The 72,089-nt window shown below is 46.9% G+C and overlaps 1 protein-coding gene across 1 annotated transcript; it reads left to right on the top strand.

Moving 5' to 3' along the window:
* The first annotated feature begins 28,773 nt into the window (after positions 1 to 28,773).
* TNFRSF21 (TNF receptor superfamily member 21) lies at positions 28,774 to 68,158 on the top strand. Its single transcript, XM_078600412.1, has 7 exons — positions 28,774 to 29,693; positions 41,172 to 42,907; positions 44,618 to 44,847; positions 47,979 to 48,908; positions 58,819 to 59,126; positions 63,261 to 63,540; positions 64,273 to 68,158. Exons 1-7 carry the CDS (start codon positions 29,562 to 29,564, stop codon positions 64,500 to 64,502), a joined length of 3,846 nt encoding a protein of 1,281 aa, XP_078456538.1. The 5' UTR covers positions 28,774 to 29,561; the 3' UTR covers positions 64,503 to 68,158.
* Positions 68,159 to 72,089: the final 3,931 nt, after the last annotated feature.

Here is a 72,089-nt window from a genome sequence, read left to right as displayed (position 1 = left end):
GCTCAAGACTATTTTCAAGAAAGTCTTGCATGGGGATGTTTTGGATATATTCCATGAATGAGTGTTTGGATTTTTTTAATCGCAAGAGCAGGATTATTTGTGCGTGAAAAAAAGCACGCCACCTAAATGTGTGTTTATTCCAAGAGTTTAACTGAATGCCGCTTTTCAGGAGGAGTTAATGGTCAAATGAGAGAGAGTTACACAATGCCATTTTGAACCTTTTATTCAACTATTGCTGGAAGAACCTCCCCATGTCACATCGATCGTGGAAGCTGATTGACCATACTTCACCACGCTGGCCAGTACGGGTTTGTGTCGGGGGTGGGGGCCCACAATTGGTTTGGGTATCATTTGCCACTGATGTTGGCCATGGCTGGGAATTGAACTCAGTTTGCCGGGTCTACAGCGCAGTGCCCTAACCATTGTTCCAGTGCTCCACCTCCAATGGACTCAGATACACGCCTTTGGATACTATTTCTATTTTCTCTCCCCAGCTCACTCTGTGTAAGGACACCCGTCCCCTCATCTCATTCATGTGGCCTTCTCGCAGTTCTTAGCCACTGAATGGTGAGTTGGGTGGCATTAATTCTGGCTAATTGGATTAAAAAGGGACACAGTTAAACACAAAAGTACTGCATTTAGCATACCTTAATTGTTGTAAATGTTTCATAGTAATTTTAGTAGGTCTTAGCTGCCAAATACGCCAAACTTAAGGACATTTAAAACTTTTAAAGAATGCAATTCCCGTGCCCCAATGCAAAGTTCTTATTAAAATGTGGCCAGTGTTCTGTTTCCTGCCGGTCTAAATGCCTTCGTTGTTAATTTTGTTCACCAATAAAAAGAGGACATTAGTGTGGCCATATCTTGTGGCAGCATATGTGACATTACTTTGAAACGATGAAAACATTTTTAGACATTTCGTGGGTGCCAAAAAAACAAGTGTGTGCAGGCTCTGCTTCCGCGTGTTTATGTTTTTGTTACATTATTAATCAACATCTGTTGATATTATAGCCACCCAATATTTCAAAATCAAGCACATGTCTGTGTATATCTTATATATATAATGTATTCAGCAGGGAAACTGATTTTCTTTAATATATTTAAAAAACACCTAAATTGCAAAGAACACTGATGCAGACTGGAACTAAGCGTTTGTTTTTATATATCCAGCGTGGCGTTTAGGTCTGGCTGTGAAAAGCTTTTTTAACTTCCGTGCCTCACGTGTGATCTTGTGCATGATGCAGCAAAGTGCCGAGCCAAATTATACGTTCATGAACAAAATGTTCTCTCCATTTTTTTCCCCAATTCCTTTGAGACCTTCCCAGCATGAGCGAGCTATTCTGCAAGTAAAATTAACCCCATCACAACAAAACACACGAGTGCTTGCTCGTTCATGGCGCATGTTTTCGGTCACTTAGAATTTCAAACGTTGTAACCTTTGTTGCTGGTTTTGATGTGCCTGAAACAGATACCGCTGCACCGCGGCTTCGGGAGGGTGTAGACGTTGCAGAGGTTCGCGGTTCGAATCCAGCGGCCGCCCCGGCTATTACTGCGGGTGAATTAACCGTAATGATACTATTTGTATACTTTATTTACCAGGTAAAACTCCCTGAGCAACGAGCACGTTTTTCAAAGGCGACCTGGCCACATATGATAGCTAATCATTACCTCCAATTATCCCGCACCTCCGATGAGCACAGTTTTGCTACGTATGGCACAAAATAGGTTCAAAGTACATACATAACATAGGGGAATTTATAGTCGTGGCAAAATAATCTAAAAGGAAGTTTCTAAATGTGGACGGCAAAACCGGAGGAACCGGAGAAAAATCCACACGACCACGGGGTGAGAGAACATGCAAACTCAAAATATGTAACAGGCGTTAGGGTTTGGATAAGGAGTGAACCAACTACCCCCTGCATGCCAGGCAAGGGAGATCATGTCTCGCCACAGTGTTCATTAAAGATCCCTTGATTTCATTGGCAAAACTAGGCCACTGTGTGCCGTTGTTAGAAACGTATCCGCAAAATGACTAATTTTGGGATTATACATAGCAATCATCGCCTCCCACTGGCAGGCCGCTTGCTCCAGGTCACTCTAGAAAACTAGACTCTTCTGGTCTCTTGAAGTTCTCACCTGGTTGAACTCAATACGCTTGAAACTCGCAGTTCGAGCAGCGAGCGGAGTTGCAGAGAGGTAGCCAACAACGGGCAGTGTTTTTCATAATAGAGTTGTTGTTTTCTTTAACCCCAAAAAAACAACTCTATTATGGATGATGTTGGTCGCGAAAGCCTACGTGTTAAACTGGTCAGTGTTGTGTCAGCCCATATGTTGCCTGTGCGGTTTGGTCACGCGTATCACTCTCGAAGAGCACGCGTTGTTTTGTCCCATTTTTTGTTTTTGTGCATTCCTGTACTTTTCCGTAACTTTAAGCAAACGAACAATTAAACAGATAGATAAACGCCCATGCTGTACGTTTGTTATGTAATATTTCTCGCTCGAAGTCCTGGCAGAAATAACAACATCTGCTTATTGCAACGTAAGTAGTGTTGTAATTTTCGGTCCAGAGTTTAAGCAAAAATGTACCCAGGAGTAAGCCAACTTAAGTCACCCCAAACACTGGCAGACATTCGAGCGCAAATACGGTCACGTGTCACCCGGGCAACGCCGGGTACTTCCCGCTAGTAGGGGGCCGTCCATAAATGACGTTACGCACCTGGGGGGATGGGGGGTCAGACATTTGCGACGATGTGTGACGAGGGGGGGGGGTTTGAGAAATGTGACGTCACATCAAAATGCGCAACTTTAAATAAATATAGACAACACGTTCTACTTAATTAAATAGACGTTTTTTTTATAAATGTTTTCTCCTACAACATCAGAGTGCAGCGCCACATTAAATACGCACCACAATGACAATAGTTTAAAGCGATTTCAAGCATGTTTTATTTTCAAAATGGAAATATGGTTTGGGGGGGGCAGAGCTTTGTGACGTCATATTTGAGGGGGTGTCTGACTTTTTGTGACGCCATGTGACGAGGGGGGGGGGGTCAAAAATCGTCCAAATTCGCGTGACGTCATTTATGGACGGCCTCTAGGTAATAAAACACAACAGGCTTGTCCACAAAAGGTATTTTTGAAGTGGGCATAGTAAACGACTGCTCTTTTAAAAGCCAATGTTATTCGTGCTTGAAGAATAAAACACGTTAACATTGATCAGTGGCTGTAGCCTCACCCTGAACCCTGACTATAGGACGAGTTTATCTGGCTGTCACCATGCAAAGTTGTCGCTTCCAGTAAGAGTTCCACACACATATCGAGAGTAAATGTTCTGCGTTATAGTTTACAACACAAGTTATACACGTACAATTGACAATAAAGAAAGTGTATTCTTTGGGTCTTTCGGTTAAGTCACGTAGATAGGTTAAAATAAAATAACAAAAAACTACGACGTTCTAGCCAAAGGGTTGCATTTCGTAGTCACCCCTAAACCCATCCCAGTTGATGATATCATTGCCCATGTCGACGTAGCCCTTAAAGGTTTGGGACACATTACTGCAAACGTGGCAAGATCGGAAATTGCTGCAATCCTCAAAAACGCTAAGACACATATTAGCAACATGAGTAAAGATGAGCGCTTTGAGCTTTCTCAATTAAAAAACAGAGATGACATCGTCATCCTCTCAGCCACCAAGGGCAATGCCACGGTCATCATGGACAAAACCACGTACAATAACAAAATTCAGGACCTACTTAATGATGGTAGCTATAACAAAATTAAAAGAGATCCCACCAACCGCCTCGTTACGAAAACCAACAATACCATCACTGATTCCACATCTTTGATCCAACCAACCAAGCGGTTTTCCTTAAAACCCTCTGCTGCTAGACCACCCAGATTGTATGGCTTACTAAAAATACGTAAAGAAGGGACACCCCTTCGTCCTATCGTCTCCACCACTGACTCACCCACCTACAAACTGGCCTGATTTCTGTCTGAGACCTTACAACCATTCACTGGCAAGACCACCTCAGCTGTACTCAACTCAGCTCACTTGGTATCGTTAATTAAGGACATCTCACTATCTCCAGGTGATTTGGTCGTTAGTTTCAATGTGGTCTCTTTGTTTACCAAAGTTCTTGTGCCTGACACAATTGCAATCATTGAAGATTTGGTCCAACAAGGACTGAATGCTGATGTACCGGCCCTGGTGAGACACTGCCTCACCAACACTTACTTCACCTGGAATGGAACATTCTATAAAGAAGTTGAAGGTACCCCAATGGGTTCTCTCTTATCTCCAGTTGTAGCCAATGTTTTCATGGAAAAAATTGAGACAGATGCCATCCAGGCATCATTCTTGGATGTTTTAATCGAAAAGAGACCAGATGGCTCAATGGGACACTCTGTCTACAGGAAAGCCACCCATACAGATGCCGACCTAAAAGCTGACTCCCACCACCATCCATCCCAGAAGAATTCCCCCATCAAAACTCTACACCATAGAGCTCGATGTATTTCCGACCGTCATCACCTAGCCAGTGAACTGGAACACGTACACCAAGCTCTCAAGATGAATGGATATTCAGACTACGTAGTCCGTAAAGCTATCACCCCAATCGTTGGGAAAGAACCATCTGAGGACCCAATCAAAACCATCACCTTGCCATACATAGCAGGGGTCACTAAAAATATTTACAAAATCATGAGCAAACACAAGATCCAGGTTCGATTTAACACAGTACATAAATTTGTGCTCTGATCCCATCTGTGAAGGATGTGATCCCTGACATGCAATACCCCGGCGTCTACAAACTAAGCTGTGTCTGCGGCAGTAGTTACATTGGGGAAACTAAGCGACATGTCTCAGACCGTGTTCGTGAACATCAAGCAGATCTGAAACACGGTAGGACCAATACCTCGGCCGTGGCTGATCATTGTTTTAATGCGGTGGGCTCACACGAAATTGATTTCTCTAAGACGAAGGTACTTTGCAAGCCCACTGGCTATCAACAAAAATTAGTTCATGAAGCCATCCAGATATATAGACACAGACACAATTTCTACCGAGAAGATGGGTACATACTGAGCAATCATTGACGTTATCAACCAGTTTAAGTCATAATTGGCTATGTTAGTTGTGCTTTACTCCCATTTAAAACTTGTGCTTCATTAACATGCTAATCTCTCATTAACATGCTAATCTCTCATTAACATGCTAATCTCTCATTAACATGCTAATTTTCACCTGGCAGCCCTTTGATTGGTGGAAAACCACCCACCGTGGGGTTGGCTGCCCACCACTCACAGTTTGGCTTGGAAGCTAATCCCCTTTTCCTGAAGACGACCGCTTGTGTTGCGATCGAAACGTCGTCGGTTTTTGTTATTTTCTTTTAACCTATCTACGTGACTTCACCGAAAGACCCAAGAATATGAATTCCTGCAGTCACGAAAGCTTTAAGTCAATATTTATATATATACTAGCGGAAGTACCCGGCTTTGCCCGGGTGAAAAATATATTTCTTAAAAACCTTACATATATATACAGATACTAAGGTATTGTCAAAGCCCGGTGGGCTGTTTGTACATTTCTCCACCAACAAATATATAAGAGGCTTTCACAAGTCCAAAAAGTTGTAAAAGTGTGGGGTAAATAGTTGATGTCAAAAGGTTTCCGAAAATTGCGGTCTCCCCCCCCCCCCCCCTCAAAAAATATCTTTACCCCTCGTAGGTATATATACCAGAGGTGTGGACTCGAGTCATGTGACTTGGACTCGAGTCAGACTCGAGTCATGAATTTGATGACTTGCGACTCGACTTGGACTTGCATAACAATGACTTTGTCCCACCTATGAGATGTGGACTCGAGTCATGTGACTTGGACTCGAGTCAGACTCGAGTCATGAATTTGATGACTTGCGACTCGACTTGGACTTGCATAACAATGACTTTGTCCCACCTATGATATATACTAACAACACCTTACATATGTAGTACCGTCGAATACAGATCGACACCCGGGGTTGAGGCACACTGACGTTTATTTACAATGCACAGGGGATACTTAATACTGGAGGGGGTAACGGCCCCCTCACCCGGATAGCTGGGAACACACGGCTATCTACCCTGACCTGCCTCTTAATCCTCCAATCTCTGGGCTAGGGGAGGCTGTCTGGCCCGACACTGGTGAGTCGGGCTACGGCACCCGGAGTCCCAGAGTCCTAGCTCTGATTCACAGGGCCCCGCCACTGGCTCGGTCCTGCACGGCCCTTACAAGGGCGGCGTCTCAGGGGAGACCAGGGCTCTCACTAGGCAGTCTTCAATCTTCAAGAGTTACCAACACATTCTGCCCCGAGCCCTCCGGCTCATCCCCTTATATCTTCAACCCCTCCCCGCTGGGGTGGGCCCTGTGCGGACGTCGTTGCGAGCACCCTCCCGTGTGCTCACGAAGCCCCGCCCACTGTGCTAGTTTCTCATACGATCCCATACATATCACCTCTACACATATCTCCTCCGTAAGACCCCTACATCACCCCCCCCTGTACAGCTCGCAGCCGTCCCGGCTGCAACATTGACAATAAAAGTTTAAACCATCTCCATCCGCCCCAGCGTGTGCCTCATTATTTTTTTTTCTTTAACAATAACGCAACGAGACGAACAACAGGAAGGAAAAGTAACCCGACGAACCCCCCCCGAATAAATACGAAATCCGTAGGACGAGCGTATATACACGTGCTTCTCTTCCTGGAACCCCCCCAGCACCCACAGAACACACAGAACACACAGAACACACAGAACACACACAACACACACACACAGCACGCCCAACAATCGTACAACGCAACGTGGCACGTGCCGGGAACACAGCACGGACGCCCCACACCATGAGCACAACATGCGAATGTACACCGGAAAGAGAACCCATAAAAGATGCAAAAAAATAAAAAAAAATTCTTATTCTTTTTTTTTCACAAGAGTTTGCGCATTTTTGGGCGCGTCCTCGCCGCAGGCCCGTCACACGGGACAGGCCCGGCCGGCAGGTCGTCGGCCGGCAGGTCGTCGGCCGGCAGGTGTTCATCACCGAGCGAGTCTGTTGCTGACGTCGCAAGACCCTCAGCATCACCTGCGGGGGTCGTCGGGCGTGAGCCCGTCACTCCCGGTGCACCTGGGGGTGGGACAGCCGGCAGCACGTTAGGCGAGAGCAACGGAGAAGACCCCTCTGAGTCGGACGCCCCCCCACATGTTTGGCCACGCGCGTGTGTAGTGGGATCTCGCACCGCAACGAAGGGTTTTAGCCTGGAGGGGTGTACAAACCACCGGCGCCTCCCCCATTGAATGCGCACGCACTGAGGTCTCAGGACCTCAACCACCTCGACGGGACCCCGCCACGGTCGCAGCAGTTTAGAGGAGGACGCGAGCGGTACCTGGGGACAGTGCAACCATGCCCTGTCCCCCGGCTTCCACTGTATGACATGCGCGCGACCCATTCTGAGGCGCTCATTAGCCCTCTGCCGCCTGGCAGAATTCTGCATGGCAGCATCCCGTGCCTCCGTTAATTTTTCCAGGTTGAATTTAACATGTTCGGCCAATTGTGTTTTTCCCTGCGGCGCCGGGATCTGCAGTTGGGCCTGAACAGGTGGCTCCGGTTCGCGGCCATACATAAGGAAAAAGGGGGAAAATCCCGTCGCAGCATGGGGGGCCAACCGGTATGCTGACAGGACCCCCTGAATTTTCAAATCCCAATCTGTCTGTGAGTCAGAAACGTGCTGCGACAACATCGACGTGATGGTACAATGCAACCGCTCGACCATCCTGTCGGTTTGTGGGTGATATGGAGAGGTGCGAATCTTTTTAGTGCCAAGGATCTCACAGACCTGTTTGAGCAATTTGCCTGAAAAATTTCTACCCTGGTCGGTCAGCAGCCGCTCGGGAGCACCTTTGTCAAGGACATATCCCTGGACAAAGGCCTCCACGATGGCTGCTGCCGACTGGTTGGCCAGGGGCCAGGCCATAGGCCAGCGCGTGAAATATTCAACACCGGTTAGCAAGTACCTATTTCCCCTGGGGGTGGCGGGGAACGGTCCTAGAATGTCCAGCGCGACGAGTTCGTTCACCCGGGAAACCCTGATAGATTGCAGGGGCGGGTTCGACTCCTTCGCTGGTGGTTTGCGCTGCGCACACCTAGGGCACGATCCTAATAGATCCCCAACATCCCTTGTCATGCCCGGCCAAAAGAAATCAAGTTGGAGCAAGGCCAGGGTCTTTTGGGTGCCCAGGTGGCGGAGGCGCTCGTGAGCGGCCCACACCACCCTACCCCGCAACCCCGAAGGGACCACCAGCCGGTGTCGATGGGATTTGCCGTCCCAATGCATTAACAAGCCACCGAGCATTTCCCATGCGTCGGCATCACCCCTCCCCCGCCCCCGGTCCCTGACGCGGCGGCGCAACGCAAGGAGGGAAGTATCTTCCATTTGCAACCGACCCCATTCCGTAGCAGGCAACCCCAACAGGGAATCAGAACCCTGGTGTGCGATGGAATTTGTCACTGATGCTGCATCGTCAGCCGCCGCCAAGACCGGAACAGGCAATTCAGCAGGATGCCTGCACCGACCAGACCCCAGGAGGCATGCGCATTCGGGGGTGGTCGGCATGCGTGACAGGGCGTCCGCGTTGGTGTGGCGAACGCCCTTACGGTACATGGTCTCAAAATCAAAATCCTGGAGAACCTCCAGCCATCGAGACAATTGTCCCGATGGTTGTTGGACTCGCAGGGCGTACTGTAGCGCCGCATGGTCTGTACGGACGGTGAAACACTGTCCGTACAGATATGGCCGGTACTGCTGGATGAAGTAGACAATTGCCAGCAGTTCCCGACGCGTGACACAATATCGTTGCTCCGCTGGAGACAACACTCGGCTACCGTACGCGACCACCCGTTCCACGCCCTCGACCACCTGGGACAGCACGCCCCCAATACCTGTGTTGCTCGCGTCGGTATCGAGCACAAAGGGTTTCGAAAAATCGGGATAAACCAGGGGAGGGTCATTAACCAGAGCGTCCCGAAGTGAGCGGAACGCAGCCTCCTCCTCCTGTCCCCAATGGAAGCGGACCCCCTTTGACGTCAAAGCGTGCAAGGGCTTAGCAATGGTGGCAAAGTCCGCGACAAAGCGTCGGTAGTATGACGCGAAACCAACAAAGCTCCTGACCTCTCCCACCGAGGTGGGAGTCGGCCAGGAGCTGACGCACTGCGTTTTGGCGGGATCGGTAGCAATACCCGAGCGTCCTACGATGTGCCCCAAATAACGTACCGATTCGCGCAACAAATGACACTTTTGAGGTTTAAATTTCAAATTAGCAGCCCGCATTTTGAGGAAAACGGCCCGCAACCTCTGGAGATGCTCGTCAAATGTTCTGCTAAAGACGATAACGTCGTCCAAATAGATTAAACACGAATCCCACTGCAATCCAGCCAAAACCAATTCCATCAATCGCTGGAAAGTCGCCGGCGCCGAGTGTAATCCCATCGGCAACCGGTTAAATTGGAAGAGACCATGTGGTGGACGGAATGCAGTTTTTGGCTTAGATTCATCGTCCAGAGGAAGCTGCCAGAATCCCGAAAGCAAATCCAATGTGGAGAAGAATCGCGCCCCCGCCAAGGCGTCGAGCGATTCATCAATACGGGGAAGCGGGTATGCGTCAGCAACGGAAATTTTGTTGAGGCGGCAAAAATCGACGCAAAACCGCAACGATCCATCCTGTTTCTTTACCAGAACGATCGGTGCTCCCCACGGGCTGGTAGAGGGGGAAATGATATCGGCGGCTAACATGTCATCAACAGCCGATTTGACATGGTCCTTCTCGGCGGGACTCAGCCGGAAGGGATTTTGGCGTATGGGCGCGCTGTCACCAGTATCAATATGGTGACGCAGCAAATGGGTGCAGCCCAGATCGAATTTGTTTTGACTAAACACATCGGCAAATTCGCGCAATAGTGTCCGAAGTTTTTGACGCTCTGCATCCGACAGGTCCGTCGAACCCGCACAAAGCGCCTCAAGCCACCCTTCATCGGTGTCCGAATGTGGAGTCGGCAGAGTGGCAGCGCGCACGTGATTTGCGACAGACTCCTCACAGGGCACCGGCGTTGCGTGAGCAAGCACGGTCCCTTGGGGAATTACCACGGCCTGCGACCCCACATTGAGGACCGCGATGAAGGGGTCCCCGTCCCCCCTTACGATGGTCTGAGCGGGAATCAAATGCGGCCCGCTAACCCCAGCCCTAGACGGCCCCAGCAGGATACCCTGGTCCCCAACACCCTTAGTGAATGGTCTACGAAGCTTTAGGGGCACCAACATTTGTGCCCCCGGCGGCACGCGAACCGTTTGGACTACAAACGCGGGTACCGTCGCGAACGCCGACCGATCCGTAGTAGGGGAGGGCAAAAACGCCATCCGTCGTCCCGACGGGAGCTCAATGCAACCCTGATCAATCATAATCCGAATCGGCATTTTGCCCAAGAAATCCGTCCCCAGCAGGCACGGAACCGCCAGCGAGGAGGAAACGAAAATAGGGCCGGACAATTTAATATCTCCGATGGAAATTTGCGCGCGAATCTGACCCATGATACCCAATGAGCCCCCGTTAGCAGCGTAGAATGGGACATGAACCGGTAGCAAGGGACGACTTTGGACAGGGAGAATGTTGTATATTAGTTCCGAAATGATAGTCGCCGATGCTCCTGTATCGACAAGGATACGCACTTCGACCCCGTCAATATACCCTACTACGGCCGACGACCCCGACGGCGCAGCCAGAACGCGATGGGCCAACACGGACCACTGGGCGGGTTCGATTTGGGTCCCCATAGTGGTTCGTGTTGGCCCCACGATGTGCAATGTTGGCCCCCCGTTCGTTGCGGTGTGTACATGTGTAACGGGTGTGTGCTTCGGCCAAACATGTGGGGTGCCGCGACTCGCCGGGTCATGTCGGTGGAGCTTGGGAGGAGGAGGAGGAGGGCGGCGTCCCGGCGAGGCGTCGTCCCACGCTGTCGAGGGGAGCGGCACCCCGAGGCGACGTGGCCCCGGATGCCGCAGTTATAGCAGCGCGGGAGCGCAGGTGGTGAAGACGTGCGGTCGGAGCGGGCCGGCCCATCCCGGTCCGTCCGTACTCCCATCCGCTGCTGCTGTCGGAAGTCAGCGGCGTAGACCTCCTCCGTCGGTGGGGTGATGGCAGCCACCGTACGCCCGGCCGCTGCCCTGCTGGCCTTCCTTCGCTGCGACAGGAGGTTGGCGTGGAGGAGCCGCGCCGCTTGGAGGGAACCCATCTCTGCGTCCTCCTGCGCGACGATAGCGACGTCCAGGTCGTCCGCCAGCAGAAGGATCTTCTCGGTGACCATGGCGTCGACGCCTTGGTCATCCATACGAGGGAAGGCCGTCTTTGCGAGCGCCAGAAGGCTCGTACGGTAGGCGAGGGGCGACTCCTTCGCACCCCGCTGGCGATCGTAGAATCGCTGCCTACACTCCGCCGAAGGTCCGTAGACCCCAGCCAGCAATTGCAGCGCCATCTGAAGAGTAGAGCGCTTGTCCCTCGGTGCGGACGTAAGAGCGGCGAGGGCATCGCCGTCAAGGAGCGTCGGTAGCGCGCAGAGGGCTTCGGCGTCTGACCACCCCGCCATCTCCTGATGCGCGAGGAAGCGGCGCTGGAATCCCCCCCAGTCGCCGTCCTCAGCCACAAACTCCTTCAGCGGGGGCAACCTTTGGTGTAGCGCAGCGACCGCCGTGGAGGCCCGCACTTTGCTGTCGCCGCAACTCGGCTGAGCGTCAGCCCGAACGACAGATGTAATCGCCTGTCGTGCAGGTAGTGACGCTCCGTCCGAAGGTGGTGACGCGGCAGCCCCAGCGGAGCCGATGTCGGACCCCAGGCTGAGGTTGGCCACGCCCTCGGCAGCTGCAGTGGCAATGGCGGGACTTTCAAAAGTGCCGTCGGTAGAAATGGCGGGAAGGTGCAACGGCCGTCGGCCGTCCTCGCCCCGCGGTGGTCCAGCAGCCCCCAGCCGAGTGATGGTCTCGAGTGTGGCGGCAGCAGCGTACAGCAGCTCCGCCAATCTCGCGTGCGCCAGCCGAAGTCCGTCGGACAGCGACTCCCCTTCCTCCCGATGCCCCGGTAATGGTGCATTCGGTCCCGGCTGCTCGTTGCCCCCATCAGCCGTCTCTGGTACCGCACTTCCAGCGGTGTCCTCCGCCTCATGCACCCCGGCCCGAGCTGTTCGGCGCGTGTCCATGTTCGTTGTTGTTTTTACTTCTGACGCCAGATGTAGTACCGTCGAATACAGATCGACACCCGGGGTTGAGGCACACTGACGTTTATTTACAATGCACAGGGGATACTTAATACTGGAGGGGGTAACGGCCCCCTCACCCGGATAGCTGGGAACACACGGCTATCTACCCTGACCTGCCTCTTAATCCTCCAATCTCTGGGCTAGGGGAGGCTGTCTGGCCCGACACTGGTGAGTCGGGCTACGGCACCCGGAGTCCCAGAGTCCTAGCTCTGATTCACGGGGCCCCGCCACTGGCTCGGTCCTGCGCGGCCCTTACAAGGGCGGCGTCTCAGGGGAGACCAGGGCTCTCACTAGGCAGTCTTCAATCTTCAAGAGTTACCAACACATTCTGCCCCGAGCCCTCCGGCTCATCCCCTTATATCTTCAACCCCTCCCCGCTGGGGTGGGCCCTGTGCGGACGTCGTTGCGAGCACCCTCCCGTGTGCTCACGAAGCCCCGCCCACTGTGCTAGTTTCTCATACGATCCCATACATATCACCTCTACACATATCTCCTCCGTAAGACCCCTACACATACAACAGAGGAAGTGGTATCTATTGACTCTGTAGTAGTATCTACTGACTGTACCGTAGTATCTACTGAGCCAGTAGTAGCTACTGACTGTGTAGTAGTATTTAGTGACTGTAATAACTACTGACCATAGTAGTATTTACTGGGCCTACAGTAGTATCTACCGACTATATACTCGTAACGACTAACTGTATAGTATCTGCTGACTCTATAGTTGTATCCACTGACTATAGTAGTAACTACAAAATCTATAGCAGTATCTACTCACTCTATAATAGTATCTACTGACTCTAGTAGCTACTCACCGTGGTAGTATGTACTGACTGTATAGTAGTATATACTGACTGTAGCAGTATTGACTGACTGTAGCGGTATATACTGACTGTTTTAGCATTTACTATAGCGGTATCTACCAACTCGATAGCAGTATCTACTATCGCTACAGCAGTGTATACCGACTGAGGTCGTACCTGCTATCACTACAGCAGTGCATACTGCTGTGTTGGTACCTGTTATGATGACAGCAGTGCATATTGTGGTGGAACCTGCTATGATTACAGCAGTGCATACTGCTGTGGTGATATCTGCTATGATGAGAGGAGTACATATTGTGGTGGTGGTACCTGGTATGATAACAGCAGTGCATATTGACTGTACTCATCATTCACCCTCACCATTCACCACTCACAACTCACCCTTACCACTCATCCTCACCACTCACCACTCCCACTCACTATTCACCATTCACCCTCACAACTCACCACTCACCAACCTCCCTCACCAATCTCCCTCACCACTCACCCTCACCACTCACCCTCACCACTCACCCTCACCACTCACCAATCACCACTCACCCTCACCACTCACTCTCACCACTAACCCTCACCACTAACCCTCACCACTCTCACTCACCACTCTCCCTCACCACTCACCACTCACTCTCACCATTCACCCTCACCATTCAGCCTCACCACTCACCCTCACCACTCACCCTCACCACTCACCGTCACAACCACCACTCACCCTCACCACTCAACTTCACCCTCACTACTCACCATTCATCCTCACCAATCACCACTGACCAATCACCACTCACCACTCTCCACTAACCCTCACCACTCAACCTCACCACTCACCCTCAAAACTAACCACTCTCTCACCACTCACCCTCACCACTCAGCACTCACCCTCACCACTCACCCTCACCACTCACCCCTCACCGCTCACCACTCACCCATCACCACTCACAACTGCCACTCACCCTCACCACTCATCCTCACCACTCACCCTCACAACAACCACTCACCCTCACCACTCACCCTGACCACTCACCACTCACCCTCACCAATCACACCCTCACCAATCACCACTCACCCGCACTGCTCACCCTCACCACTCACGCTCACCCTCACCACTCACCCCTCACTAATCACCACTCATAACCGCCACTCACCCTCACCACTCACCACTCACCCTCAACACTCACCCTCACCACTCACCGTCACCACTCACCCTCACTACTCACCACTCATCCTCACCAATCACACCCTCAACAATCACCACTCACCCTCACAACTCACCCTCACCACTCACTCCTACCACTCACCACTCACCCTCACAACAACCACTCACCCTCACCACTCAGCACTCACCCTCACTACTCACCCTCACCACTCACCACTAATCCTCACCAATCACACCCTGACCAATCACCACTCACCCTCACCACTTGCCACTCACCCTCACCACTCACCACTCACCCTCACCATTCACCCTCACCACTCTCCCTCACCACTCTCCCTCACCACTCACCAGTCACGCTCACCACTCACCCTCACTACTCACCACTCACCCTCAACACTCTCCCTCGCCTCTCACCACTCACCCTCACCACTCACCCTCACCACTCACCCTGACCACTTACCACTCATCCTCACCAATCACACCCTCAACAATCACCACTCACCCTCACCACTCACGCTCAACACTCACCCTCACCACTCATGCTCACCACTAACCCTCACCACTCACCCTTACCACTCACTAATCACCTCTCACAACCGTCACTCACCCTCACCACTCACGCTTACCACTCACCCTCATCACTCACCCTCACCACTCACCCTCACAACAACCACTCACCCTCACTACTCATCCTCACCAATCGCACCCTCACCAATCACCACTCACCCTCACTGCTCACCCTCACCGCTCACCACTCAACCTCACCCTCACCACTCACGCTCACCCTCACCACTCACCTCTCACTAATCACCACTCACAACTGCCACTCACCCTCCCCACTCACCCTCACCACTCACCCTCACCAATCACCACTCACCCTCAGCACTCACCCTCACCATTCACCCTCACCACTCACCCTCACCATTCACCCTCACCACTTTCCCTCACCACTCTCCCTCAACACTCACCCTCACCACTCACCAGTCACGCTCACCACTCACCCGCACTACTCACCACTCACCCTCAACACTCACCCTCACCGCTCAGCACTCACCCTCAACACTCACCCTCACCGCTCACCACTCACCCTGACCACTCACCACTCATCCTCACCAATCACATCCTCACCAATCACCACTCACCCTCACTGCTCACCCTCACCGCTCACCCTCACCACTCACCCTCACCACTCACGCTCACCCTCACCACTCACCCCTCACTAATCACCACTCACAACCGTCACTCACCCTCACCACTAACCCTCACCACTCACCCTCACCACTCACTAATCACCTCTCACAACCGTCACTCACCCTCACCACTCACTCTTACCACTCACCCTCACCACGCACCCTCACAACAACCACTCACCCTCACAACAACCACTCACCCTCACTACTCACCCTCACCACTCATCCTCACCAATCACAACCTCACCAATCACCACTCACCCTCACTGCTCACCATTCAACCTCACCACTCACGCTCACCCTCACCACTCACCCCTCACTAATCACCACTAACAACCGCCACTCACCCTCCCCACTCACCCTCACCACTCACCCTCACCAATCACCACTCACCCTCACCACTCACTACTCACCCTCACCACTCTCCCTCACCACTCTCCCTCACCACTCTCCCTCACCACTCTCCCTCACCAGTCACGCTCACCACTCACCACTCACGCTCACCACTCACCCTCACTACTCACCCTAACCACTCACCACTCACCCTCAACACTCACCCTCACCGCTCACCACTCACCCTCGCCACTCACCCTGACCACTCACCACTCATCTTCACCAATCACACCCTCACCAATCACCACTCACTCTCACTGCTCACCCTCACTGCTCACCACTCACCACTCACGCTCACCCTCACCACTCACCCCTCACTAATCACCACTCACAACCGCCACTCACCCTCACTACTCACCACTCACCCTCACCACTCACCCTCACTACTCACCACTCATCCTCACCAATCACACCCTCAACAATCACCACTCACCCTCACCACTCACGCTCAACACTCACCTTCACCACTCATGCGCACCACTAACCCTCACCACTCACCCCTCACTAATCACCACTAACAACCGCCACTCACCCTCCCCACTCACCCTCACCCTCACCAATCACCACTCACCCTCACCACTCAACCTCACCCTCACCACTCACCCACACCACCACCACTCTCCCCCTCACCACTCTCCCCCTCACCACTCTCCCCCTCACCACTCTCCCCCTCACCACTGCCCCCCTCACCACTCTCCCCCTCACCACATGTTAAGGGCGATCCTAAAGGAATCTACAACCTTCGATGATTCCTTTGCGCGATTCAAAAAAATCGATTCCTGGCGAATAGGAGGTTTCCATTTTTAATTACAGAGTTTTATTTTCATTGTTATGTTATGTTTGAAAGTTTTCAGGAGTTTTTAATTATATTTTAGCCCCGGTCAACGCCGGATATTTCCCATTCGTAGCAGTTTATATCAACTCTGTAACCAACTAATATTAAACGGAAATAAGGCGATTCTAAATAAATCTACAACCTTCGATTCCTTTTCGCGATTCAGAGAATCGATTCTTGGCGCGGTCGGGTTTAGAGTTTTAATTACACAGTTGTATTTTCATTGGGATGTTATGTTTTAAAGTTTTCAGAAGATTTTAAATGTATTTTTGCCCCGGGCAACGCTGGGTATATCGAGTTTATACCACAAAGTCGACGTCTGACAGACTTGCGTGTCGAGGCCTAGTACCGTGCAGAGCCTCCGGCTTCGCTTAGATTGCCCACCCGGCTGAGGCTGGGTACTGGGGCCGTTAACCCCCCCCCCCGCGCTACAATAATACTGTCTAATCTCTATAATTTTATTATCTACCGACCCTATAATAGTAATTGCACACATTGGGGTGGGGGGGGGGAGTGAAGAGGACGTGAAACTTTGATGAATTTACCTCAGAGTCGCGTGTTAATGCGTGCGCATATTTTTAACGGGAATTAAAAATGGCGTCCACCCCGCAGCGAAGTTGTTGCTACCCGTTGCCAGGGGCAACCGCCGTGGTCCGCGCCGGTCGGCGATATTAAATAAATAAATAAAGCGCTAAATAAATAAATAGAAATCGCACTAAATCGATAATCGGGCCGATTTAAAGTTTAGAGACGAAAAATCGGAAATGCCTAAGTTTACCGCGGGGCCGGGGGCGTGCCCACCTGCAAAATTTAATCTCGGCGAACCCCACGGTCCGAAAGCTACATCCCCCGCAAGGGAGCGTACGCAGACGGACGGACAGACAGATAGACAGACAGACAGACAAAAAATGAATTATATAGGTTAGATATTTTATCTTATCAGTTATAACCTCAATAATAAATTTTGTTTCGAGCAACCCTCGTCTCTTACGTCCAGTCGGACACCCATAACCAGATTGTTTTCAGCTTAAATTTCTCATCATCATCATCATAATCATCCTGTGGCTATGTACCACTCTGGTCAACAAAAACATGTATACAGTAAATACAAACCCCCTGTGGCCACGACACGCACAACAAGACCCCTGCGGTGGTGGGGAGAGAGGGGGGGCATCGTTGGTTGTGCCGCAGCGAAGCAACCGCGACGGGAGAGCGCTCGAGTCGACGACGTTTCGCATTCAGAGCACGCCCGGGGCGGCACGCGGCTTGCGACTCGGCAGCCTTGGCGGGGGGAGGGAGGTGCGGGCTGGGGGGTGGGTGTTGTGTGCGCTGGGGCGAGTCGATTGTTGCGAGAAGGCGCAGAGTGGTCCCCTAATGGTCCGGCACGACGAAGCAGACACGACAACAACAACAAGACCGGTGCACGGCACACGAGACCCACCCCACCCCCGCCACTCCCTGCCGCGTGCCCCGTTGATAACCTAGGAAATCTTCTTGGTTCTTTCGGTAAAGTCACGTAGAAGGGAAATAATAAAATAATAAAACATAATAAAATAATTCTCTGAAGACGCTGTCTTCCCGACAGATCTGTTCTTCACCTGAGGACGGCTGCTTGCGTTGTGGCCGAAACGTCGTGAGAATTATTTTATTATGTTTTATTTTATTATTTCCCTTCTACGTGACTTTATCGAAAGAACCAAGAAGATGAATCCCTGCAGTCACGAAAGCTTTAAATCGAAATTTAACCTAGGAAATGTACAGGGTGGTCCGGATGTCTTGTGACCACCTACGTTGTCGAGATGTTAACTACTTCGCCTGGTATGCAGGAGGTCGTGGTTTCAATCCCGATCCTGTCGATCGCTGTATATTTGGAGCTTGCACGTTCTCCCTGTGGATCACGTGGCTCTTGCTCCGGGCTCTCCGGTTTTCCCTCCACATTTAGACACACGCGTTTAGAGTATTTGGCTGCTATACATTTCCACGTGATAAGCCACTTTGTTTAGCTATCATTTGTGGCCAGGTTGCTTCTGAAAAAGAGCTCTTTAGCTCAGTGAGCCTTACCTGGTAAAATAAAAAAAAAGACAGATTTGACACCATCTGCACATTCATTCATGTTTTCAAATAAACCTTACTTTTAAAAATACATATTACGTCTTGGAGAATTAAAGAGGGTCACATGACACCTGGACTGCTGTTTGTGTTTAGTTTAGTCTCCTTCCCCCGCACCTCTGATTAGCATGGTTGGCTATGTACGGTGCAAAAGAAGTTCAACATACAGACGGACCACCCTGTGCGCATCCTCACTAATTCACGGGTGTGGGGTTTTAAATATCCCTTCTTCTCAACAGCGTCCTTTTGAAAGTGCTGCGTAGTAACATCAATTATTAAAGTGGAAAAGCGTTGCAGCCGGAGTGAGCGAGTCTGTGAAACCACTGGTAAATGAACCTCGCAATTTTTTTGGGATTTGTTTTAACCCTTGGAGGTGAAATATCTCCATGACTACTGCACATGTGTACATGTCAATGCACTGCTGGATGATTTCCGGCCCACGCTGCATGGGTAATCGTTGTGGTAATTGCTGAGGTCACGATTCACAGCACGCTGGTGCGGATGAGTGAAGAAAGCTGGAAGCATCGACACATCCCAGTAACCAAACGTTGGGCCCACGGTTCCAATAACATGTCAACGTTGACACAACGTTGACACAACGTTTGCATGTTTACAGTACAACAATGTATTTTTCTGCACTGCCTGCTGATGCCCACAATGTAGTCCCACAGCAGCCTATAACCATGCATGGTGCTCGTTGATATAACTACAATGCATACGTACCCAGTCTCAAACCCTCTCAACGCCCTGGGATATGACAAGATCGGGCACATGCACATCGCGGCTAATTTGGTCATTGGCTGTGAGATATGTACAGTACACGAGAGAAAGTAATTTCCACAGTCCGTATCATTTTCTTCATGAGTGCTTTTACAGGATCACCAATTTATAGAATGTACAGAAAAAGCACTCATATTTTAAATAAGTATACAAAAAAATGTTAAATGAGTGAAAACTGATGTGGCCACAAATACTGTACATTGCAGCATTTCCAAATATGAAAGCACTTGGTATCATTTGAATAAAAATGTTTTTAATTTTTTTTTAAATTATTATAAAAATAACTTTGAAGACGTGCGTTACATTACAGTGGCAACAGGGAGATGTAATTGGAGAAGAAGTCCCTTTAGGGGTTTAGGGGAGCCGGAGGTCAAGGGATTGATCCCGACCCTGACGCTTGTATATTTGGGATTTTCATGTTTCCTCCCCCCCGTGGTCGCGTGGAATTTTTTTCTCCAGGTCCTCCGATTTGTCCCTCCACATTTAGAAATGTGTTTATTTAGATTATTTTGCTGATATAAATGTCCAAGTGATCAGCCACTTTGTTGAGCTATCATTTGAAAAACAAGTTAATACCTCAGTGGGTTTTGTTTGGTAGGATGGGGATGTTAAATTTCGATTTAAAGCTTTCGTGACTGCAGGGATTCATCTTCTTGGTTCTTTCGGTAAAGTCACGTAGAATGGAAATAATAAAATAATAAAAATTAAACATAATAAAATAATTCTCACGACGTTTCGGCCACAACGCAAGTAGCCGTCCTCAGGTGGAGAGCAGGTCGGTCGAGTAGACAGAGTCTTAACCGAAAGAACCAAGAAGAGGATGGGGATGGTTTAGTTTTATTTGTATGGTTTTGGGTGAATTGTGTTGCCTTTCTTGTACTTTGCACTTTCATCGTGTTTTGTACTGTCTGTTGTTGTAACGTCCTTACCCGCCCCGACTGGACATCTGTGAAAAAGAACTGTATAGCTCATCGGATTCCAGCAGTATAAATAACATTTCTGATTCTGATTCTACAAGTGCGCATACTTACACAGTATTGCAATTAAATAACGAGCCGACTGATTGGACGCGCAATCGTTTTACGCCTGGATTGGCACCTCGATATAATGGGAGATTGATCTCTCATTCGAAGGATTTTACCCCGAAATTGCCTCGAGATGGTTTCGCTGGAAAACACACAAATGCTTACTTCATCAAATTCGAATTTGGCCGTGTTTTTTGTTTGTGGAAGCATTTGCGAAATGTCTTGGCACGCGCACAGTTAAGGTTTAAAAAAAATGCAGAACGTGGTGTTTTTTTTTTATAGACTGTGATTCGTAATTATGTAGCATTTATGGGCTACCAATGTGTAACAAAACACCTTCAGTGCTAGAACATGACGTGTACAGTTCCAGAAAGATTAAAAGAAAGTACAGCGCTTAATATTCAACATTTGGGGGTGGTGTTTACATGAATGACGCTGCATAACATCAAACTATGTTATTGCTATGTTTGTTCTTCCCAGGATTTTCTCAGACGTCAGGAGCTTAAGTGTTCACTGTCCCCTCACCTGGTTCGAGGTTAGTTCACCTCCGTTGATCGTTTTTGTCTATCTCCTCGCCGGTGTTCTCGTGACATATTCTACGTGGGGTGCGCGATGTTCAGAACACATTCCTGCGGAGGGAGCTGGTAGGAACGTTGGGTTGATCGGTCAATGGCCACGGTCAACGGCGGCGTGGTGTATTCCGCAAATATGCCCGACTGTGAGGGCGGGCACAAGCCGGCGTGAGTAGGTTAAACGTTGAGATTTATAAGGGCACCACGGGGTGACCAGCCCCTCCCCACCCAGTCCCACCCTCCCCACCCAGCCCCTCCCCACCCAGCCCCTCCCCACCCATTCCCACCCTCCCCACCCAGCCCCTCCCCACTCTCCCCACCCAGCCCCTCCCTGCACGACGGACGGACGGACACAATAATCCCCTGTGGGCTGGTGTAACCAGGAAGTTCCTACCAGTAATATTGAGATGCAATAGCATGGATTACGCGATATGTAATACAATCATGTTATCGTTCTTGTCAAGCCACTGCTGCATTAAGGGCTCTCCATGCACTGTTGCTGGTCATGGGGGTTGTTTCACCATACTTGAACATGCTGGTCAATGCGAGTTGGTGAACAGGGGACTGACGTTTTTCAGACATCACTCGCCACTGATGTTAACCATAGCCGGGAATCAAACCTGGTTGGCTGGGTTCATCGCGTAGTCCTCGAATAGTCGCACCACCACTGCACCCCAACATAGAGTGACAATCGGAATATTTGTGTTACCTCCAGAAATACGATGAGCTTTCAAAGCTCTTACTGGTAGGAACCTCCTGGTTACACCAGCCCACAGGGGATTATTGTGTCCGTCCGTCCGTCGTGCAGGGAGGGGCTGGGTGGGTAGGGAGAGGAGGGGCTGGGTGAGGAGGGTGGGGAGGGGCTGGGTGGGAGGGGTGGGGCTGGGTGGGGAGGGGCTGGTCACCCCGTGGTGCCCTTATAAAACTCAACGTTTAACCTACTCACGTCGGCTTGTGCCCGCCCTCACAGTCGGGCATATTTGCGGAATACACCACGCCGCCGTTGACCCTGGCAATTGAACGAGCAACCCAACGTTCCTACCAGCTCCCTCCGCAGGAATGTGTTTTTCACAAATGTCCAGTAGGGGCGGGGCGGGTAAGAATGTTTCAACAACAAACAATACAAAAACACAATAGGAGTACTAAGTATAGGAAATGTAAACAAATTACTTTAAAAATATACAATTGAAACTTATTTTTTTTTACATCTTATCAGGAAAAGCCCCCCCCCCGACCTGTGGCTATGTGCCACTCTGGTCATGTACCGTGATAAATTATGTACCACTTTGTGGGAAACCACCTGCGGTTGTATCATGAAGTGATTGGTCCCTGCCGTAGAGATACGAGAAAATGACACCCACAGCAAAGGAACGTCAACAGAAATGAGTACTAAGAGTAGTAATAGGCAATTTAGGCTATTCCGTACTGTACTGGTTATTCCTAACAAGAAATGAAACAAGTATATAGATGTATAATTGCCCTTGTAGAAAATAATCTGGCCACAATTTACATGTTCTCCCTGTGGTCGTCTGAATTTTTTCTCCGGGTCCTCTGGGTTTCCGCTCCACATTTAGAAACATGCATTACGATTATTTAGATGATTTTAGTGCTATGAATGTCAAATGATGGGCCACATTGTTAAACTCTTATTTGTGGCCAGATTGCTTCTGAAGAATAAGTTAATACCTCAGTGACCTTTGCCTGGTTGGATGGGGATGGTTAAGTTGTATGTGTATGTGTGTGGGTGATTTGTTTACATTTCTTGTACTTTACACTACTATCACGTTTTGTACTGTTTGTTGTTGTAACGTTCTTACCCTCCCTACTGGACATCTCTATAAAAGCGCTGTATAGCCAACCGGAGTTCTCCAGTATAAGTTAATATTCTGATTCTGATTCTACAAGTGCGCATGCTTATACAATATTGTCATTTATAACGAGCCGACTGATTGGATACGCATCCGTTTTGCGCCTGGATTGTGAGTTGGTGGTCTAAAACCAGGCTGTGTGCATTATTCACACAAGCATGGTGGTGTCACATCACATACAACGTATGATGGGAGGACCGAGCCTTTGGTCACAATCGTGCCTTTGCTGCGAATAAATCACCGCCGTGGTCATTCCACTGCTGGATGAAGTCCTCATCAAGGTATGTATGCTGAATTTCTTTCGCACCGTACGTAGTCAATATCTAGATACTGTATAGTAATCCAAAATGCACCTAGACACGCGCTGACGTCATCGCTTCATCTTCTCAGCAGACGTCCTCTTGGAAGCGTTCAGCCTGTCCACACCTTTTTATTCGTACGATTAATCATTTACTGAAAGTGCTAGAATTGGTTTACAGATGAACGCTACTCAATGCTCATGTGCGAGTGGCGGAGATACACTTTGTGTATCTACACTACTACGGCACTTACTGGGCCGTGTGTAAATGGGTGGCGTGCGGGAGTGGCGAATTCCCGTTCGCACGCATCACATCTCAAATGCGGACCACGAATCGGAGATGAGTCAGCCAGCTCGCATTACATAAAGCCCCACTCGTGGAATGAAAACAGGCCTGGTTTCCCGTAACCTCTTCATTATCATCACAGCCATTGCTGTGAAGTCAGCGTGGAACGGTTGGCAGGGCACGTTAATGGGCGACGGGGGTTGTTTAAGGATGATCCACATTTAGCCATGTCACTGGATAGCCAGTCAGCGGAAATTCTGCATGGAAGCCGTTGTGACAAACCAAACACGGTTTATAGGAGGGCAGACACAACTGTGTGTAGGAACACAAGTCAGGCGGAAGGGAATACGAGTGAAAATTATTATAATTATGTGTGGGCTTGGAGTGAATATAAAAATGTTCTCAACCTTAGACCGGTGTTGAGAGCATAAGGGTTGACAGCAACAGGAACATTAAAAATGCGTTGTTCGGAAAATGGAAGGAACCGGAAAGAGAAGAAGACCTGGCAGAGAACGGCTTGACGACATTTAAGATTTTGTGCCAGAAAGTTGTTGCACTACTTGAGCATATTGGCACAAGGCAGAGGAAAGTGGAAACAAATGCGAAATGTGCAGTGGACACCTTTTGGGCTAATTGCCCATGGATCGTGATGTTGATGATCATGCTGCTGTACATGCAATGTGGCGGTGACGTGACATGCATGGAAGACGTGATGGAAGTCGTGCACGCCCTGGCTATTCGTGAGCACACCTTGCCGTGTTGTTATATAAACAATGGTCTGCAGGTGCGAGGTGTGGATTGTTGCAGGATTTGGGGAGGCCTTCTTCCAGCAGTGGCTGATGATGGTCTGTTTCAACACAACACAATCATCTGATGACAGACAAGCCTTAAACCAGCTGACCCACCACCCCTACGTCTTTACACGTTTACCAAGTTACTCTCATTCAAATACAAATTAACTCGTAGCACGTGGCACGCGCCCAATGCGTCACGTGGAACACGTGCACACACACCCGTGGAACACGTGCACACACACACACGTGTTCCACGTGCACACACACACGTGGAACACGTGCACACACACACACGTGTTCCACGTGCACACACACACGTGGAACACGTGCACACACACACGTGGAACACGTGTACACAAACACACGTATATCAATCTTCATTTGAATAACTAAGCGTTAATCGCATAGCACGTCACGTGGGGCATATTTAACAAACATTGGGCGCGTGCAGCGTAGAACGACTGAATTTGTATGAGAATGGGAGACAATTGGTCCTCTAACACGGGGAGTCGGAGCGCGGTGGTGGATGGCCGGGAGGACTGAAGTTTGGGAAACCCTAAATTACGTCCATTTTACGAGGTGCATGGATCAATGTCCATACGTCTCTTCTTCCCCACAAGTTGGCACCACAGTTTCTGGCTGTGTAATGCTGGAGCCTTCGCCACCTTATTAATTACATTGTCACATTTGAATTGCATCCATACCCTGCCCTATGCGGTTTTATTGAACGCGTGTTTCGGCTATACGCGGTTTACATATTGAGGTCCATTTTCCGGAACACTGGGGTGATATTTCGGCTCTGCGCGGTTTGATGTTGCTCAGATTTTCATCTCCGAATGCTGTTTGGGGTCTCCACCTGACCCTGATGTGATTACATAAATAAAAGTGCAGTTCTTACACCCTGTTACTCTGGAGAGGGCCCCTCAATCCTGTAAGCCCGCTCCGACAGACACAACAACATCATATTCACCCTTAATTTGGAGCTTATTCACCATCATATTTGATATTCATATTCACCATCATCATTCATTGCAAGTCAAAACATATTTGATTTTTACTTCATTTAATTCAGTCTTAATATATAGTTTTATTATATTGACATGTACAGCATTACCAAGTGGGCAAAAAATAATGTTGAATTACTGTAGTTAAACAAAGAGGAAAGGGTGCTAATTTCGGACGTGTTTTGCCCAACACTGAATTTTCCAGGAATGCGTTTGGCGAGGTATCAAATCTACTCTTAACCTATTACAACAGACGTACCACCAGATTTTTTCGAATTAGGATCATGTGCTCATTGCCTTAAACCATTATGAAATATCTCCAAGTATTGTGGACCTTTCTACTTGTTCAGCCATTCTCTATCTGCTGCTGGGCAACACGTGCCATGCTGGGTTCGGTGTCTCGCTCCCACAAGTTCCCCGATGTCAGACATCTCCTCGTGTCCCCACAACATGCAGCCCCATAGTGAAAACCTAAAACGCATGTCAGCATGCCACATGGAAGAAGAAACATATTTTAATAGACGACATTTCGAACAGTGGCACTTATTCACAGCACTCACGTGTAGTGGGGGTGACTGGGTGGGCCCATTTTCAAAGAAAACAAGATAAATTTCACCGCAAACTATTACAATGATTAAACCTCTGTGACATGGGCTTTCCACGTTCCCACCCGCAGTGGCCACGCGGTGGTTAACACACCCCTGACAGCCGAGGTGGGTGCAAGTGTACACAATAAATCCCGACTAATGCCCCCCCCCCCATCTACTAAGGCTACCACCACCAATAGCCGCCAACCCCCCCAGACGTCAACAGCAGCAGCAATGCGCAACAGATCAGAGGCGGGCGAGGGTGTGTCGGCTCCGCCCACACAATTAAGCCCCGCCCATAGTGACGTATGCCCCGCCCCTATCTGCAGTAGCCCCGCCCCTATCTGCGGTAGACCACGCCCCCTGGCCGCATTAGCCCCGCCCCCTGGCCGTGAGTGCCGCAGCGATGCAATCGCCCCGCAGTGACGTCATGGCTTTGCGACGGAGTCGGGCAGAGAAGAGCAATTTGTGAACTTGTCTTTGAATGGACCCCTCTGGAGATTGTTTTATTGGAAATGACCCATCCTTTTTGGCAACACGAATAAACAGACGATACGTCTGCCTCGCGCAGCCGTCTCTCTCTCTCTGCACAAAAGTAACAAGAGTTTGCTATTGCGCGACCCATCTCGTGGAGCGTTACGCAAGCACATCTAGCACATCTCTGTGGGCCGGTTTGGACACTCAAAATGGCTCATCAGCTGAGTTCGGACTCGTTTGAATCAATGCAGATGGAACTGCCGATCCTACAGGCAAGGACTCCTCTCTGAACAATATGAGTCCTCGTTGGACGCAGATATGATATGGTGGGAATTAACTCGGGATAATTCAGCATCCTGCAATGTCTCCATGTATCCGTCTCTCCACACAAACATGCTTTCGCACAACCCATCATTCTTTGGCATTTGAAGGTGTCACGGCGTATACTTGAGTCGTGAAAAGTGTTATTGCTTAGCATTTGATACAGTAGCACGTATAAATAATAGATTTTCTAAACTGACAAATCTGTCGGGTAGTGGAGGGTTCACGAAATAAATTTTGGTATAAAGCCTCCACGTGACCCAACCCAAAAACAAATATGAACATTGCATTGGCTATGAAAACTTGTTTTATTTCATGGTTCATCTGTTACTACATACATACTGCTCATGTGCCGAATTAATATTTCATCTGGAAACATTCCTAAAATGACATCTATATCAGGTCCCCATGATTGTATAAAGGCATGCAGTCTCCCAACTTTAATTCACTCAATTATCTCTGATCTCTGAGCAAGCTCTTACAAACTTGCTCAGTGGAAGACATGTCAGCTCTTAACTATTACAACTTTGACAGCGCTCACCAACTGTTAAATACATCTTGCCTCTTTGTGCTGTGACGAAGGGCCATTGTCCAAAACGTCACCGATTGCAGAACTGTATGCTGTCCTTTTCGGGCAGCACTATTTTATTTCAGAATATTTGTACTGGAGGAATCCGATGAGCTATCAAGTTATTTTTCGTATGTTGAGCTTTTGTTAGGTGTCCGTGTGCACCACTGCCAACAGAATATCACAACAACAAAAACACATTTAGTTCATAATCTTCCGGGCATATTCTATCTACTGCTGTATATAAAAAAGCTTGCTTCTTACAGTCACCACCATGGGCCATAATTTGTGTCAACTCCTGCACACAAGCGAATTTAATCTCCCCATCTGCGTGGTGGGATGTCTTCTCAGGCATTTGCCCTGCATGGGCTGCCATTCCATTACCAGTCTCGTCCACAGGCCATCAGCCTCTGTCGTGAATGTGTCCTCCTGTTCAAGCCCAAAATCAATGTCTGTGTTTGTTCTCTGATCCACGTGTCCTCCTTTTCACTTCTCAGTGTAACTCCCAAGTACATACCTGTCAACCCATACGGTTCACCGGTATTCTTGTACATGGAAATTGAGCTTTCAGGTCTAAACGGCATAAAGACGTTTCAATGGTAATATTTTTGTCTGTTTGTGTTTCTCCCTAGTGATGTGACTTTGTATGGTGAACGTTGAGATGTATAAGGGCACGGAGGTGACTAATAAGGTCTGTAATAAGGTAGGCACTGATAAGGGGTTGATAGTTATGCAAGTATGACATTTTCTTGGAGCTTTTATTCTATTTGTCAGTGTCCATGTTTCTTGATCCATGCTCTGGCAGAATGTACAATCAGAATCTTCATTTAGACTGGAGGAATCCGATGACCCACCAAGCTCTATTTCGCAGATGCCTAGCAGTTTCGGCGAGTCAGCGAGATACACTAAGTGGTAGTGACGTCAGAACGGTGTTTGTGCCAGGCTAGGTGCACTTTGAGGCCACGTTAAGTGTCGAACGCCCGCTGACAGGTCACGGGACAGACCCAGGTTCCATGGGTTGGCTGAGTCATGGCCGATGCACCATCTGATCCTCCTACAATAACACAGTATGACAATCATTGAAGGCAGACCCGGGATCAGAAATTATATTCGGACAAGCAACAAAAAAACAGGATGGCGTGATTCTTTGCGGAAATTTCACTTTAATCATGAAAAACCAAAGCAGTAGCAGGAGCACATGCCAACTCCTCCCGTCGTGAAATCTGGGCAACAGGGAGCGGGGTGGCGGTAAAGAATAAATAAATTTTCATTATTTTTGTCTCGCGCGACGCCGCCAACCAATGGGCGACTGTTGCTGGGGCTCCGGCTCGACCAATGGGCGCGTCGCTGCCGTCCAAGGCGGCGACCTCGCCACGTGCGACGAGACTCCGGGGGCGGCCATCTTTCTCAGGGGGGTTTGTCAAACGCCTTTGTGTTAACGCTCGTTTGATCGATTTTAATTCGATTTAAACTCGATCCACGCGCTTTAAACATCACTTTTGGTAACATCGCAGCGATAAACTGAAATGTGACATTGTAGTCGTTAGTTCCCTGCATAGTCGCATCAAGGACGGAATGGAGCTCCTTGGGAAAGACGACCACGTCAGGCTGCTGCAATTTTAGATTTTAAAATTATCTTCAAATATACACGCGGATGTCGTGATCGCGAATGCGGAGGGGAGGAGCAGGCAGTGACGCCAAGGGCTTGGGGGGGGGGCTGCAGGGCGGTGCTCATCTCCACGCTCCCTCCCGCCTCTCCCCCAACCACCGTCGCCTCCCTTCTTCTCTGGGCTGCTCCTCCTCCTCTCCTCCCCTCCTCCTCCTCCCTCTCCCCTCCTCCTCCTCCCCAACCCGGCCCGGCGACGAGGGGCAATGGTGCTGCTCTCTTGCGATCTGCGCAGAGACGACAGCCGCACGATGGACGCGCGTCCCCGCCAGCACGCGGTGTTCGAAGCGGGCGGCTTCACGTGGTCCAAGTACAACGTGAGTTAGCCGGCACACGGGGAGGGGGGGCAGCGAGGTCGTGGTGGAGACGTGAGGAGAGGTGGACAGGAGGAAGACATACTTGGAGCGAGGAGGCGGTGGTGGAGACGAGAAAGAAGACAACACGGGGCAGGCAAAGACGACGACTGGACGGTGGTGATGGGGGAGGAGGTGGCGGCGAGGAGGATGGAGGTGGAGGAGGAGATGATGGTGGCTGGTGGAGGTGGCCGCTCCGTTCCGGAGCTGATGAGGAGGAGGAGGCCCTGTACAGCTTCTGCTGCCACTGCTGTGGTGAGAGAGCGACCTTTGTTTATTGCGATTTAGGTTTTCCCATTGTCACTCGGCGCGGCTTGTGTCGGTGCAGATCTGTGTGCCAAAGTGTCATCAGCGGACACTGTCAATGTGAGTCCACACCCACCCCCCTTTGTTTCTCAGGATGTAAAGACACGTCTCATTCGGTGTCACTATCAAGGTTGTTGGTGTCGCCTTCTGTGTGCCACATTGTGTTTCTGTACGGCAGGTGTCACTGCGTGTGTGTGTTCTCTGTTGAGTGCCGCTGCCACGGTGTCAACGTGTGTGTCAGACTCATGAGGGTGGCATTGTTTTATGTTTAAATTGTCAACGGTGTCGACCTTTATGCCGCCCGATGTGGTACATATTGCCACCGTGGCTGGGTTCCTTGTGTTGAGTGATACAATACATTGAACCACCCTATTGCCAAGCTGTCAATAGAATGTCAATGTAAAGATGTCTTCATCACACTGGGTGGTGGGTGTGTGTAGATGGCACATATAGGCCTTTATAACATTTTCAAGGTTAAATGAGAGCGATTTCGTCCAAGGTTATCCATTTATAGACAAGCCACTAAAATAACATGAAAAAAATATCTTACAAACATGTTATTGTAAAGCCTCTACATCATTCATTCCGCCAATCTCAAGACACCATTTTCGACCTTTTGGCACACACCGCTTATTCAATCACACCATTCAATCACCTGTTGAAAGGGAAGGATTAGAAATCGGTAGGATGTCGACAATTGTTATTCTCTCGAGTAGCGCGGCTCCGTGATGTGCGGGGATCGCTGTGTGTGCCTGCCTGTGCACGTGGCGTGTCCTTCATGCCAATGCCGCCTTGTGGTGGTGGTGGTGGTTGGTGCCTCTTGATCGCGATGCCCTCTCTGCCTTCGTCCTGCCCGATTGAGTCTTGCAGGTGAGAGACGTTTATTCACAGAGCTGGGCTGCAGTCTGGGTCCAACGCGTGTTAGTGTTCCTGAGCCCTGTCCTGTGATCGAGAGTACATCTATACCACATCGGCACATGCGTACACATGCCCGTACGTACAGGTGCAGTCATTTTGTCAGTCCACCCGTTAAATAAAGGCCTCTTCCCCCCCACGTTCCGAGGATGGGTGGCCACCTTGCGCGTTAAATCGGTGCCGTAGACTGTGAGAAAGTTGGTGGCAGATTGACGGGTTGCACCCAAAACAAGATAATTAAACGTGTTTCATTTCCTTTTTTCCAAAATAGTTTTTTCTTCCGAGCGCAGTCGCGCTGATAAGAAATTAATTGGTGGCCTTTGACGATTTATTGTACTTTTTTAAACACACCCTGGAATAAAGAGTTTTTTTAATTAGAAGGCTTCGTATGTTTATAGCACTTAACATATTTATGATATCCATAATACAGTATTTTTTGTGGTTAGATCGTGTAAATATATAAATGTGCCGTTAAACCCGCCACCACCCGACACAGCCAACTAGTAAGGTTTGTCACGTAAACAGAACGTGCCAATTCGTCACTAGTACAGCACTAACCGGTGTGTTGGAGAGTCAAACCACAACATTTACAATCTGAGTTCGACGTTTAGCCAGTAATTACAACCAGCTTCATAAGGCGACAGACAAATTTGTGGATAGAATCCTCCTTAAGTAGAGGGGTAGATGTGATAGATGTGCATTTCTTATGCACAATACATACACGTAAAGCCCCCTTTGTTGCTCCACAGCTGCATACTTATCACCCAACTCCATGCAGGTAGTGGATGGCAATTTGACCATGCTTCACGTTGGTCGGCGTGGGTTGGTGAAGGGAGTACAGACGTAGGAGCATAGTAACTACAGTACAAAGTTGATTTTACTCTACTGCCCTCTACTGGCCACCACGTGGCCCTGCAGCAGTTTACAACAACCTGTTTATGCATGGTGGTTACTTCAAGCACTCGCCCAATGCTGATTTGCTTCTGAGAACTGATGACATCTGGCACATTCTGGGTGATTTGGTCAATCACTGTAAACTGCCGATTATATTAAACGAGAGGTTATTTACTTAATTGGCTTTGGGAGATGTTCAAAGATGTGGGCAATACACATGCTGGAAGGAACAACCTTTTGGAATTAGTGACCATGTGGCCAGCATGAATATCTGAGGGCACTAAGATCATCAAAATCTAGTAGCAGCAACGTGCCTACAAGAACTGTGGGCTGATTAAAACAAGGTTGTGGTTTCCACATAAGATGGGCCAACATCTAGCAGTGGATCAGAGAATGGGAACTATGTGCAGAAAATCTATATCGCGTTGTTTGGAATACATAGTGACATTTGGCACAAATTGTGCTTATGTTTGGGGGTCAATATTTAAGCAGAGGACATGCTTGGCAATGTAAATTGGATAGAATGACATTTATGGAGATGGAGAAGCCATATGGGGAAAATGGGGAGTTATTTGGTGATGGAGAGAAATCTTTTGGCTTTCACAGGCAAAATAAAATGCTGCACCGAGTCTTACTTTTGGAACAACATGGGTGTACTGTCCAAGTGAATGTCAGGGGAGTGCTGTATAATGATGCAAGTGCATTTATGAAGTATACGGGGACAATGTGTTGCAGTACATCTTAAAGAATACCATGTTCACGTGGATGCATTTACATTCAATCTGGTTATTTTGTCAGCCTTTTTATAGTGTTCAGCAAGACAATTTACTGATAAACACGGTGCTATCTGATGAAACTGATGATTGATGATAGTGAGGATGGCAGCTTGACCATCTGCTTATATGTAGCTGCAGTTTTTCTTACTTTATAAATTATGTCAATTGCATCCACATAATTCCAGAACATTGCAAGTCCTATAGTTGTATATTCGGCTGTACTTGTACATCCCTTTTCTCAATCCACTTCTGGACGAGTGCCTTACCCCACGGTGTGCAGGTCATGGGAGAGAGGCGGGGGGAGGGGTTAATTGACCTCACTTCCATGTTGGGTTGTGCTGGTTGATGGACATGGTAGCATTGAAGTAGAATACAAAAATATTGCCACAGTGAAATGTTATTCACGGCCCTATGTTGCCCACCTCGGAGCCCCACCGATGATAACACCTGTTATGCATTGTGCAGACCCATCCATGCACTGTCCAAGTTCAAGCGGGCTTAGCTTTCGAGATGTGACGAGATTGGGCGAATTTCGGGCGATCTTGGTCATAGGCGCAGACTTTGAATGGAGCATTAAAACTGATTTGCTTCTGAACTGTTTTCTATGCTATTCGTTATTGATAGTGGTTATGCCAGTCTTACCATCTGTCATGTAGCTAGTAACACTGATAATTAATTGACGATTTTTACAATTATGGCTCTTAAGCCACTGTTAAACTACTTAGTCAATGCTGATGAGTATTTAATTCTACAATCTCTCTGCATGCACTATCAGCACTATGAAAAATTAACATGCTTCCTTTCGGCAGTTTTCGCGTACATTTAATCCCGATGACGATATTTTTTGCATTTTAAATGAAATACTGTTTTACGAAGCAGACCGTCTAATTACGATATTACTAAGAGCATGTCCACCCTTGGCATTTACTGGCACCCCGATTCACATCTCTCCCTTTTATGTCGTTTTGCAAATACGTCATCACTTTATTCACACCACTACCCGAGTCTGCATCGCCTGAACCCAAACGTCGCTGACGGCATCGTCCGTCCATCCTCGTTATCGGTCACCTCTCGGCCTTCGCCTCCACCACCGAGCCTGTAAATCGCTTTGATTTGCATCGTTTCGATTATTCGTAGTCGCACCTTTCAGGAACTCATTCCTCCCCCCCCCCCCACGTGAACCCGGGATGTTACTTGTATGTCAGCCGCATTGAAATATAAGCATTTATTTTTTTACGTTGCATCTATGAAGTCAGAGCCATCCGTCTTCAGATGACTGGCCTCGGCAGAAACGTTTAAAATAGGGGCTTTAAAAAAAAATCAACCGTCACCAGTAAATGATCCCGACCTTTCTATGCAGCCTGTGACAGCACGCGATAGCTGACATCTCTCTTACAAAGTGTCTGCTAATGTTTGCACGCCGCAGGAAGCAAAATATAAAAAAGAAATAACCAAATTGGAGAGAGGTACTGGGCCACAGATGTTCGGTGGACCATAAAGATTTGCACTTTTTTTTGGGGGGGGGGGCTCGAAATGCATTACTCTGTCACGTGGGGATATGTGTTGCCAATTTGTAGTGCTGATAGTGCATGCAAAGTGCTCCCCGGAATCCTATTGTTGATAGCTGCAAACATCTGCTCCATTTCAATTGTCATCTAACGAGCTCTTATGTGCAGGCCAACTGTACGCAATTTAAAATATTTGATAACGTAGGCGTCACTTTATAGGACTGCTGTATTTTTTTCTGCATTGCTGCACACAATTTATAAATACTCTACTATACATTATTAGCATGTTTTTTTTCTTCCATTGATTTCATAAAAATCCTTTGAAAGCCCTGCTGCCATGGATATGTTTAGTTCTATCCTACACACATTTTAGAATAAACTTTGAGGTCGGACTGGTGGTTCACCAGTTGCATTGCTTCAGGCAGGGCAGATGTAAAAATAAGAATGCAAATTATTGTGCAGAAAAACCTCGCCGAGTGTCAAGATCTTATGAGGTGGGATCTGCATTGGAATATTTGGCTAATTTCTTGGATGAGTATTGAGGAGAAACACGCAGAAGTGGGGTAGCACTCAACACTGTCATTTCCTGGCCGCCTTATAGCTCCACGCCTTCACCACGTGGCAAGCCCTTTCAGTCATTCAAGCACAAACCAGGCTCAACCCTCATGAGCTTCTGAGATTAGGCACACGAAGGGCAATTTGGTTCATGGCTTTTGGTTTGTTTAACACGTAGGCTTTTGTGACCACTATCCATAATGCAGGTTTTTTTTGGGGTTAGATTGCGTAAATATAATTGTGTCGTTAAACCCGCCACCACCCGACACAGCGAATTAGTAAGCTGTCATGTAAACAGAACGTGCCAATTGGTTACTAGTACAGCACACCGGTGTGTTGGCGAGCAAATCCACAACATTTACAATCCGAGTACGACGTTAATAATTACAACCGGCATCATCAGGCGGACAGCCAGATTTGTGGAGAAATCCTCCTCCTGTGTCGTTCCTTAAATAGAGGGATAGATGTGATGATGTCACTTGTGAGCCCTTCACATGCGAAGAGGGGGATTCATGAATGCATATACATTACAATTGGTATCCATTACCGGTCGGGTTCTTCATATGGTAATCAACGCACATCATGCATGCACATTGTTCTTGTCCCTCCTGTAATTTGTGTGCACTAGAATAGCAGTAGCTGTTACTGTCAGCCCACAGGTAATCCACATTAACGTCTGTTGACCTGTATAGGCATGCGTTTAAACAATGTATCATTTATGATTCGCTTCCAAGCAGAGCTAAGCCTGTAGCTATCCGAACGGTTCAAATTATTTGTATTTCTCTCAATTTCGATAGATTCTATAATTCGTCTTGGCCAGTCTTAACTAGTTTTGCACAGAACTTCAACATTATTAAAATCAATTGAGTGTCATTGTTGGCACGCGTGTTCTGCCACTACCGACAGTTGTATTTGGGAGTAGTTAATAATCCTTTGGTGTTCTTTTAGTCTCATGCTGATCATTCGTCTTTTTTGCCCACAATAGCATTTGCCACAATATCAATTATTCTGGTACACACTTTCAGTTGATAGCTTCGGTAATACATCTTAAGTTCCAGATATTAGTTTGTGTATTCTATGTACCGTATAAAATCTGACTCGGGTGTTTTTTTTTTAATCGGACTAGTTTATCAGTTACTCTCACAATGTATGCTATTTTACATGTTTAATTTGACTTCTCAGACTATTACCATCTGACACTTTCTTAGCCTGATGTATGAGCGTCTTGATGAGAGAGGATTTCTGTGCGGGGTCATGGTGTGACTGCATTCAGGCGAAACGTCATACTCAGATTGTAAATGTTTACACCACGCCAAAAGGCGCGTCATCTGTTCCAACACCATGCGAGACTAGGCTCTAAGGAAAGCTGTCTCGGGTGTGGACCAATCAATTTCAAGGACAGTGCATACATTATCAGCGTTGTGTTTTTTGTTTGCATTATGACTGCAGGTATTGTGGTCAATGCAAACATGACTCCTTGTAAAAAAGGTGTCAGTTTTGTTGCCAGATAAAGGGTAAAAAACCAATTATCATTGTAAATGTTGTGGATTTTCTCTCCACCACACCGGTGTGCTGTAGTAGTAACGAATTATCATGTCCTGTTTACGTGACAAACCTTACTAATTGGCTGTGTCGGGTGGTAGCTGGTTTAACGACATTTATATTTAAGCGATCTAACCCCAAACAAACCCCCTGTATTATAGCTTTTGGTTTGTTGGCTGAATTATTGCTGAGCCAATTACAAGTGAAACATTTCATTTGGACATACAGTCCTAACAACTGCGCACTCTTTTGTCAACCTTCACCTTAACAGCACCTTCCGTCATCCCTTCCACCTCGTTCTTTGTTTGCCATCCTTCCCCCCCAATGCCCCTGCCAACTCCCCCATTTTCCATTCACGGTGCAGTGTCCTGTAAACACAGCGTGGCGCAGGCCGACATGAATAGCCTCGGTGCCACTGTGTCTTTCTTTGAACCGTAATACGATCGCCGCGCTGTATAACACCACACAAGCCCCTCTTGAATGTGACCCTCATCCCAGCCGGCGTGCACAAGTAGATCTGCTTTCTGGCTGTGTTTATCCCCGTGCCGGAATGGTTGCACACTGTTGCCATCGTGTGTGTGTGTGGGCCGCCCGAAATGTATTTCCTTTGGCTACACTCAGCGCTCGGGTTACGGAGCAGGTGTAACCATGTAATGGAGCTGTCAACACTGCATTATTTAAAAAAAACAAAAGCAAACATCTCTCAGGTGTTCCATTACTTGCTGATGTTAGCATCTTTGCAAGGAGCATGTGTAATGTTTTAAAATTAAACCGTGTTACATCTGAAACATGTTAAACATTATGCGGTACAGAATATACAAAATGTCATCTTTTAATTTAAGTGGCGTACTGCACTTAGCAGTCGGCTTGTCATCAATAGCTACCTCGTTGATTTCATAAATTGTGACGATTCCATAAATTGTGTCAATTTGATGATTTAGTGCATTTTGCTGTCCACCTGGCCACCCGAGTATTTTTCTTCCCAGCCACAGATCACATCAGCAGCGAGTGACGTCTGTCCTGGCCCTTTGCCATCTCACCTTACGAAACCCCCACTTACCAGCGTGGTGCATTATGGTTAAACAACCCTATGACCAAAAGTATGGGGAGGCCTTTCATATTCCAGTGGATTGACAAAGGGCTGAAAATGATTACGTTTATATTATCCTCACTACAGAACATGCCAGAAGCCCTTAACCTGGTCAATGGCCAAGTGCTTGCCAGCTGTTCCTTTTGCTTTTCTGTATCCATGAGGGAGATATTATTTGTCCACAGCAAACAGATTTATTCGTCATTTAACTGTGCGAACTTTACTTCTGCAAACTGTTACTTCATGCGTGCCAACAAAAGAACAAAGTGATGTACAATTATGGAATTAAATGTGTCTTCGGGGATGCTGTGGATGATCTATCTCAAGAAATGTAAACCTATTATGGAAATAATTGACAAATTTTCATAATTGAGTATTACATTTTATTGGGATGTATTGTATATTTCATATGGGAATACGTTTAATCGTTGGCTCTGGCTGAAATTGCTGCTTTTACATAGTGCACGAGCAATCAAACCGTGATTCACGAGCCACATGTGGCTCCCGGGCAGTCCAGCTGCGGCTCGATTGTGCATCTCAACTTGTCAGTATATAACTTTATTTTAAGCAGGAAATATCTGTGGTAACGTGAGCGGCCCGGGACACTCAATCCTGGCAGCGGAGCGTGACACCAGTACATGCAGGAATATTCACGCCAGTTTCTAAATTCTAAGTTCCACAGCCTCTCGACCATGTTAAGAGGCATGTGGCTCATCGGTTTAGGGAGTTTCTGCCATCCCTGACAGTGTATCTTGGGGTTTACATTGTATATCGAGCCTCCCTCTTCAACTTCAGCCTCGTTGGCTTGGTTGTCGGCTCATTTGGGTCTTTAAAACTGGCCGTGCCTATTGAATGTTGTATTTGCCACAGAATCTTTTGCCAGCATCTGCCAATTAAATCGAGCCTCTCCAACTTCCCCCCCGCCTTACCATAAGTGCGCCTTTTCCAGTTGTTTCAATTCAAACGCAAATTAAGTTGTTGCGCATTTCTTGCATCATTTTTTGAGGGTGAGGAGTAAAATTTACAACAAAAAATGTTCAATAGATACAAAAGGGACAACAAACAAGAAATGTACAAACGAGACAGTATAAATAAGATGAAAAAAAACTATTCTAGCATCATGACCCTGCATTGTGACGACCTCAAATTCATTGAATCGTGGCGAAGATTGTGGCATGAATGCTTACATAACCACTACTGATTAGTGTTACAATATTTAATTGGCATTGCAGCGCATTCACGTTTGAGCATTCATGGTGACTTCTTTTACTCTAGCGGCCTTTACATCACCCAGGAGGGAAGTGAGGTGACTTTCAAACTTTTCAACTGCCGCGGTGCAAGTCGGAGAGCTTTGTCCAACAGCAAATGCTTGTGATAACGTGGTCACCGGAACACCCTCCCGCTGTCAAACAGAACAGAGTAACCCCTATGGGAGCTTTTGGTGGCCGTAATTCATCGCATTGTCGTGTCTTCACGAGCGGCTGGTGGACAATTTGCGACCCACATTTAATTCATCAAGAGGAATTTGAATAATCTGAAATGGCAGCGGAATATGATCTTCCAATAATTGCCTGTGTATCACGCATGGTCTGTTCTGCTTGTGATTTAAATAATCCTGTAGTTTATTGCAGCCCATTGTCATGAGTCATAGATACTGTAATAATTGGCCCGATAAATATTGCACTGTTGCATAATCTATCAAAATATGCATGGTGCATCTAGCCACTTAGATGAACTGTTATGCCACGTATATTTATTTAAGGTGCAACATTAGTTGCCTGTTTCCATGGATATATTGGGTGTGTTTTTATTGTGAAGTAAATTAATTATATTGTATCCTTCTGTCCATTGCCTAGATCGAGCTTTACCACAAACCAATGATGTCAGTAGACATGCATGCCTGCTGAGCATGAAAGAACAGCTTAGAAGATACACTATACAGTTTGTGAAGGAAGACTTTGCCAATTACAGTAGTCACATGTACCAGCATGTTTTCTTTTGCATTATTGTGGTCAGACTAATAGATTTAACATAAATTTAATGGAAAACAAAAGTAATTAACCATATTAGCCTACCTTGCATGAATACTCAGATACATTTTTCTGAATGGGTAGCAACAAGGTTAATCTGTGGTGGATTCCTGCGTTTAGTAATGAAGCTCACGTGACAACGGCATTGTCGTGCCATTAGTGCATACTGGCCTGTAAATGCAGGAGCAGTTTGCAACCATTCCACATGACTTGACAATATATGCACACAAAATGTCTAATCACGCAGCATGCAGGTCTCAGTCAGGCAAAGGCAGAACCATGCTTGACACCAAACGATGAGCGTACGGCCGTACCCGTCTCGACATTATGTAACGTAGTGGGATGTTGGTTGCTGCGTGCGCCAGAGATCGCAATCGGGTTTTGATTCCTTACCCGTACCCGTACCCGGCTGCACCAGGGTCGCAAACGGGTACCCGTACCCTACCCGATACCCGGCTACCCGTACCCGGCCGGGTATCGGGTAGGGTACGGGTACCCGATTGCGACCTCTGGAATGAAACCATGTTGCAGGCGCGGGTGGGTTGATTCTAGGAACTTGAATTGTGAGAAGAGACAAGACGTTGGGAAATGAGTGACAAACGGTTACTCACCAGTGACTCACGGCCCACCCGTACCCGTACCCGGCCGCACCAGGGTCTCAAACGGGTACACGTACCCGTACCCGGCCGGGTACGAGTAGCCGGGTATCGGGTAGGGTACGGGTATCGGGGGGTACCCGGTTGCGACCTCTGGCGTGCGCACGCGTGTCGGCACCGATGTTGGAGTGCCAGCTGCAGCTCAAGCGTTCGTGCTGGAGCGCTGTGCATTCTTCTCTTTGCAATTCACCCGTCGTGCCACCAAAGTGAGGATTTTACGAGTGGTCAAGCTTCGTGTGCCCGAGAGATGCCGCCTCAAATGCACAATGCGGGCGTGCTAAACGCCTATTTTCATTTTGTTGCAATGTTTCTCTTTGTTTCACAAGCCGTTGAACAAAAAATATTACTAATGGCTGGAAATGTCAAGTAAATGTACAGGCCTTTTGGCAGTCCACTGCTAGATGAGGGCTTCCCTATTCTGTGAGGTTTCTGGAAGTTATTTGAACACTTAATCACACTGGTCAGTGCGGGTTGATGAAGGTGAAGAGCATTTGATGCGTTAGTATAGAACCACAGGCCAACAGTCGATCTTTCTGCACTGTCATCTGCTGTCAGCAACATCGCAGGGCCCTGAAGCCACCTAATAATACCTGGCATGCAGTGGAGCCACCCATCCGAGCACTGTCCAGGCTCAACTCTGCCTATCTTTCGAGATCTGACGAGATCAATGCGCTTTCCGGATGATTTGGTTACATGTGGAACACTCATACTTGGCTATGAGTGGGAATGAGGAATCATTCGCCTGTCAGGAATGGCCCATAGCAAGCATTTTGCAATTGGCTGGTTGCCCACTGTTTGCAGTGACCATAAAAAGGTGTAAAAGGAAACAACACATTTTTATGAAATGACCCAACATTCCTGTGCATTCGTGATGTTATGGTAAATTATTATACTTTTTACTTTAACTATGTTCATCAGGAATATGATCTGATTCATCTTTTTAATTTGGCCGATGGTATTTTACACATTAACACTTAACAGCATTAATTTAGAATATTAGATTAGTAGGACAATAGTGGGTTCTGAGGAGTGAACGTTAGGCATTCCTCAACTGGCGCTTCATTTCCAATTCTCGCAGACGATGGTGGGTAAACATCGAGGCATAGTGCGCTGGAAGGAACCAATGGGAATGTTAACTCTGAACACAAGGGCCAGAGCCAGAGAGATTTTGTCCAGATTAGTCTTGCTTGCCCGCTACACAGACGTACGCGCTTAGGGATGCGACACACATGTACGCCGCAGTAATTAATAAGTCGTTACGGCACGGCGGGTCGAAACACTGGCACTAAAAATCTCACTTGGCTCGGAAGTAATGTTTAATTGCTCACAAAACCATTGTTTCACATTAGCTCCTGAAACATTTTAATGGTTGAAGAAATATTTTCCAATTTTTCAAACGTTTAATTATTAATTGCATGCCCTGCAGTTCTAACTTTTGCTTTGTTTCTGTCATCTCGACAGCTGTGCTTTTGGTTTGCTGTTGGTGCTGTTGCTGCCCAGAACCCCAACTATGCCTCCAACTCAAGCCAACTCCACCTTTTGCCCCAGAGCTATGCAGAACTGGACAATGGAAACGCTTCTCAGCTCCGTGACTACTCTGGCCATCAGCAAGGCGTTGAGCACGCAGAACCATCTGAAGGACACATCCTTACAGTCGAACAAGCTGGAGAAGCGGGTCCTTCCGTCGCTTCCACTTTAGGCCCTACTCCTAATCAAGACTATAAACAGCCAAAGTGGCTGCCAAGTCACGGCAATCCACGCCGAGAGCTACGTGAGAAGCCTGTTCACGGTCGCACCGGAAGATCCACGGAAGACGGCGAAAGCGCCCAGTCCAATGTTCTGCTCTCAGGGATATCCCAGCACCGCCGACTGGACTTGAAGGAAGCAATAGGTGGAAGTGGAAGAAATGGTGAGGACATCGGGCACCTACGTGGAAGGAGGACCAGGAGCGCCAGGGAGACGGACACGTTTACAGAATTGGAAACAAAACTACCAAAGAATGTGAGAAACCATGACGTCGATGGCCTGTCCGAACAAGAGCACAGGCTTAGAAGCTACCATCGGCATCATCCATGGATTGGAACGCCCTATGATGGTGTCTCAGGACCCACGGAATCCAGAGAAGGCCACTGGAGAGATTCACCAGGCGAGCGGAGAGTCGGCACCACCAAGAAAATCAGACACAGGCGGAAGAAACCAAGCGTGCAAGAGAAACGCAGACCCAGCATCAGCACCATCCAAATCAAGGAAAGCAGCTCCCCAGAAGACATGCACGATGCTGACTCCATGCCTCGACCACCTGTTGGCCACAGCTCTCGACACATCTCGCTGCGACGTGAAAGGAATCCCAGGCTGGAAGAAAAGGCAGAGCATCTGCTGGCTGAATTGGTTGAAACTCATCGAGGAAGGCCAGAACCGCGGTTAGGTCATCAGAAGATGGCAGCTGGAGTGGCCAGACCAAAGCAATCAACATCCCAGCAGGGCCAACTCGACACAAGCAGAAGGCAACACCATGATGAGAAGCCCATTGAGCAGGTTGGTTTCCCAGCAGAAGGTGAAGATACACTGGACAGTATGTCGAGGGAGACACTGGCAGTCGATTTGCCAGCCGGGCATGAAATGTACTCAAATCCACCAAGATTCGCGCCTATTTATAGAACTTCCGACAACTCGGCAGCACCAACAAATGAAGACATCCACGGCTTGGATGTGGAAATGGCAAGCGCGGTGTCCGCGGCGCCTGGCAGTAGCAGTAGCAGCAACAACAAGAACAACAACGAGAGCGCCGGTGAAGAGAGCCGGTCCCACTACTGGCGCGTGGACCCGCAGTCCGGGGTGGAGGTGCTGTGCGACAAGTGCCCAGCTGGCACGCGCGTGCTTTCGCACTGCACGGCGAATGAGCTGCGTGTGTGCGTGGCCTGCAAGCCGGGCACCTTCTTGGAGCACGAGAACGCGGCGAACGGCTGCCGGCGCTGCGGGCCGCCCTGCAGCGAGTCTGATGCCGTGGAGCGGGCGCCGTGCACGCAGCGGCACGACCGCTTGTGCGCGTGCCCGGCAGGATGGTACGCGCGCGACGGTGGCGACGGTGGCGACGGTGGTGACGCGGTACCCGGGCGGCACCTGCGCTGCGCTCCGCACACCATGTGCCCGCCCGGATGGGGCGTCCGACGCAGGGGCACGGAGACTCGAGACGTCAGGTGAGTGAGTGGGGGAGGTTGGACGGAAGTGACCCCATGCGTCGATGGTTTGACATCAAATGTCACCTACTATTGACGTGCACAATAAAACGAATACGCATGTAGAGTAGGCACGTGTTCATATAAACATGTGCGATGAAACCAATAGGCCATATTACTGGAAGCATGTACAATAAAACCTAGAAGCATGTGCAACAGGCATTTTGTAGGCATGTCATTATTCACTGCCCCAATGCACAAACCTTCCCCAAATAATTGGATGCATTGTCATTCATTGTCACTTTTGAATCAAGAATATTTTTTGGCCCATTTTTACCATATCCCGTCGTGTTATCTGTCTCTTATCTGTCATCGAGTTTATTTGGTCAAATTTTTTTTCATTAGCACAAAATGTACATTAGCCTACGTGCATTTCGGAGAGGATTGACTGCGTTTTTCAATGGCAATTTTTTTTTGTTATAACACTACAAAACTTCTGGGTCTGGATTGGCTTTTACAGATTTACATGGCAGCTGTTCATGTAAGAACACCTGGGGAAGTCACTTGCATGCTTCAAGGATGTGTGTTGCAGGCCACACGTGAAAATTGCACTGGCTTTTGCATTGTCATCATCTTTTCCTCACTGCTTAGTGAACCGAATCCGGTCTATGCTGATGTCGCTGTTACTGATCCTGTGCAGCTCTAAATCCATGCTCAGCCCCCATCTGTGTTCATTTCCTTGTTCCACCTCCGCTTCGGTTGTGCCTGTTATGGCCATTTGTGGCCGCTCTTGTGCCACTTGGCTTGAATGTCGGCTTAGTTTCCTCATCGTAGGGTTGTGTCTTTCTGAATTTCTCTTCATTATTATAATTAACATGTTCCTTTTGAGTTGTATTTGAGCCAAATGGTTCATGATTTGAAGTGGCCTGTAAATAGTCATACAGGTGATTGTGTTCATGGTGTTCGCTTGTATGAACATGGTTTGTTAGGTTCAGGGTAGTCCTTGACTTTATTGTTTGCAGTTGGGAACATGAACCAGTGTAGGGTAGAGATTGTAAGAGGTTGCAGATAGTGTTGCGTAAACAAACTCTAGGACAATATTGCACTCAAAGCTCCAAACATGATCTGGCAAGCTGGCAGCTGTGCAGGATGCGGTGCCATTGTTTATTAATTTCACAACGTGTTGCAAGTTCCCCTCTGATGGATGGATAATTTTTTTACACATATTTTTGAAACTCACAGGTGTTTGTTTCCGACCTGGGTTCAGCACTAATGACACTAAGCAGTTCAACTGGGTCACTGCCTGCCCCTGCATAGGCTTTGCATGGGCACGCAGCACTGTCTGATACAGAGCAGCTAAACTGTATGTCTGTATACATGACGGATATTTACCAGGCATGGCTAAGGGTGGACCATGTTAATGATTTACTTCCTCCCGCATATCAGGCTCGTATCCTGCCTTCTGGACAATTTGTATCTGCCATCGCTATTTTGAGCACGTGCGTTGCCTTCCAAGAGTTTAAATACATTCACCTTTTAGGGCAGTGCAGCTAAGAACACTTCCAGTTATATTGTATGGACACATCGCTCTGGAATGAGGGAAATATAATGCCAAATATAATGCCGCCAAAATGCAAATGTGTGTGCTTTGGAGCTTTAAGAGACATTGCTTTCCCTTGCCTTCTCTGCCGCACATCCCCTTCCGCCCCCCTCTAACGTGTCCCGATGCAGATGCAAGCAGTGTTCCCGCGGCACCTTCTCCTCCGAGGAGTCGTCCACCACCCGCTGTCGCCCCCACACGGATTGCGCGCTGCTCAATCTCCACATCGCCTCCCCGGGTGACGAACGCCAGGACAACGTGTGTGGTGGCAACGGGGGCTCGGCAGAAGAAGAAGGTGGAGTGGTGGACGCTCGGGCAGAGCCGAGCCGCGTCCCCACGCCAGCCAGTGCCGCCCTGCCTGGTGAGTCAAGTGTTTTGTGGTGCTTGACCGTGTGGTCTGTGCGGAAATAGCCTGGCTTCCTGTGTCAGAAAGTTGTTGCAGGTGTATGCAAATGACTGACAGCTGGGCTACTCGAAAGTCCGTATCGATTCCCTCTTGTCATAGGAGGCACGTCGGCCAGCCCTACAGTATCTGTACATGTACAGCTGGAGATGTGGTTGGCGCAGTGATAAAGGGGTTGGGCATGAGTGAATCACCATAAAGAACGCTGCTGCTGCTGCAGATCCATGCAGTTCCTGGGTGCATGCATTGTCACGTTAAAGGATGAATCCTGCCAGCTCAAGTTTATTTTGTTTAACTAGGTGAGAACTCGGAGACCAGGATAGTCTAATTTTCAAGAGCGACCTGGAGAATTAGTCTCTCGTAGAGGGCTATATGAGCACTGTGCATAATCACAATTGAGTAATTTTGGGAGCAATTTTCGAATTTGGCAAATTTGGATCCTGACACCTCCGCACCATTGTGAATGACGTCAGGGGATCTTTAACATCCATGTGATGCAGGTGGCCTGTATTTTTGTTACGGTTACGAGTAAAGAACCTGTTGCTGTGCAACAGAAAAGAAGGCCCATCTGTGGTTTTCATATTCTTCTCACTTCCTGCACATGGAGGACTTAACGTCCTTTTTTCTGTAGTAAAAAAAATATTACGTATCGTCACTTTTTTTGTACAGTTTTCAGGATTTAATAAATTAATATGAGCACATAATTGAATCAATGCGATCACACGTGGAAACAGTTCGATCAATTTTACATGAACCACGTTTGACTTCTGTATTTGTTACTCGCGCCTTTTTGACGTCACCGCCTATTTTGTAGGTCTTCCGAACTTCTTCCGCCGTTTGAAAGCAGTGTTTATTTGTAACGCGTAACATCCCGTTTTATCCAAGTGCCCCATCTAGTTTCGGTGGCAATGGGCCCGCAGAGTTATCGTTGGGGTTGAAGAGGTGCCCAGCCAGCAGCCAACCAGGAAACTCAAGGCCATAGATTCTTCTTTAGGGGCGAATGATTACACCCACAATAATAATCGGGATGGCCACTGGGTTCGATCGGTGAACCTCCGCAACAAGCAGCGAACGTGCTCCCACTAGGCCGTGGCACCATCCTGAAATAGAAATTGGCACTTATGTTGCATTGCGCTGTCTGAGCTTTGCACATGCTGAGACCAAATTGATGCATCAATCTGACACGGCAGTGGTCAGTGACTTGCACTACTTGTCAAGAAGCCGATTCCTTCATCGGTAAATGTACGAGTTTATGTATGTTTAACTGAAAAATTGTTCTGCTCGCATTAGTCCGGTAATAATTTATTGATTAGAATCGAGTCCTTTGCTCGATAAATGCAGAAATGTACGTGCTTGAGAATCAATTTATTACGATCTATGCAATTAGATGCCAATGTGCCTTTAGACCAATTGAGCAAAGAGAGAGCACAAATGTGACATACGCTGCAATGAAATAGACCGTGCAAATGAAACGGTACAAACAAGACAAAGGTTAATCAATCCTTAAGTTTATTAAGAGTTTACAGATGTAAAATTTTTACTACTTAGCATCAGTAAACTTTGATTCCAATGACATTCTACCCGAGGAATAATCATGCGCAAGCATAATATTATGTCATTAGACCTCCTTTGCCAGTACCAACATATAATAATAGGGTTTTTCCCCTTTTTTCTGGCGACAAAACTGAAACCTTTTTATAAGGAATCATGTCTGCATTAACCACAATATTTGTGGTCAAAATGCAAACTAAAAACACACTCTGACAATGTATGCATTGTCCTTGAATCTGATTGGTCCACACCAGAGACGGAATTCTTTTGAGCCTCGTGTCAATTGGTGCTAGACCAGAGGACGCCAAAAGGCGTACAGTAGAAGCTCACCCCGAGCCCTCATTACTCTGATAGTGCATTGTCCTTGAGCTGTACGCCTTTTGGCGTCCTCTGGTCTAGCACCAATTGAGACGAGGCACAAAAGAAAGCCGTCTCTGGTGTGGACCAATCAGTTTCAAGGACAATGCGTATATTATCAGTGTGTTTTTTTTTGCGTTTGACCACACGTATTGTGTTTTTTTTTGCAAAAAGGTTTCAGTTTTGTTGCCAGAAAAAAGAGGAAAAGCCCTATTATAATATTATACATAGTCCAGCCAAGTTAGTGCAGCGTTATTGCCAATCAATCGGTGACCGTGTGACCAAACATAAGGCTGCACATGTTTGGCCTGGGTGCTGAGCCATGTGCGTGCACCTGCCTGTTGCGAGGTTTGGTTTGGATCGTTGCAGGACTTGCTGGTTTTGAAATGAATGGAGCGCACAGATGGTGATGTTGGAAGGTTCGAAGGCATTTGAACAGATTGAATATTGGCCAAAGCATAAATTATAAACTAGCAGTTATGACATTTACTGGCACACTTTCCATTTATCGCAAAGGATTTAAAAAAATGTATAAATAATTCGGTAAAAGTTGTGTATAGGTACACAGAGGTTGACAGTACAATTTTGAAGAAAGCCTTTTAATTAAACACACTACATTACCTCTTGCAAGCATTGTCACAGTATATTTATTATTATTTAGCTAAACTTAATATGAATTGGGAATATATTTCAGCAGCACTTAAGAGCAGAATGTCAGAAAAAAAATTACTGTTGTATTAAAGTTATTAATTAAGTTGTTGGCAAAATACAGCTCTTGTTGTGATAAAGAAATTAAAGAAACTTGTTAAATACAGTGACCTAAATAATGTAGTTTTTCTACCTGGAAAAGCCACAATGAGTGTCAAGAGACTTTATCAGAAGGATCCTGCCTTGGGATGTTTGGTCAGACAGAAAAGCCCAGTGCACCCAGAGGGGACCAGTGCATCTCATACACACTGCTTTTTTCTGGCTACTCGTCACCTCCAATTAGCACGGTTGGCTACGTACGGTGCGAAAGAAGTTCAGCATACATATATACTCACATTTACAGCCGGTGATCCACCAACCCTTGCCTCAAAAGCGGTGGATCACCGGTGAGTGCCACGTAACAAATGGGATAACACTTGTGAAATGAATGTTGTTTGAACAAGACGTTAAAAACATATTTTTGTCTTGTCCAGGTGGGGCAGAGGAGGAGGGTGGGGTAGAGCTGGTGGCCCCAGCCACACCACGTTCTAGCGGTGAGCATCACCTGGACCCACTTCCTCTGCCCAGTGGTGCCGACAGCAGATATGCACCTTCACCATCAGGGCTCCAACCACAGCCAGGAGATCCTCATCAGCAGGGCCTGGTTACATCACCACTCACTCTGGAGAGCCGAGGTAGCGCCATTTGGCAAACCACTCCCGAATCTGACGTCGCTACCACTGCCTTCAGCTCCGACATCCCAATCACACCAGTGGGCGACAGCGCGCACACCTCCAGCGCTCAAAGCGAGAGTGGCAGTAACATGACCAAATTGCCAAAGCGCGCAGTGCCAACTATATCCGGAGACAGCACCTCCGGTGAAATGCCCACGATGCAAGCGCGGCCCTCCCTCGACGATGTCGACCGACGCGACAAGGCATCGCCACCTTCAAGGGAGCCACCCCGTCGCTGGCCACCCCTCTCTGGCTCATCGGCGGCAAACATTCCGCCTGGGCTCAGCAGGATTCCTTCCCGCTCCTCATCAGGCCGCGCTCTGGCCAAGCCTCCGCAGCCTCCGCCAGCGCCCTTTGACATCAACGAGCACGTGGCCTGGCTGGTGGTGGTTTTCATCCTGCTGCTGCTCGTGGTGGCAGTGGCGTGCAGCGTGTACCGCAGCTCGCGAGTGCTACGCAAGGGGCCTGGGGAGCCGCCCGAGACCATCCGCCAACGAGCCGTGCCGCCCCAGATGCAGCAGCAGCAGCAGCAGCAACAGCAGCAGCAGCATCAGCAGCTGCCCCATCACCACCATCATCACCACCACCAGCAGCAGCATAGTCAGAGGGCGAGAGGGCAGTCCCGCACGCAGCTCAACCTGCAGATTGCCGAGCCGGCAAACAAGTGGGTCTTCAGCTACCAGGGCCAACGTAAGTCCAATTTAAGCTAACTATTTTTTTTATTTAAAGCTTTCGTGACTGCAGGGATTCATATTCTTGGTTCTTTCAGTAAAGTCACATAGAAGGGAAACAATAAAATAATAAAAATATAAAACAATAAAATGATCACGACGTTTCGATTGCAACACAAGCAATCATCATCAGGTGTGAAAACCACAGCAAGAAAATTTGAAAAAACGTGACTTTACTGAAAGAACTATTATTGCTTGAATGTTCATTGTTTGGTCCTGAACCACCGATAAAAATGCCACATTCCTGTGGCAGAGATCATTGACATTAAACCATGTTTGTGGAATTGAAGCTGCAATCATCTTCAGTGAAAAATGTTAAAATAAGTCAACTTTTGCCAAAAGTGGATAGTGGACCAGTAATTGCAATGAAATGCTTCACCCGGCAGGGATGACATCCAGGGGATTCTGAACGGAGTTTTATACTGACTACGGCGTATAAAATTACACGTTTATGTATTATTATCCAACTATGTGGCTACCAACATGATATGAATGCCATATCCATTTGTGAAACAACATATTTAACATATTTTGGTTTGGCTGAACAAATTTAAATCATTCCTATCTTACTGTTTGAGATCCATTATAGGCAAGACGCAGAATCATAAAAAGTTTGAACATTTTCTTCTCGTGTGTTTATCTGTGGGGACATCACCCTATGATTCCCATTTATTGACGCTGTTTAAATCTCGTGTTTAGCAAATTATTGTACTGTTGCACATTTAATTTTGCAGGGCCAAGACCACATGTTTGACATTGTACCATAAGCTAATGTTCAATGATGATATCTGTGCTATAGACGGCACTGAATTTTGTTTTATTTTTGTATCTTGAAACATTTCTCATGCCTATTTGTCAACAAAGGTTGAACCAAGTAAGTATTAAGAACCTTCAACAATTGTCCTTTTTTTAGAACTGCCTCTTTACAACATTTGTGAAGCAAAAATATAATTGCAGTGTAATTTTTAGTTTTTAATATCTGTTTGCCATGACTCGTCTTATTTTGTTGACAGAGAATCTAAAATAAACCAGCATTGAATGAGATGGTGTTAATGTGGGTTATAGAGTTCATTGGGATCAAAAAATAGCATTTTCCAATCACGTGCCATGGGCTTGACAAATATATCTCTCCATCAATTTAGATCCCCCCCCTCCATCCCCTTTTCATTTAGTGAGTTTCTAAAAGAGTTGACGAAGAGTGGCTTTAAGACAGGCACCAGTATAACAGATATGAAATTAAACAACGATTGTGATGGAAATCAAACTGAAAATGAAAGAACTGCATCCGTTGGCGGTGTACAAGCACGAACGAAAGCATCAACTTGTGTTCTTAATGCTGCCGCAAGTTTCGTTCCTAACAGAAGTTATGGCAGGCTGAAGTTCTCGGTGTAGTGGCCCTCTTTCAGAGAACGGTGAGCTGGGGAGGTGATGTTTTTGGCTGGCCATCGAACAAAGACGGTCACCGCATCGCACACTCTCAGGTGCGCGTCTGCGGCTGTCTTGGGGGACGCTCTTCCTTCCGATATTAGGAAGTGACTGGAGCTCTGCACTTTTAAATCTAAATTGAAAACGAATTTCTTTTAATCCTATTTTTTTGTGTTTAGTTTGTTGTCTTTCCCGCTCACATCTGATTAGCGCGGTTGGCTACGTACAGCGCGAAAGACGTCCGCCGTACGTAAATATGAATGACCTACGGTTGGAAATCACGGGGCACTGTAGTGCCCTGAGTAACCAACTTATGAATCGGTCCATTTGCCTTTCCCAGCTCGCTCCCATCGTAAGTCCAATTGCCAAAAACATTAGTCTTTCGTATATATTTGTCCATCATAAACCGGTGTTAAATGGCGTCTCCACCATCATCATCGTTTCTTTCTCCCGTTCCCATGAGTGCCATTCCTTCTGTGTCCCCAAGGGGTCAGGTCCCCTTCCATCCCTTGTGCTTCTAAATGGATAAATACGGTTTCCGTACATTCCTGTGAGCATCACTTCCGTTCCCGCCCTTTCTTATTATTTTAAGGATCATTATCGTTTCCGTAAATAAGTGTAGCACGTATATATTTATGTACGTTGAACTTCTTTTGCATCGTTACCGTAGCCAGCCGTGCTTACCGTGGTGATCGGAGGTGCGATTATCACGGTAAGAAGTGTAATGCCCAGAATCTCTTAGTTGATGCTGATCCACCTATTTTCAGCTTCTATTGCACAGTGCTTGATTGCTAAGGAACACATTTATCTTTGAGAGTAAATGGCTTGAGGTTAGCCTGGCCTGCTTCTTGATGAGTTGTTTCAAGTTTACTTAATGGAGTTGTTTTCCGTGATGTTATCCCAAAATTACTTGGTGCAAGATTAAAGTTGTTTTTTCGCCAATTTAAACAAAAATGGTTGACGTGGCCTTAAATACCGGGCGTAAGGTCATTTGATGAATAATTACGTAAACACGTCACGACTGGAGTAGAATATAACCCTATTTTTAGGCAAGGGGACGGTGTTGTTGTGAAATGTATTAGACTTGACAGATGCTTGTCATTAATTTTACACTTATTTTTAGGCTAGCTTTTTGTAAAACCTAATCTGCCCAAGTTATCGAGATTATATTTGCGTAAAATCTTGACTTAAAGCTTTCGTGACTGCAGGAATTCATATTCTTGGGTCTTTCGGTAAAGTCACGTAGACAGGCTCAAAGAAAATAACAAAAAATAACAAAAAACTACGACGTTTCGAACGCAACACAAGCGGTCGTCATCAGCCACCGTTGCTTGTTTTCCTCGATGTGGTGGTGGCTGTGTGATTTTACATTGACATGCTAATCTCTCACAATACAATGGCCACCTCCTCAGCTTCGTCGTCGTGGAGGTAGCTCTCCAATCTTACATTGACATGCAAATTTATCACTTTAACATCACTAGCCCTGCCCACTTCGCTCATGACCCTTGGGCTACATACATTTCAAACCTTTAATTTAAGACCAGGTTAAAAGTTATTGAGACGATAAGGCCCCTTTTTAGTGGAGACCTGCGGAAGTATAATTTAGGGTTGTTAAACAACATTTGTTAAACCGGAGAGCATCATTATCGATCGCCAGTTCCAACGGTCAGGAATAGTATCTGTTCTACTATTCTTACAGTGTGTTGGAAGAGCTAAGTGTGTGCACGATTTGTACCCCACCACACCTACCCTGCCAATCAATTAACTGTGGGAGTACCGAAGTTAAAGAAACGTGCCCCGTTTTTTTAATTTCTTTGCTGGGAGTCTTGATTCGAACCACTACTTCTGGATTGCAAGTCAAGTATGTTAACCATTATGCCACATATATAAGATGACAAATGGACTCACAAACATGCAGGGTTGTACATTTACGGTAATTGTTACACATCGTGTGTGCGGCAAAACCGGTAATGCTTTTTTTTAAACCGGTTTTTACAACGTGCTCACCGATGATGAAATAAAAATGTTTTTTTAATAACCACAAAGCAAGAGCAAGCGGGGTCAAGTGCAACACATGATGACACAGTTATCTGCCCTGTAGTAACTTGCTGTATTCCTCACTTAAAGTGATCGCACACGAGAAAGTCACTGAATCACTGTTGCACTCAGGGAGTGTGGAGTCCAGCGGTTCTGATGAGTGAGCGTGCAGCGTGCTTCTGTAAATGCTTTTGGCACAGGGCAGGATATGTGTCTGCGCCTCGGCACATGGGCAGAAGTTGTGGGCACAGTGAATTTAACAAAAACAGCAGGTGCAGAGCAGCGTGCAAAAATAATGTTCGTGTATGGTGAAGGCATCACCATGTATTGCATTCACATGTTTTATATAATATTGGCCGTGGCTTCCGTTTGCGTCAGTGAGCTGTATAATAACTCGGGTTATTTTTTCAGTCTCGTGTAGTAAAGATGCGAGAGATTCGGTTTTCAGATACCCGAGTGATGGCACATGTTTGAGGTCGCCACATTTGTGGGCTTGGCTCCGTGGTCCACTGCAGTCTGGTTCAAATTCCCTGTGTTCTTGGCATCCCTGCTGATGTGTTAGTTCCATTTTGATGTAAACATTAGTGTGTAGTGGTGTTTGGGTGGCAGGACAGACTTAAAACTTTTGGCATAAACCTCCAGCGTTGGCCTTTTATTTTTTTGGTCCACCGACCTCTTCGTGAGTTAATCCGCACGTAAGCTGGCCCTATATTTGTCTGGTTGTTTCCATTGTGAGTGCACTTGATGTTTTGGGTTGATATTAAATGGCGTGTGGAAAAGAAAGTGTGTGCGTTGCGTATATTCGCCACGCATTGCAGATTGCATTCACTATCCCACGCAACTGCTGCTGCCTCTCCCCTTAATATCCTTCATAGGCGTTTGGGAATTCTTCGACTTGGTTTCAAACCGTGGGTGAGTTAGCTATGACCTATATTATTTGGGTCTTTCGGTAAAGTTACGTAGATAGGTTCAAAATAATTTAAAAAAACTGTGGTCACTTGATGACGACTGCGTGTGTTGCGATCGAAACGTCGTAGTTTTTTGTAATTTTTTTGAACCCATCTACGGGACTTTACCGAAAGACCCAAAGAATATGAATTCCTGCAGTCACGAAAGCTTTAAGTCAAGATTTATCTGTAACCTCTTTGGCAAGATACGGTTTAAGCAAAACATCATATTACAATGCAGTGCAGAGTAGGCACAACTGCTTAGTCACTATTCACCGTGGCCTAGTCGTAAATAAACTATGTGTGTGTTCCAGACAAGTCGTTGGAAGAGCATAAATGCCAGCTAAATTAAGACCCATGCCAAAACCGATCGTAGGGCTGTGATTGATAGATTCTTTGAGATAAAGCCAAGGTGTAATATCTTTTGACATTTTAAGTTATGTCGCTGGGATGTATGATTGCACAGTTATCACCAAGTATGCATGCTTTACAATTTTTACTTAAGGAACACGGTGTTAAATCTTGACTTAAAGCTGTCGTATTTCAGGAATTCATATTCTTTGGGTCTTTCGGTAAAGTAACGTAGATGGTTCAAAGAAAATAACAAAAACTACGACGTTTTGATCGCAACACAAACGATCGTCATCAGGAGGAAAGATGACGATCGCCTGTGTTGTGATAGAAATGTCGTATTTACACTATGAGACCTCCTTTACCAGTAGCAAAATATAGTAATAGGTTTTTACCCTTTTATCTGGTACCAGATAAAAGGGTAAAAACCTATTAATATTACAATAACAGAAACGTCGTAGTTTTTGTTATTTTCTTTGAACCATCGATGTGACTTTACCGAAAGACCCAAAGAATATGAACACAGTGTTCTATTTAATATTTTCTTTGCTTTTGACTGACTGTTCAAACAAAAATCAGTTGGAACACGGTATTCCAGAAGGCATTGTACATTCAGCAACTTTGAACGTAACTTAATATTCTCAACACGCTGCTTTTGAAATAATATTATAATGCAGTACATCATTGTGAGCTTGCTAGCACAATTGCATTATTCATTTTGAGAAAAAATATTCCTTTTGTTGCAGACTGTATTAATAGTACTAATTTGTTTTGGAGCCTGTGACCGTATCACCCAGAATGTGCCTGATCTTGTCAGATCTCAGAGGCTAAGCAGGCTGGAACCCGGATACGCCCTTGCATTGGCGACCACCATGCATGACAGGTTGCTATAGGCTGACAGGCTACGTGGTGGGCAGAAAAATGCAGTGAAGCGAAAAGCCATTAGGTGTACTACGCCTATTGCTGTAGCTTCGTAAATTAAACATTTTCTGTCTTCATGGGTTAATCTAATTATGATTCGCAGAAAGATTCACGAATATTCCTGGACACATGAACAGCCAGATTTGTACTATTGATGTATTTAAGAAAGCATTGCTTCCATGTGTAGTTACTCACAGTATTGTATGCCTTTTGGCGTCCTCTGGTCTAACACCATTCTGAGACTAGGCTCAAAAGAAAGCTGTCTGGTGTGGACCAATCAGTTTCAAGGACAATGCATATATTATCAGAGTATACTCTTTGTTCTTCCGGTAAAGTCACGTAGGTAAAAAATGAAATTAAAATTAATAAAAAATTAAAACAATAAAATCACGACGTTTCGGAGGCAACACAAGCTTCCGTCTTCAGGTGAAACTGTCACAGCAAAAAATCTGTATCAAGTGGAGAGAAGTCCCAAGAGGTACGACCTCATATACTGGTTAAGGGGGAGGAGCCAGGAAGGGCCGCGGGAGAGGAGGAGTTGTGAGATAGTCAGTACTGCTGCTGGAACTGAGCGTTTGTAATGTAGATGGCATATGTAGATAAGCCAGCTAGGATTAAGCCGCCTTTTGTTTTACCTACGTGACTTTACCGAAAGAACTAAGAGTATGAATCCTTGCAGTCACGAAAGCTTCAAATCTAGAATGATCAGAGTATGTTTTTTGTTTGCATTCTGACCACAAGTATTGTGGTTAATGCAGACATCATTTCTTGTAAAAGGTTTCAGTTTGGTGTTTTAACATCTTAACACAACTGTTTTGTTGCCAGAAAAAGGGGAAAACCTATTCTCAATATTTGTTTTGTCTCATGCCTTTGCTGCGGTTGTGTTGTTTTGGCTGTGGCTTTTTGGTTGCTAGAGCTTGATTATACTCGCATGCATATTGTTAGTGTTAGCTGCAGGAGTGACCCTCGTGGTGGAGAGAGGCTCAAATATCGAGTGCTGTTTTTGAGCGAGGTTTTATAACGATTGGCCAGCCAGATGCATTGGCAGCCGTGGACCCAGAGCTTGCCAGACTTGTCAGCGATTCGTCAGACCTAAAAAAATTGATGTAAAGGTCATCCATAGAGTAACTCAGACATGTCTAAAAGTTTCTGGTGTTTTCATACATTGCTTCAAGGATATGACGAGGTAGGAGTCTCTCACCGAGACGCTGACACCGAGCATGCAGAGAAAGTACCAAAGTGAAGCTTTGTTTTGAATGAGAGCCAATCCCAGCATCAGGCGTAACGAACCTATACAGAGCATCTTGTGTGTGGAATAGGCACTTGCCTGAGTTGATGCAGCAGCGGGGCATAGCACGGGCGTCTATGGTCTTGTCTTTTGAGGCGCAGTACCTCTGATGATTAAGACATTGTGCATTCATCTGACACGCGTAATTATCAGATCAACCATACATAGAAATGAAAAAATGCCATACGGGCTTGCCCGAATGGGAAACAAATATAAACTTTAGTTTGCCCCTTGGACATGCTCCGTGCGTGACCTGCCCGAGGCACAGCAACTTCTCGTCACTGGACGTCATGGCGTCCAACATCCAGGCCAGCTTTGCTAGCAAAGGTAGTGGATATCGTGGCTCGTGTAACGCCTTTGTAGGTGAAATGGTGACATTGTATTGCACAGGATATGTGGCCTGTCTGCGGCTTTAAATTTTGGACATGTAATCCGTACGCGGGAATTTAGGTCAAAAATGTAGCTCTTGAATTGTTGTCACTGAAAGGTTTTTGCTTGTTTTTTCATTGGGGTTCGAGGGGGTGGGATGGGGTGGGGAGAGGGCTGGGAACTCTATACTCGTTCAGAGTTATGATCCAATGTCTTGATCATTAGCCTACCTCTGTTCTCAGCCAAGACTGGAACACCAGCTGTTCATTAAAAGTCTGCTGAGGTTGGCTGTTCCACCAGCAAAAAAGTTTACGGAATATTTTTGGTTCGTGTTATCTTAAAATATTTTCTCCCGGGGTAGTTTAAAAGCAGGATACATAGCATGTGTGCAGCATGTGTATTGTTTAAAGCAAGTTAAGTTAAATATGGCTAAGGCATTGGTGCATTATTGAATTATGCATAAAGAATAGCAACCTCCCTGATCACTGTAGATTCTTTAAGTGTAACTCATCTTTTTTTTTGCCCAATTTTATTGTAGCTCTACTATCAGTACCATGCCATGAGATAGCTGAATATCCTTTCGGAGAACAATTCTGTAAATTGATGCCATGGAGCGACTTCCGATGTCGACTCCTCAGGCCTCGTTATCCACATTAGGGGGTGCACCTTTTTGTATATATTACAAAATGTGCTCATTGCTTGTCAATCCAACACAACAAATATATTACTGAGAGCCTGGAATAAGCTGATGAAAGCCCATATGTCATTATTATTTGTTCAGTAACTGGACTGAGGCCAACAATTTTCGACATTTCACACGACACTACCCATTTTAATCATGGGCGGCAGCCCAGATTCAAACCCATGGGGTGTCCGCTCAATGCTCTCATGCAGTATTAGCCTCCTAAGCTACCCATCCTTGAGTAATCTCTCCACTGGTGATGAGCCCCGACTATGACGTTTTAAATCTAGACTTAAAGCTTTCGTGACTGCAGGAATTGATATTCTTTGGGTCTTTCGGTAAAGTCACGTGGATAGGTTCACTAACACAGCGGCCCACCACTTGCATTGGCATTGGCTGGTGATATTTGGGCTACGCCCATTTCAAACCTTTATAAGCAGTTGTCGTTAGAAGCTAACCCCCCTTTTCCTGATGACGACCGCTTGTGTTGCGATCGAAACGTCGTAGTTTTTTGTTATTTTGTATTTTTTCTTTGAACTTATCTACGTGACTTTACCGAAAGACCCAAAGAATATGACGTTTTACCAAGGGGATGTTTTTCTCTGTATTATTTCCCCTCTAATCAAAGTAGTCGAGTTTATGGACGATCAAGCACTTGCTAATTCTCACTTCCAGTCACTCGCTCACTCACGGTTGGTCACCTCTTTACCGCTTTTTTTTTCTGCTGCCGTGATTCCTGTTTCCGTGGACCTCATTTATTGATTCCTCTACCCATGTTGAGGACACAGTGTGCCAGGCTGACTGCTTCATCTTGTCCGTGCTGTGTTCATCAATCATACTGCAGGTCAAAACACTTCTCTTCCTGCTTGTTTCCTCACACTGCTCGATTTTTGGAGTTCCCCTCCCATCATTCCCTCCCTACTGGACATCTGTGAAAAAAGAGCTTTATTGCTCATCGGATTCCTCCAGTATAAATACAGATTCTGATTCTGATCGTGCCTTTTCCGAAGCTCGTATAACGTCGCTCATTTCAAGAAACACGTTAACTTTCATGGTGAGGTTGGAGAGCACATATATACAATACAACAGCAGATTTTGCTGCACCACCCTCAGCTGTCCACCATGCAACTTAGTCGTCTATAGAACGTAACGACATGCCAAGCATGCTGATTGCCCATCCAGGTGATATCCTTGTTCAACTTTGCATGTCTGCTGGGATTTAGTGCATTCCAGGCAATTTGGTCATAGGGTAGTGGGCTCTTGTGGCTAATAATTTCCACAATTCACGCCGCTGGTCAGTGCGGTTTAGGAACAATTGCACCCAGAATCCGTTAACGTATCGCTCGCCACTGATGTTAGCCGTGGCCGGGAATGGAACTTGAGTCGCCAGGTTCATCGTGCAGTGCGTTAACCACTGGCTCTTACCTAGCTTTTAGTAATGTCATGTAATCATCATTTAAGAAATGCAAAATCAAGCTCTTGGCATCTCGAATGTGCATTGTTGTCTGGTCACACTGTGTTCATTATATTTATTTGAAGGTTTTATTATTGAGTTTGTCGGGTAGAGAATTCCATCCGATGGGGCCCAACCTTCTGAAAAGCGTGGTCGTTGCGCGTCTTTAGTCGGCTTCGTGTAACAACAACAACAACAACGGGATCACCACGAGTAGCAGCAGCAGACCGAAGGTGTTTCCGTTTTCGATCGTTGGCGACAGGCGCGCATAACGCCGACAAAGAGCGCCGCTGCATTACCACGTCGGCACTTGTGCGGTGAATGTCCACGTCTGTCTGTGAGAGTTAACCGAGGTGAGGCGCCCTCTCTCGCCTCCCATTCTCCCCGTGGGCGCAGGCGTGGACATCCTGCTTCTCGTCGCCGGCCACATCGGCTGCCAGTGGAAGGAGCTGTACCGCGCGCTGCTCGCTTCGGCCGCTTCCTCGTCCTCCGCGGTGGCGGCGGCGGCGGCGACCGAGGACCCGACGGCGCTGGTGGACGAGTCGGCGCACGCCTCCTACCAGGAGGCGGCGTACGCCGCGCTGCTCGGGTGGACGGCGCTGGACGCCGAGGCCAACCTGGCGCGTCTCATCGGGGCCCTGCGCACGTGCGGCTGGAACAGCCTCGTGGAGCGCATCCGCGCCATCATGGAAGACTCCGCGCTGGTGGGTCCATCTCCCCCGTCGCGCGGTCTTCGCACGCTCGCTCGGTCCCCCGTCGGCTGTCTGTATTCCAAGCTCTGAGATGTGGTTGGGGTTGGTCCCACGTGTTGCTCTCCAACACACCGGTGTGCTGTACTAGTAACATGTTCTGTTTACGTGACAAACCTTACTAATTGGCTGTGCCGGGAGGTGGCGGGTTTAACGACACATTTATATATTTACACGATCTAATCCAAAAAAACCTGTATTATGGATGATATTGGTCGCGAATGCCTACGTGTTAAACTGACGGTGTCTGACGTGTCGCTAAAAGTGCTCCCGGGATGTGGCGTAAAACGTCGGGTTGTTCCGCGTGTTGTGCGGAATGATTTCCGACGTTTCGCTTTGGCTGCTGGGAGCTTCCTAAAGGTGCTCCCAGAAGAAGCTCCCATAGGCACGTGGAGGGAGACGTTGGACATTTTGCAACCCATCAGAGTGCTCTACAGCACACTCCTGGAAAAAAAACTATGCAGTGGTCTTCAACAATATCCTTCAGACCAGAGAAGGGCAATTGCCTGAAATTTTATTCTTAAACTGAAATGTCTTATTTTACCAGGTAATGCCCCCACTGAGCTATGTAGCTCTTTTTCAGAAGCGACCTGGCCACAAATGATAGCTCAACGATGTGGCTTATCAAGTGGAAATGTGTAGCAATCAAATACTCTAAATGCATCTTGATTCTAAATGTGGAGGGAAAAACAGGAGGACCTGGAGAAAAGTCCACACGACCACGAGGAGAACATGTAAACTCCAAAATATACAGACATCAGATCGAACTCGCGACCTCCTGTATGCCAGGTGAGGTAGTTAACATCTCCCCACCGTGGTGCCCATATACTTATACTACATTATACTACTATTGTCAACGCTGTCGGTACGAAATTTTATGGAAGCTAAATTTAACATGATATGTGTAAGTTATTGGTGACTGGTGGAAACCTTCAACTTGCTACATATGTAAAGTATATTTAATACCGAGTGTCTGCGCAGATTCAAAGCCAGTATCTCAGTGGTGCTGGATCATTGATTGACATGACCAGTGGAGCCCTCTGATCCACCCCAAGTCACCTGTTCTCTCCGAATGTACACATTGTTAAACGTGTTTTTTTTTTCTTTCACATCGTCATATCTTAATAATGTTTAAGTTTAACATGTATATATTTTCTTGGTTGCTGCGGGCATTTATTACATACTCATAATTTATTTCATGTTTAAGACCCTTTCACTTGTTGCGTTTTTCTCGATGGCAACCAATCATTTAAACACCTTGAGCCGCATATGGAGACTAATGATTGAGATTGTTGTTCACCCAGTATGAATAATTCCTCTTCTAAATGATTATGTAACCAGCAAATGCTATAAGGAGACAATAACAAATGCATCATGAGCGACAATTAGCAGAGTGTATTTACAATACACATCTAAAGATTGGTCACTAAATGGTCCTGTTAAGCAGTCACAGATCAATGTACATGCCTCTAGCTATTTCAATACTAAGAGCTGGCCTATTGATATAGCATACATTTTTAATCTGCTGAAGGTACCCAGAAATAATGGGCTGCTTTGGGTCAGAAATTAAATAATCCTGGTTGTTATCTGATCCACCATAACATCGTTTTATCGTTTTTAAATAATAATAATAATAACATGAAGAGTGAAAATATTCTGGTTTGCATTCTGTGATGTGCCGTGTCGAGGGTAATGCATCTCTCCTGCCTTCCGACTGTCATGGCTTCATCATCCCATTAAGGGCGACAGCAAGTGGAATGGTCTTGGCACACGCAACGCTAGCTATTTCTAACACATTGTAAAATAATTGGCATTCAAACCAATAAAGAATTACCACGTCAAAAATTGTTTATTTAGTTCCCATAATTGGTCAGCGTTTTGTAAAGTGTGATTTGCACAGTACGTGAGCGCCAGCTGTTTCCATTTGGTGCAACCTCAGTTCTGCTTTCCTTTAACACAATGTTCCCTATGGATCCTTGAATAAAATGAATAAATAACCCGAACAACATTGCATGACAGGAATAATGGCATTGGCCATGAAAATGTTGCTATGTATATATCATTTGTAGAAATCTCTCTGAGAGAGAACGCTCAAAGCACTGCACCATTTGGAAATTTGATTACATATTTTCTTGCACATTTCCTTGAAAATGCTAATAAATGTGGCTTTGTGAAGTACAAGTTATTATTTCAAACATCTATTCATTGCAACGAGGTGCACAGCGATGCCTCTCTCTGTAAGCATTAGTCACAACTGACTGTTGGTGATCAAACTGCTGTCAACATGTTGACTCCCGTATTGTGATAAATGCATGTATGGAATGTTGGTAAACTAATGTCCTTTTGGTTTAGCATCGCTGGGGTTTTTTGTTGTATATTTTTGTTTTTTTCCATTGTAGATTGCATTCCTTATTAGAATATTTACATAAAAAATTATTGGTGTTATTGCCAAAAGACCTGGCTGCACTTTGTGTTGCATTAAACCTTGCATTTGAGCAATGACAGAGGTGTCTTATTAAACAGTCCGCTTCTGGAACGTGAGCTCTATGAGATAGCACGGCTGTGGTCAGTGGTAAGGTAATGGCATCGTAAGCATCTGCAACGAAGGGACTTCGCCAAGTGCCTTGTTTCGTTTGTGTGCCGAATTTGCATGTGCAGGAAAGCCCTGTGTTCAGGTGTGAGATGAAGTGGTGTAGATTTTCTGTACACGATATATATCTGAGCAGAAACATACAAGGGGGCTTAATTCAAAGGGACGAGCAACTCCAACCTTGTCACATGTGCATGATTCAAGGAGCCTGCATGGCTCAAGGCTAAATTTGGTGAGAGAAAAAGACAATGAGCAGAACAGGCCATGGAGTAGACGGAAAAAGACATTGCAGCGATTTAGTGTTGACAAAATAGCATTTTTCTACATTGTTATTCAAAAGTCGCAGTCCATGAAGGTATAATTAACTTGGTGACCTTGAGCAGAAATCCTCAAAATGAGATGGGGCGGCAGTTCATTGCATCTGTTTTCCTGAGGTGACGTGCTGGAGGCCGCACCGTGGCAATGGCTATAAATCTTATCACTGGAGAGAAAAATGCTGACCTGCCAAAGACTAGGAAACAACGCCTTTTAGCATTTATCCTGCGGATCACGGCATCACATTTGGCGTGGAAATAAGATCTAACAGGGTTAAGGCAAGGGTGCAACCCTTGGATATAATATCTATATATAATCATGTAATCTTCCACGGGCCGTTCGATTTGTGTATTTGGAGCATAAGAAAAAAACTTGAATAGAAAAAATCTACGCACCATTGGTTGCCTAACACGGACTCACTTTATCGCCAATAATACAGGTTTTTCGGTTAAATCGCGTAAATATATAAATGTGTCGCTAAACCCGCCATCACCCGACCCAGCCAATTAGTAAGGTTTGTCACGTAAACCGAACGTGCCAATTCGTTTGGAGTACATCACACCGGTGTGTTGGAGAGCAAAGCCACAATATTTACAATCGGAGTACGACGTTTTTACAACTAGCTTCATCAGTCGACAGCCAGATTTGTGGAGAAATCCTCCTGTTTCGTTCCTTAAATAGAGGGGTAGATGTGATGACAACACGTGTGCGCTCTTCTTCTGCGAAGTGGTGGGGGGAATTAATAAGCGCCTATAAATGACTATGGGTATCCATTTCCGTTTGCGTTAATTATATGGTAATCAAGTTATATTATGCATGCGCATTATGCAAGCCCATTGCTGTACTTCCTATCGATTGCGTGTATTGAAATAGCCGTAGCAAAGATAGTCCCGATTGAAGTATGGTGACCTGTATAGGCATGCATTTAAACGATGAATGATTTGATGATTTGCTTCCAAGCAGCACAAAGTCTGTGGCTATCCGAACGGTTAAACATTTATATATTACACTTATATATTTACGCGATATAACCCAAAAGACTGTATTATAGATGATATTGGTCGCGAAAGCCTCCGTGTTAATCTCACTTTATCCCACCACACGTTTGTGCACTGGCATCTCGAATCTGCCGCTCACTAACGACGGGGATGCTCCCGAAAATGCTCTCGTGTGCGCCCCTCTAGACGGAACGGGACGAGGTGGGTCCCCTGCCGATGGTGCTTTGTGCCGGGCGGGGTACGCGAGGCTCCCTGGCGCCGGGGTCTGACGCGGGGACGCTGTCGGGGGCCGGGGTTGGGGCTGGTGGTGAGGGGCGGCTGGGCCTCCACACGCCCGTGGGCGGGGCCTGCAAGCCGGGCCGCACCGCCCCCTTCCAGGACGAGTCGGAGCCGCTGCTGCGCTGCGACTCCACCTCGTCCGGCTCGTCCACCGGCTCCGCCAAGGCCTGGTCCTTCATCGCCAAGGGTGAGGCCACCACCCGGCAGATGCGCAGAAGTTCCCCTTGAACGTCGTCTTACTCGAGCGTTTCGTGGCAATTTTTTACGATTTGTACGTACGTATGTATGTTGAACTTCATTTGTACCGTACGTTGCCAACGGTGATAATATAATCAGAGGTGTGGGATTTGCCCCTCTCCCTAATTGCAATTTGAGGCCACGGTTCGATTGGATGTTTATTTTTAGATACGAGTTGATGTGTTTCTTGAATTGAGCAAGGGAATACAAACGTTGATGAGATGAAACGGTCCAGTAGACAACCCTTAATATGGGTTTAGGATTAAAGAGTGCAGTTCAAGGGAAAAGTAACTATGCTGCATAGGTTCATGTGAATCGATTACTTTACAACAAAAACACCTCGCATATAATCGATTCTCATATGTGATTTGAAGCATGAGCATAATAAGATTTGATGTTAATCAATGATTGATGAGAAATCGCATGATCGCCATGTTGAAATGTTAAAGGCTTAAAGCTACTGATTCATTAGGGTTTTACTTGAGGATGAGTCTGATGTTTAAATTAGATTTACATGGAGGTGGCTAATGAGCTGATGAAACTGTGCGACAAAATGTATACGCAAATAAACGGACGCGTCCTTCACGAACACCAATGCGTGTATGGCCTTGGTTTTTAGGCCTTGGGGATGAAGGGGCGGTGCACTAACCCCAACCCCTTCTGGGTGCGTGCGCGCGCGCAGAGAAACGAGACACCATCCTACGACAGGTGCTGGCCGACTCGCTGCAGCTGCAGCCCATCTTCGACGACGTCTTCTCGCTGCTCTCGGTGGAGGAGCTGCGCGCCGTGGAGGCGTGTGGCCAGCCCGACGAGAAGCTGGAGCGCATCTTCGACATCCTCGGCTGCAAGAGCCGCGAGGCGAGCCAGCGGCTGCTCGACTCGCTCTACGAGCACCTGCCCGAGCTGCTGTGAGGCGCCGTTTGACAGGAACCGCCGGCGCCGGAGTGGCCGCCCTCTTACTAGGGTCACGGGCCGAGCCGCTGTAAAACTCGCGCACGTGCGCACGCTCCCAACTCCTCTCTGCTTTGCGTCATCTCCGCAACGTAAACGCCCAGTTATTTTTCGAGCGGAAGAATATGTTGCGGATTCACTGGGTTTGCGCCAGGTCTGAAAACGCATTCACGAGTTAACTTTTGCCCACCTCCGCAAACAACCTTGAGACTTGCCGGCGGAGACCAGTCGGCTACAGCCTGAAACCAGCTGCCGTGCTCGCACACGCACACACGCGCGTGTACACACGCGCGCACGTTTACCCGTGAGCGAGCGTCTGTGCGCGCATCACGTGACTTCCTCACAAACACGGTCAGTCTGAACGCTCCAACCGGGCGGTCACGCCTGGTGTCGCACATTTCTTGGTGTGGACACCTTACAACATGTGTAACGACAGGTTAAACAAAGACCTGGAACAAGCGCCAACGGAATTATTGCGCCCCCCACCCCCCCCTATAGGCGTGGAGCTGCCACTACAAAGCTTTCCTCCCTAGATGCACCGAGCGGGCAGTTGTTGTTTTATCGTACACGTAATGTTCGTCTGCGTAAGCAGTTTCTGACTAATATTCAGTAAACCCAAATGCATGACAAGTAATTGTCCGAAAGGGTAACGAGTAAGTGCACCGCCAACCTGTTAACTCCCTGCACGTGCATGCGTGTTCTAATTCAAATATGTACACTTCAAGCACTTGCCTGAATGGCATTCGTAAGGTGGTATAAGCAAAGACAAGTTTATTCGTAGGGAGGCTAATCGTGTTTACTATTTGATAGCGTTTTCTTGTTTAGTACATGAACCCCTTAAGAGCAACAACGTTTCTTCATCATTTGCGGAGTGGGTTCCCTGCACAGCGCTTATTTTACACATTGCTCCGAGTAAATCCCTGAGCATCTTCTTCTCCTTACCCATTTTAGTTCCTTTTTTCATGGAAACAATGCCGCAACGCATCAATGTGGATTTACCATTCTATGGTTGTCGTCAATGTGCGTGCCAAGTTGGTAGCGTGATCGTTTAAACGTTTTTTGTTTGTTGGCAACCTCCCAGATGAGTGCGCAAGCTTCTCATGTGCAAGTGGGCATTAGTCATTTTGTTTTCCAATTTGAGTTATGTTTCACTACATAATGGTACTGTGTTATGTCACCAAGTGTAATGTATTTATGTATGTTACTAAGTACTGTATATGTTTCATGCGTTCATAGATTATTAGCACTTTAGCGGCCATACAAACATCAGTTAAAGAACATGAAGGGATTTTTTTTGTTCGGTAGAAGGATATGGTTTACCATGCCCTCTTTGTAATGTAAACTGTATATACGTAAGCATTCACGTTTGTAATGGGTGTGTTATGTTTCCATATTTACTTGCATGTGTCTTTCCATGTGTACACAGCATATACGTGTGTGTGTGTGTGTCTACCCATGTCATCAAATTATTACTCCAGAGAAAATGCTCAAATCAATTATCTCGGTGACAAGCAAACAATGTGTGGCTTTATATAAAACCCAACCTCGCAAATTTCTGATTAACATTACAGAGTTGTATTTAAAAAAAAATACTTGTATACTTTTGTAGAGGTGGTGATACCTACAAGAAAACCTAAATTCACTTTTAAACATAGATTCGTTTGTGGAAAGTGTAAGTGAATAAAGTTAGAGCAGCACTTTTGATGGACAACAATTACTTACAAGTTATTATTCTGGCAACGCTTCACGTGAACAGAACTCGGGTAGCACATGATTGTAAAACAACTAGGCCCTTGTGTATTTCAGACAATGTTAATATTGATGTTAGAAACTTGTGCTCAGAGCTTTTGGGAGTTGCTTTCTCTGTTGTCCTAGAATATCTGCAGTCAACGCAATTGAGAACGAGAGTGGCATAAGCATGGAATTGACAAAAGTTAGCAGGCATTGAATTATCGTCCTGATCGAGCCAGGTTGTGCTTTAGCCATCGTATTTCTGTGACCTCTCTGCTGGACATTAATTTGGTTGTTGATGAAACCTTAATTGGAAACGTTTAACGCAGCTTCGGCATCCTACAACTGCACTGTTTTGACGAGCTGCCCGGAAGCTTTTGAGCAAGAGCTGCCTGTGATCATCTGCTTTATAACGACTGGACAAGCACTCGCCTTAAATTACATGAATCGAGACTGACGCACCGCAGTGGCACCAACAACCGGGACCAAGGCATTCTCCTGTAGAAGATAGCGAAGACGCTTTCCGAACCTTCCCATGTGACTTTGGAAAGTGAACGGCATTACTCGTGGACCTTTCGTAGTGAAATTTACCGCCGGCTTGAGAAGACGACGTTCGTTACGGCAGGCCTGCATATCCGCAAGGACAAAGCGACGTGAGCGCACACTCGCGCGGCCCACAAGCATCTCGCGACCCATCTCGAGCAGACCGGTCCATTGCTCTGGGAATAACAACGCGAGGCCTTTATTTCGCACAGGGTATGCATCTTAGCCACTGAGCGAGATCCGAAAATGTGTCGCGGATGATTTGAAAAACGTAACTGTTGCGGATTAAATATATATTGATATATCAACCACAAGCACAGCTTGTATTGCTGAGTAGTGTGGATAAACCTCCCCCTGCCCATGCATGCAAGTCTTCCGTTGGTGAGTGCTGTTGTGCTGACGTGATGTACGTTGTGTAGACAAAATGCACTGTGCGCGCGTGTGTTTGTAAACGGTTAGACTCTACAAATTATCCTGTGTGTTCTTGCCGAATGGTGTTGCTGTAGTTGGGATATTTTAAAGCTTTCGGCTCAAAGCCTTATTTAACGATTGCCTCTTAAAGAAGTGCTTCTGGATATGTTGGCTATGAGGCGCGCACACGTGTTTGTTTATTTTTTAATTTGTGACGTGGAAGTTTCGCCACTGAGCGATTGGTATTCGCCACCGATTTCAGTGGCTCTGAAGGGAACAAGTGCAGTTCACTTTGGAGTGGAGTGTGTATACGAAACATGTGGGAGATACCCTTTTGAGACATTTACACTATACTCTTGAACACCAACCACCACTTGATAGTTAATGCTCTATTTAAATGATTACTAAACGCACTTATGAACACCTTTTGGCTGTGCAGGCCATTGCCATCGGAAACGTGGCATTTCAGTACGTTTGTGTAAGAGCGTTTGCTGTGCGTTACTTTTGGTAGCTACTCCTTCAAATGCTGTACTATTTTTTAACAAAAGTGATGTGCGGCAGATTTGCAGGGCGAGTGATTCCTCTTAATGGCTTCATGCCAACGGTGCAATGATTGTTTAATGTAGGTGTAATCTTTCAGGTGCTTCTGTTTTTATTTCGTATGCTGATGTTTTGGCACACCTTTATTGAATTACCACGTTTGTCCGGTTTGCTGTATTTGGTATTTTTTTTCCTTATTTGTCATACGTTTAGATTTTTTTTGTATGTGTGTGTGTGTGTTTGGTGACATGCGGTCCATTCCTGCCAGTCTTGCAGGAAAGGCCCTTTGGAGATTGTAACAGACATCGCCCCGCTCATTTAGTTCACCTTACCTGTTTAGCCATGGGTTTGTTTGCTTGATGCACAATTAAATGTTCAACATTTAAAAACTCTTACCGACTTGTTTGACATTTAAAGATCATCATGGGCTTTGCCCCCCCCCCCCCCCCGTGTGGCGGTTGAAACATCGGGAGAAACGTTCCTAAATCGCACCCATCTCTGTCCACGCGGCGGTATTAATAGGTACACCACAGTCGATCGTCAGGTCACACGTCGTGAGGTTTAATGGGGGGCACTCCCATCCTTTTGAGCACAGGAAAGTCGAACAACATGCCACTGGAGGGGCTCCCTGGGGTTTCCTCCATAGTAGGGGCCCTTTTACCTGCAGCAGCATGGGCAAGCAATTGCTGTGCTGCTCCTTTTACCGGCTTGAAGAGGGTTTCCCCTTTTTGCTGGCAACAAAACAGGTGTGAAGATGTTAAAACACCAAACTGAAACCTGTTACAAGGAATCATGTCTGCATTAACCACAATACTTGTGGTCAGAATGCAAACAAAGAAAGCTGTCTGGTGTGGACCAATCGGTTTCAAAGACAAGGTATATATCAGTGTTTTTTTTGCATTCTGACCACCAGTATTGTGATTAATGCAGACATGATTCCACGTAAAAGGTTTCAGTTTGGTGTTTTAACATCTTAACACCTGTTTTGTTGCCAGAAAATAGGGAAAAACCTATTCTCATATTTTTGTACTGGCAAAGGATGTCCCATGATGTACCTGTTTTGTTGCCAGAAAAAAGGGGAAAACCTATTCTCATATTTTGGTACTGGCAACGGAGGTCCCATGATTTTACCGGCTTGTTTGAACGCCGCACGGTAAATGCTCAGAAGTGGGTTCAGGCATGAGGCAGAGGAGCAGTGCGCTGGACTGCTTTTGTTTGGCAAGACTGGGGAAGAAGAGACGGCGACAGTGAACCTGAAAGGATTACATTACAGCTGCATCGTGCATCCTAGGCAAAGATAACAATATGGAGGTCTTAATCCAGGCCAGAATAAAGAATAGCTGATGAAGATGACATCCTTTCAACAAGACTATAAGGCATTGTTTGTAGATGTATCATTTTTCACCAATGGAAATGTCTTCATCTTTTGGACGTCTGAAATTGCTTGGCATGGCATGTGAAATGTGAACACGTAGAAGGGATTTATCCAAAACGTTAACGGCAGATTGAGAAGCTCATTTCACACCAATTCTGCAGCAAGTTTCCCTTTCATAGGTGAACGAGGATCCTGGAAACTGACATTTAAATTTGATGAGAGATGCCCTTAAAAACAATTGTAATGCTTGTTGAATACCGTATGTGGCCCCCGCTGTTGGCAAGGAAACAGGATTAAGTGCTGCCACCAGAAAATATATCCCTGCTTGAATTTGTTACATTTACATGATTTGTGTCTGCTGTTCAATCGCTCAAGTCTGTTTCCTGATACTAATGCATACTAATGCGGCTTCCCACCGATGGATTTTAGGTAGACCTGTGGTCCGAACCACAGAAAGAATGCGGTCAACAAAAAAATTACATAATAAAAAAAAAACTCCAAATGAAAGTGTTAATGAACGCAATATTTATACAAACTATAACATTGCATGCAATAGTGTTTGTTTCAGGAAAGTGTACTCAATCAGGATGTAATCCTACGTGGTATCGCAAAGTATAGGATTCAAACGTATGTGGTTTCTTTTAGGTTGCTGCAGGAAGCTCTCATCCTGGCATAATAAGAAATAACATTAGACGTGGCATTGGTCCCATAATTCTGCGTTGGTTAGGACGAGTTAACCCCATGGATTGCGGGATTTTGATGGTGGGAGGAACAGCGCTGTAGCAAAAGGGAGGAGGGCCCCCCCCCCCCCCCCAAATGTCCGGTCGAATTATCGGAAACGAAGTGAGCAGCGGCGGAGATTTGGTGATGCGGCGTGCTGGTGAGGCGGTGTGCTGGTGCAGAAGCAGTTTGGGGGTGGCTGTAGGTGGTGGATGCGGAGGAGGAGGGAGCTGTCGGGAAGGATGGCACCTTGCCCCAGGTCCCGCAATGTCTTGCTATGCCTCTGATGGACAATGGATGTGTAATGACTGACTCAGAGACACTAAGAGTAGGAGGCACTCTGGTTTATTAACACGGCCTGACAATAACGCCAGTCAGGACTGCTGGTAGACTGCCTGACTGGCGATGCCGAGATGGTGAAGACTCCAGCAGCAGCAGCACCACGGGGATCCCCCCACTCCACACGAAAGCCCCGAGCTCCCCTCCCGGGGCCCCTCTTATACTGGGGGGCGTGGCCTGCTGGCTCCGCCCCCGGCCACGCCCCCTTTCTGGAACTTCCTAACGGGTTCTCGATGTGCCCCTTCGTAACCTTCCCCCTACATCTCTCTCTGGTCTATCACGTGGCCTGCTGTCAGTCAGGGCTGCTGTAAGCTGCAGATCCCCTTCCCTGCCAGCAGCCAGCGCTGTGCTGCTACGTGACCGATTCTATGTCACTACAGATGGATGGATGGGAAAGCAGGGGATTGATGTGGTTCGAACAGCTGACTTGGTGCCAATCCATCTCCCTTGCCCCAGGGGTGATTGCTTGATGCACAACCGATGCATTATTAAAGCGATCCGAACTCGGCTCATCCATTTAGGGCTGATGAACGTGTTCAAACATGAGCGATAGATTTTAGGGTGTGGACTTGTTTTTTATGTTGATCTCAATATGCTTTAATGTTTGCCGCACGTGTGTTCAGTTCATACTATTGTTCATTTCGTACACCCCATATGCTGCATATAAGTGGGGCAGTAGTTGGCGTTACTGCGCGAGGAACACGGCGACCGGAGTTTGAGTCTCGACCGTGAATGGCATCATGGTTGAGTGATGTCATAAGTGGTCCTGGACTCCCCCATTCACCAACCTGCACTGACCAGTGTGGTGAAGTATGGTCAGATGTATCCTGATGACATAGCCATGGATTAAAAAAGAGTTTTTCTATATTTTTGAAAATCAACATTTGATTTTACAGAATGTAATCAAAACCACTTTCATAAACATTAGTTTCAGTGTCTACAGATATATATAAACAAATCACAGTGGGGTTTTAGAGATACTCGCTCAGGGTTGGGCAACCTGCGGCTTGGGTGCTGCGTGTGGCTCTTTAATGAGCTGCTTCGTGACGTCGTCCATGCCTGCCAACCCCTTATCAGTGCCTATCTTATTACAAGCCAATTCAGACCTTATCGGTCACCCCGTGCCCTTATAAATCTCAACGTTCGTCCTACAAAGTCCCATCACAAAGGAGAAACACAAACAAACGGACAATGTTTTTCTTTGCACTCATTGAAACGGCTGTACGCCGTGTGGACCTTGAAAACTCAATTTCCCTGTACAAGAACACGGGCTAAACCATCTGGGTTGACAGGTATGCGTCGTGTGTCAAGTACTGGCCGTCTCGTCGTATTCACCACCATAGTGCGTTGCGGCTCTCTGAATATTGAGATGTGTTTATATTTTGATTTAAAGCTTTCGTGACTTCAGGGATTCATATTCTTGGTGCTTTCGGTAAAGTCACGTAGAAGGGAAATAATACAATAATACAAATATAAAACAATAAAAATTCGCACGACGTTTCGACTGCAACACAAGCAATCATCATCAGGTGTTCATATGATTTGCAACAACAAAAACAAATTGTCTCTTCTTGTTTTTTTTGCCTGCGAGCCCCCTTGGACGAGCTCCTCACAACGCGTGCGCACTTCGATGAGCCTGCTCACGACATTTCCCGTTGCCAGTATCTTGCACTCACGAGCGAGAGTTCAAATATCTGTATTCTTAGGTTTTTTCGGTAAAGTCACGTAGGTAAAACATCAAAATTAATGAAAATAAAATAAAAACAAAAATCACGACGTTTCGGAGGCAACACAAGTCTCCGTCATCAGGTGGGACCGTCACAGCCGAATTAGCAGCTAACGTCGTGATTTTTGTTTTTATTTTATTTTCATTAATTTTGATGTTTTAC

Source organism: Lampetra planeri, chromosome 14 (genome assembly GCF_965212315.1).
Source record: "Lampetra planeri chromosome 14, kcLamPlan1.2.h2, whole genome shotgun sequence".
Taxonomy (NCBI): Eukaryota; Metazoa; Chordata; class Hyperoartia; order Petromyzontiformes; family Petromyzontidae; genus Lampetra; species Lampetra planeri.
Note: the sequence above shows the minus strand (reverse complement) of the source record. Positions and strands in the feature narration are given on the sequence as shown.

Coding starts and splice junctions, on each gene's coding strand:
- TNFRSF21 (XM_078600412.1), top strand. CDS start 29,562: ATGGGGGAGGAGGTGGCGGCGAGGAGGATGGAGGTGGAGGAGGAGATG. Junction 44,848..47,978: donor AGCCAGTGCCGCCCTGCCTG/GTGAGTCAAGTG, acceptor TGTCTTGTCCAG/GTGGGGCAGAGGAGGAGGGT. Junction 59,127..63,260: donor TCATGGAAGACTCCGCGCTG/GTGGGTCCATCT, acceptor GCGCCCCTCTAG/ACGGAACGGGACGAGGTGGG.